General features: G+C 31.8%; 11 protein-coding genes and 1 long non-coding RNA gene across 12 annotated transcripts in view; 8 read left to right on the forward strand and 4 right to left on the reverse strand.

Annotated features, from left to right (window-relative positions):
• The window catches only part of LOC115707705 (uncharacterized), a 4,572-nt gene extending 3,589 nt beyond the window's left edge, over nt 1-983 (reverse strand). The window contains exon 1 of the long non-coding RNA XR_004009770.2: nt 307-983. This is a non-coding gene — a long non-coding RNA (uncharacterized LOC115707705). The remainder of the gene's footprint in view (nt 1-306) is intronic.
• A 6,025-nt stretch (nt 984-7,008) lies between these two features.
• Nucleotides 7,009-13,947, forward strand: LOC115707707 (leucine--tRNA ligase, chloroplastic/mitochondrial). Its single transcript, XM_030635737.2, has 20 exons — nt 7,009-7,524; nt 7,761-7,905; nt 8,007-8,063; nt 8,640-8,759; nt 8,848-8,952; nt 9,073-9,296; nt 9,413-9,479; nt 9,559-9,713; nt 9,912-10,176; nt 10,269-10,463; nt 10,657-10,736; nt 11,115-11,177; nt 11,289-11,370; nt 11,826-11,903; nt 11,973-12,074; nt 12,185-12,357; nt 12,462-12,639; nt 12,728-12,805; nt 13,007-13,138; nt 13,338-13,947. Exons 1-20 carry the CDS (start codon nt 7,151-7,153, stop codon nt 13,581-13,583), a joined length of 2,919 nt encoding a protein of 972 aa, XP_030491597.2. The 5' UTR covers nt 7,009-7,150; the 3' UTR covers nt 13,584-13,947.
• A 506-nt stretch (nt 13,948-14,453) lies between these two features.
• On the forward strand, nt 14,454-17,845 carry LOC115707709 (glycosyltransferase BC10). The gene is made up of 10 exons (XM_030635738.2): nt 14,454-15,044; nt 15,134-15,250; nt 15,452-15,552; nt 15,723-15,794; nt 15,947-16,028; nt 16,166-16,246; nt 16,405-16,446; nt 16,749-16,808; nt 16,972-17,118; nt 17,329-17,845. The coding sequence occupies exons 1-10, from the start codon at nt 14,757-14,759 to the stop codon at nt 17,506-17,508; spliced, it is 1,170 nt and encodes a 389-aa protein (XP_030491598.1). The 5' UTR covers nt 14,454-14,756; the 3' UTR covers nt 17,509-17,845.
• Nucleotides 17,789-24,424, reverse strand: LOC115707710 (peroxidase 29). Its single transcript, XM_030635739.2, has 3 exons — nt 24,105-24,424; nt 23,646-24,006; nt 17,789-18,363 (listed from the first exon to the last, which is right to left on the reverse strand). Exons 1-3 carry the CDS (start codon nt 24,309-24,311, stop codon nt 17,966-17,968), a joined length of 966 nt encoding a protein of 321 aa, XP_030491599.2. The 5' UTR covers nt 24,312-24,424; the 3' UTR covers nt 17,789-17,965.
• A 4,414-nt stretch (nt 24,425-28,838) lies between these two features.
• Nucleotides 28,839-31,343, forward strand: LOC115707711 (uncharacterized). The gene is made up of 7 exons (XM_061117003.1): nt 28,839-29,206; nt 29,308-29,374; nt 29,476-29,522; nt 29,893-29,980; nt 30,357-30,490; nt 30,591-30,689; nt 30,939-31,343. The coding sequence occupies exons 1-7, from the start codon at nt 28,982-28,984 to the stop codon at nt 31,014-31,016; spliced, it is 738 nt and encodes a 245-aa protein (XP_060972986.1). The 5' UTR covers nt 28,839-28,981; the 3' UTR covers nt 31,017-31,343.
• An 831-nt stretch (nt 31,344-32,174) lies between these two features.
• LOC115703594 (protein WHAT'S THIS FACTOR 1 homolog, chloroplastic) lies at nt 32,175-34,074 on the forward strand. Its single transcript, XM_030630826.2, has one exon. It carries the CDS (start codon nt 32,502-32,504, stop codon nt 33,861-33,863), a length of 1,362 nt encoding a protein of 453 aa, XP_030486686.2. The 5' UTR covers nt 32,175-32,501; the 3' UTR covers nt 33,864-34,074.
• Nucleotides 34,075-35,427: 1,353 nt separating this feature from the next.
• LOC115708133 (pentatricopeptide repeat-containing protein At4g04370) lies at nt 35,428-38,975 on the forward strand. The gene is made up of 2 exons (XM_030636331.2): nt 35,428-38,273; nt 38,354-38,975. The coding sequence occupies exon 1, from the start codon at nt 35,635-35,637 to the stop codon at nt 37,888-37,890; it is 2,256 nt and encodes a 751-aa protein (XP_030492191.2). The 5' UTR covers nt 35,428-35,634; the 3' UTR covers nt 37,891-38,273; nt 38,354-38,975.
• A 2-nt stretch (nt 38,976-38,977) lies between these two features.
• LOC115707540 (cytochrome b561 and DOMON domain-containing protein At4g17280-like) lies at nt 38,978-40,256 on the reverse strand. Its single transcript, XM_030635544.2, has 3 exons — nt 39,899-40,256; nt 39,552-39,812; nt 38,978-39,453 (listed from the first exon to the last, which is right to left on the reverse strand). The coding sequence occupies exons 1-3, from the start codon at nt 40,106-40,108 to the stop codon at nt 39,157-39,159; spliced, it is 768 nt and encodes a 255-aa protein (XP_030491404.2). The 5' UTR covers nt 40,109-40,256; the 3' UTR covers nt 38,978-39,156.
• Nucleotides 40,257-42,153: 1,897 nt separating this feature from the next.
• Nucleotides 42,154-42,818, forward strand: LOC115704616 (stigma-specific STIG1-like protein 1). Its single transcript, XM_030631817.2, has one exon. It carries the CDS (start codon nt 42,191-42,193, stop codon nt 42,665-42,667), a length of 477 nt encoding a protein of 158 aa, XP_030487677.2. The 5' UTR covers nt 42,154-42,190; the 3' UTR covers nt 42,668-42,818.
• A 9,019-nt stretch (nt 42,819-51,837) lies between these two features.
• On the forward strand, nt 51,838-52,455 carry LOC115707028 (stigma-specific STIG1-like protein 1). The gene has a single exon (XM_030634835.2). It carries the CDS (start codon nt 51,904-51,906, stop codon nt 52,354-52,356), a length of 453 nt encoding a protein of 150 aa, XP_030490695.2. The 5' UTR covers nt 51,838-51,903; the 3' UTR covers nt 52,357-52,455.
• Nucleotides 52,456-60,243: 7,788 nt separating this feature from the next.
• Nucleotides 60,244-62,331, forward strand: LOC115707027 (putative pectate lyase 2). Its single transcript, XM_030634834.2, has 3 exons — nt 60,244-61,185; nt 61,305-61,408; nt 61,548-62,331. Exons 1-3 carry the CDS (start codon nt 60,445-60,447, stop codon nt 61,906-61,908), a joined length of 1,206 nt encoding a protein of 401 aa, XP_030490694.1. The 5' UTR covers nt 60,244-60,444; the 3' UTR covers nt 61,909-62,331.
• A 40-nt stretch (nt 62,332-62,371) lies between these two features.
• Nucleotides 62,372-64,325, reverse strand: LOC115708178 (uncharacterized). Its single transcript, XM_030636385.2, has 3 exons — nt 63,271-64,325; nt 62,762-62,803; nt 62,372-62,674 (listed from the first exon to the last, which is right to left on the reverse strand). Exons 1-3 carry the CDS (start codon nt 64,136-64,138, stop codon nt 62,547-62,549), a joined length of 1,038 nt encoding a protein of 345 aa, XP_030492245.2. The 5' UTR covers nt 64,139-64,325; the 3' UTR covers nt 62,372-62,546.
• Between the last annotated feature and the right edge of the window lie 5,717 nt (nt 64,326-70,042).

A 70,042-nucleotide genomic window follows, 5' to 3' on the forward strand; every position in this document is an offset into this window, starting at 1 on the left:
TTTAAATTTTATGCTCAGCCCTATTTGTTCGTGTTAAAAATTAGTTTCTGATTATATTATAAAAAATTGAAAAAATTGAGCTCCTAATTTATTTTATATTTTGAAAACTCAAATTCTAAATTATCACTTAACAAAATATAATTTATAATTTTTGCAAAATAAAAAATCTAAAATAATATTTACCTAATTTTAATATATATTTTTTGTGTGGACAAATTATTATCATTAGTTATATTAGATAATAGACAACTAAATCTACTCATATTGTATAGATCTAATAATATCAATGGTAAACTAACAACATACCTCTTTGGCCTTGTAAAGTTTGCCTTCTCAAGCTCGTCATGGTTTGGAGATCATTTGAAAGAGGAAAGCATGAGGAGTATTATATCACATATTTCCACGTTGGTACTATAATTTTCACTTTTGTTTTCTACCACTAATATTAGGTGAAAAGGCTATAAGAAAAAATTTGGTGAGATCAACACAAAACTATAAGTTTATATATATATAAAAAAAAAAATCACCCAACTTTACTAAGATTTTTGTTGAACAATTTGAATATGGTTCAAACAATTTGATTCACACATGTGTGGATCAAAATTATTTTCAACAAATTTTTAAATTTTATTGTGACTAAAAATCTTAGAAAAATTTACTAAACTCTCACACAATTGAGAAGATTGACTCCTCATCCTCACTTGAAAAAAAAAATAAAGAAATCATATTAATCTTGCCTGAATTTCAAGTTCTTCAGATCCCACCAGAATTGGATTTGGAATGATGGATTCCCTACTTTGAAAAACGGGAGGCAGGCTTCTCTACTCTAGGGCATGAAAAGACAATTTATAGTGAAAGATGATCAACTCTAGGGTTTCTTTATACATTTGAAATGACCAAATTGCCTCACAACCTCACATGTTTATTGCCCAACGAAGGGTTAGAAACTGTCAAATCAAGTTTGTTAGGGAATAATCATGATTTAAAAAAATCAAGTAAATATCTTGCGAAGATTTAGTTACCCAAATCCAAAATATTCATTTTTACTTTCTATTATAAATTATAAAATATGAAAAGATTTAAACTTTTGAAATAATAAATAATAATTATATCTTTTTATAAAAAAATAAAATAAAATATCAATTTCATTAAAATAAACTACATTCTCATTATATAAAATTTTGTAATTCTACTAAAATAGAAAAACCTAAAGTGCTACAACTAGATTTTAAATTGAGAGTGTCTAACAAATAATGTGCTACTCATTTGTTCATAGTCTAATAAAATAAAAATGAACATAGAAGACGATAGTTCTGAACAATCAAGCCAAAAGACAGAAAACATTGAGTGATTAATTTGGATGTCTTGCAAAGAGACCATACTATCTCTTTTAATCTCGACCTGCTCCCAATGTATTTTTAATCCAACTTAGGGCATCCTTAATAGCTAATGCTTCAATTACTTCAGTAGCAAAATTAGCAAAATTACCACCATAGCAGTTAGCCCGTGCTTAATAAAACTACCAAAATGGTCACGAACAACAATGTCAAAATCATACTTTTTCTCTCCTTCAAAGAGTGTTGCATCCACGTTTATCTTGATTGTGTTTTCTTTCAATTTAGACCAAAACTCAGAAGCATTAGCCTAGTTACCGAGACACAAAGATGATGGAGAGATTTTATTTTGAGCTTTCTTCCATTGATTAAAAGCTACTTTAGTAGATGCAAGAACTTTTGTAACAGAATAATTAATTGTTTGCTTCCAAACGACATTGTTCCTCGCTTTCCACATTACCCAACAGGTCATGGCAATGTTACACACTAGATCAGCTGAAGCTGTTTTAAACAGAAGCTCCAACCAACTCTCAAAACCACCACCAGGATCGAAAACAAATGAAAATCTAAACTTACACCAACAAGAAAGGGCAAATGGACAAAAAATGAGAGCACGGCTAGTAGATTTAGATTGGAAATTGCACACTGGACAAATAGGAGAAATCTCCACATGCTTTGTGACAAGATGAAGGCAAGTAGGGAGACAATTGGTGACAGCTCTCCATAGAAAATTCTTGACCTTAGAGGAAATATTCAAATGCCAAAGATGAAGCCAGAAACATGAAGTACCTTTGTCCACCTAATTATCATTTTGATCTTAAAGAAGTTTATAGGTACTTTTAATTGAAAACTCACATTAATATTCTCCCAACCAATACCATGTATTAGGGGTGGGCATCATCCAATCCAATCCAATTGAACCGAACCGATCCAATCCAATTCAATCTAATCCAATTACTACAAGTAACTACATCAAAAAACCTCTATTCCTGACGACAAAAAGTTGAATATCCAATTACAATTAGATTGGATGCTAAAAGTTGGATTCTAATTAGATTGGATCGGTTATTGGATGTCAATTTCAAAATCTAATTAAAAATCGATCCAATCCAATTACATTTATATATATTAAAAAAATATTTATATGATAAAAAATATTGAAAAATATAATAAATATTTATTATATTTTTATTAATTTTTTTGTAGGTTGAATTTGTAACACTTAATTATTTAGTGTATTTTTATTTTTATGATGTTTTGTTCTATTTTATTACTTTGAAATGTTATTGTTTTAATTATTTAAAACTTTTAGCTACAATACACTGATAAGAATAGTATATTTATGAAGTATTAAACTTAAATAAAAAGTAATACTTAGTATAAATCTCATAATTGTTTAGTGTATTTATGAGATTGACACGTCGAATGTCAATCTCATAATAGAACTGAAACAAAAATCAATTTTGCTCAGGGATTTTCACTGTCATTCTTTTACCATGCTTCTATAAATCTGCTATTATATTTTAAAATATATTGAAGTCTAAAATCTGCCTTGAGAGTGCTCAACAAAGGAGAATGGGGTCTTTACTTGTTCCTACGGGTTCAAGAGTGGACTTAGAGCATTGGGTGAAACCAGCTATGGGAAAGATTAAGGTTAATGTCGATGGTGAAATCTTTGCAAGTGATGGTCGATTTGGAGCGGCAGGGGTGGCCCGGGATTCTCAGGGTCGATTCATTGAAGGCTTCACAGTTTTACGAGTGGGGTGTGTGGATTCGGCTATGGCTGAATTGGTAGGGGTTAAGGAGGCCTTGAGTTTGATAAAGAGGAAACATTGGGGACCGTTGAGATTGAAACCGATTCTTTGGTTGTTGTCCAGGCAGTCCAAAGCACGGTGGAGATACCTTCTCCTTTTGACCTTCAGGTGGCGGTTTGTCGTTCTCTTTTGGCCGATTTGCCGCTAGTCTCAATTAATTTTGTTAAACGTTCTGTAAACAAAGCTGCACATTGTCTTGCTCGTAGCTCTTGTTTGTATCCAGATCGTATTTTTAGTGAGGATGATGTTCCTCCTGATTTTCTTTCTATTGTAATGGTTGAATCTTCTTATTAATAAAGTTACCATTTTCTTTCAAAAAAAAAAAAAAAATCTGCCTTGAGAGTAAACGACCAACCAAACTCCATCGTGCATCAAACTCAAAAATATTTTCCTCCACATCATCAAGAGTCTCCTCCGATTCCTCTTCTTCCTCGAGGAAGATATTATACTATCTATTTTCGATATCCTTCATTGTACCATTATGTTAGAGAGTCTCACATTGCTAATGTGTGGAAAGATAATAGAATATATAAGAGTAATGGGCTACTCCTCCCATTGCCAATTGGTTTTGGGATGGAACCTCATTCACCTTATTCACAAATTCTAACACCACTCTCTCTCTTGTACGGTACTACATACTATGTTGCCGTAAGGATAGTTTCTCTTTCATCAGTAAGGATAGTGAAAATTGTGAACTTTAGAGCCTTCTCCCGAGGGTGCTGTCGGTCGGAATCATTATTAAACTTTTATTTCTTTCCATTACCCTGAATATTTCCGTTGCTCGACCTTTTACCATCGTGGTGGGGATTATTACCAGCTAGAGCTTTAGAATTTTGATTGTGTTGGACGATAGTATTGGCAGCAGTGGTTGAGCTTTGGTCAATGTTTTTCTAGATTGATAACATCCACTCGCAACACTGCTTTTTCAAGCTTTATAAAATTTATTTTTATTATTTTAAATTACTTTTAATTTTTTAATTAATGTTTATAATAATCAAAATAATTTAGACCAATCAAAATATAACACGTGTATAATTGTGTACACATAGACGACATTTTAACACTTAACTATGAAAACCTAACATAAGAGTAAAGGTCCTAACAAAAATAAAGTTAGAAGGATTCCGGCTAATTATGGGGTAAATGTAACAAAATATAGGAAAATTCTACAATGCACCCCCTTAAAATGGATATATTGGTGCACTCCTATCTGTTTTAGCATCTGAAATAATTTTTTAGTCAAATTTTTTCTCATGATCATATACGTTATAGTTATTTAAGACATCCTGCAAAATTTTAAGAAATTTGGAAAAGTTTAACATGCCGAAAATTATGTTCAAACAGTGTGTTGCACGCGTGACTATTTTATTTTATACGCGTGTAAAATAGACTGTTTGAACATTGTTTTCTATATTGTAAATTATTCCGAATTTTTCAAAATTTTGTAGGATATCTTAAATAGTTATAACGTACATAAATATGAAAAAAAATTAGACTAAAAAATTTTTCTGGATGCCGAAACAAGTTAAGAGTGCACCAGTACATCCCTTTTAAGGAGGTGCATTGTAGAATCACCCCAAAATATATACTTAATGTAATATCCCTTAAAATAATAATAAGATTTTTTATGGCGATTAAACCTTCAAATAATCGTTTACTTGTATTTAACTTTTTAAACTCAAATTTTAGTTGTAAAACCCTCAAAACTATTAAACTGTTAGCAAATTTAAGGTATCATTCGGTTACTTGACACCATGGACTGCTTATGTGTACACTATTGTATACGTGATGCATTTATTTTGGTACACCTAATATTATTATTTAAAAATTATTTTAGAAAATTAAATAAAATTAAAATATTTTAAAAAATAAAAAAATATTAATAATAATATCAGGTGCACGATCAATTACGCCCAAGGCCCCACCCAAGTCAAAAAACTCGTTAACAAAAAAGCTCTATATTTATTTTTCAAAAATACTATGTTGTATTTTAACTATTATTTTTTAAAAATATATCTATTTTCTAAAATAAATTAATTTTTTTAAGATACTACATTAATATTTTATTAAGATAAAAGGCTTACTTATGTTTTCAAAATACTATATTTTAAATTTTTACCGCTATATTTAAGAAACATAAAAAATTTTATATAAAAAAGACTTAATTAAATTTTGTGGCCCAAGCCCCCAATCACTTGATATATAAATGGAGGAAATTAGATTGTATACCCGCTTTACTTTATTTGTTTTAATTTTTACCTTCATTTTCACATTCTTTAAGATATAACTATTTTTATAGATGATGTCTCTAGGGGTGTTCGCGATACGGGTGGTGCAGTTTTTGACTATTTTTTCAAACCAACCCGCACATGCGATTTTTTCAATTTCCCAAACTGCATCCGCACCGCGAAACTAAAAAACCGCAAAAACTGCACCGCAAAAAATAGTGCGGTGCAGTGCGGTTTATGCAGTTTTTGTGATTTGGACTATCACTAAATAATTAAACTATTACAAATATAACAAAGCTTGAGCAACACTTGTCAAAAATACCATAAAGCTTGAAAATAAATATGAAAAAAAAGTTTCAAGTTTCAACAATACAATAATTAGTGGGCTTAGGTTGGGCCTTCACATATTGGACCTAAATAAATATAAAAACTTGTATTTTTATAATATATGGTGCGGTGCGGTTTGAACCGCATATTAACTATTAAAAACCGCAAACCGCACCGCGCGGTTTAGGAAAAATTCAAACTGCGACCGCACCGCAAATAATTTCAAACCGTATTTTTTGCAGTGTGGTACGGCGCGGGCGGTTTGAGTGGTTTGATAAACACCCCTAGATGTAAGGATGAGCAACAGTCAGTTTGGTCGGTTTTTTACACAAAAAAAATCCAAAATTCGGTTTTCAGTTTTCATGGTTATAATCCGAAAACTGACGGACTATTATACATATGTAAAAAAACCGACCGTTTTAACCCACTATTTGGTCAGTTTAAACCGACCAAACTGAACTTCATTTTTTTTTTTAAAAAAAAATAAGTTTTTAAATTTTTTTATAATTATTTGAAAACTAAAAAATTAGAGTATTGTACCAAATATCATATAATTTAAGAATAAAACTTTCTTACTTAAATAAATAATGTAAATAAATTTTTTAAAATTTGTTCAAATTATTTGTGCTACTAATATGGTAATGAGTTATATTAAAAAATTTGTATTATTTTATAAATATGTGTATATAATACGTAAATATATTAAATTATAATAATATAAAGTAATTAATAATTGAGACTTTAAATAAAAAAATATAAGTAAATCTAGTTTAATAAAATTGTATATTAAATATATACAAAAATAATATATATTATATATATAATGTATATGTTCGGTCGGTTTTCGGTTTAATCTGTCGGTTTGCTATTGACACTAAAACCGACCATGTTAAGGCGGTTTTAACCGAAGGCGATTTTTTCGATTTTCGGTTTTTCGGTATCGGTTTTTTTGGTGTTCGAACGGTCAGTGTACTTGGTTTGGTCGGTTTTTTGAATTTTTTACTTACTCCTACCTAAATGTCCCCATTAGACCCCTTAATTAATGACTTAAATAGAGAGTGAGAATATATTTAGCAACTTACTTATAAAAGTGAGTATATTTTAATAAAATATAATATGAGAATATTTTTTATTGATGGATAAAAAAAAAAAATATTTCTCAATTTATCCCACGTAAATGTTTTACATATACAATAGTATAAGCAATTTAAGTTAGCAGTTTGCTAATAATTCTGTAATTTAAAGAATTTTACTCCCAAAATTTAGATGATTTAAGTAAAAAAAAACTCTAATAATAAATAAGCCTTGAAACGACTAGATAACAAATTTAAGCGGCAAGAAGGGCGTTATCTCATCCGTTAGGCTTAGAAGCTCATCGTTGTTCGCCAATTCAACCACTCCCACTGCTCTCTCTTCCTTCCTTCTTCTTCGTCTTCGTTTTAATATTATGCACACACACACACCTCCCCATATACAATGGCTCCCACCACCTCTCATTCGTTTTGCTTCACCTCTTCTACCTCCAAAAATCTCCATATCCAGCTTTAGAACAAACTCTTTAGCTATTAGATTACGCAGTAAAAGCTTTAAGCTTAGAGTTAGCAAAGGCGTGATTAGTAGCTCAGTCTCGGAGCAGGAGCAGGAGCAGGACCAGAACCTGAAGCAGCAATTGAATTTGGGGATAAGGAGGGCCTACCCTTTTCATGAAATAGAGCCCAAGTGGCAGCGGTTTTGGGAGGACAATTCCACTTTTCAAATCCCAGATGAAGTTGATACGTCCAAGCCCAAATATTACGTTCTTGACATGTTCCCTTATCCCAGGTCTGTCCATTTCTCTCATCATGCTTATTTTCTTCGCAAGCGAGATAAATAAAGAAGAATTTTTTAAATGGTATGGAAGACACCAGTTATAAGAAACCAATGGATAAAAATGCACAAAGCTTGGGTTTTAAATTATGCTTATATAGTGAAGCACTTGGTAAATTGTGAATAGTGCATGGGGGTATATGGGCTATTCTTTGTGTGTTTTTGTTAATCATTTGGGTCAATGGTTGCAGTGGAGCTGGTTTACATGTTGGTCATCCACTAGGATACACTGCCACAGACATTCTTGCAAGATTCAAACGCATGCAGGGGTACAATGTGTTGCATCCTATGGGATGGGACGCTTTTGGGTTGCCTGCGGAGCAGTATGCGATTGAGGTTTATATTCTAGTCCCAAATCCAATGATATATGTTTTCCATGATTTTTAGTTATTGGAGTACATGTGCATTATCAGCTGGTTGCCATTTGTGTTTTGTAGACAGGAACTCACCCAAAGATCACAACCCAGAAGAACATTAATCGTTTCCGTACCCAGGTAATAGATACATAATATTTTACCAGGCCATCTTATGCTTCATGTTTTGAATCATTTTGTTGAATTCACTCCAGTTCTCATAATATTTAGTAGTCTTTGAAAACATTTGACTTTCAATGTTAAGTGATATTTCGTTTTAGTGGCTGAAAATCCCAGAAAATGATAATTGATTACAATTTTTTTTATCTCTTAACGTATGAGCTCAACAACATGGTTAAGTTTCCTAATAAGTTAACCAAAATAAGTTCCACCGACCAGTTAGATTCAAAATAAACTCTGTTGCTTTGTACGAGTATATGTATATTATAGTGTTGATTTACACAGGTTATGACTATCCTAATTTTATTGGAGCATCAAAATTGGCACCATTTGATACTGAAGTTTCTTCAAATTTAGCTTTTGTATTGATTGGATAGAAACTGAATGTATTTGAATTCAGCTCTTGGTAGGAGTGGTAAGCTAGGATGGACTTGTATCACTTTTATTATTTGAGCGATTGCAGTAGTCACTGAGAAAGATTTTATATTGCATGTTGATGTTAGTTCTGTTCTTCTTTATTTGACATTTTCTTTGTAGCTTAAATCATTAGGTTTCTCATATGACTGGAATCGTGAAATTTCTACAACTGAACCGGATTATTATAAATGGACCCAATGGATCTTTCTTCAGCTGTTAAAGAGAGGATTGGCATATCAGGTTTAAGTAATTTCTGGCCTGCAGATGCATCCAGCCACATGCCAATTTGTTATACACAAAAATAAATGTAGTCTACTTATGTTTTTAGGCTGAAGTGCCAGTGAATTGGTGCCCTGCTCTTGGCACTGTGTTAGCAAACGAGGAGGTGGTGGATGGTGTGAGTGAGCGTGGGGGTCATCCTGTTATAAGAAAGGTATATATCGTCTTCTGCATGCCATTTATATATGCAATCAAAGTCATAAGATTTCTATAGCTTAATTCCCAATTTCGGATGGTTTATAATTTTACAGTGTCATTGTTTATTACCAAGCAGCCAATGCGGCAATGGATGCTCAGGATAACTGAATATGCTGACCGTCTTCTTGAAGATTTAGATGACCTTGACTGGCCTGAAAGTGTAAAGGACATGCAGAGAAATTGGATAGGGAAGTCAGAAGGGGCTGAGATGGAATTTTCTGTTCTTGACAGTGATGGGCAGGAAAAAGACATAAAGATCAAAATCTACACTACAAGGCCTGACACAATATTTGGAGCAACGTAATGAATCACTCCCTTCCTACGCTGTCTAAATTGATAAACTTCATACTTGCACACACAATCTTTTGGAAGGCATGCCATGAACTAGAACTGCTCTAATTAGTTTTTGCTTGCAGCTACTTAGTCGTGGCACCAGAACATCCTTTGTTGCAATCATTTATGACAGCAGACCAGAGCAAAAATGTAGGTTCATGTATTTGCTTGACATTGAATTCTCAAGTATTTCTTTCTGTCAGTAACTAGAGGGCCTTGCTGTAAACAGGTCGAGGAGTACATAGATATTGCCTCAAGAAAGAGTGACCTTGAGAGAACTGAACTTCAGAAGGAAAAGACAGGGGTATTTAGTGGTTGCTATGCAAAAAATCCTGTCAATGGTGAAGCAATCCCCATATGGGTTGCCGATTATGTATTAGGAAGGTGTGCTCTTTACAAATATTTTACCTATTTACACAAAATATATGCTTCTTGTGTTGCAGCATTTACATATTTAAGCCATTTAGAATTGGCATTGCATGGTTGAGTTAGTTCATTTTGGTGCAATATCTTTCTTAATAAAAAATAGTTCTGAAATTACAAACATTTCGAAGACTTATCAAAGAGAATTTACTGATGCAGTTATGGAACGGGAGCAATTATGGCTGTACCTGCACATGACACTCGTGACTACGAGTTTGCTTCAAAATATGACATCCCCATTCGTTGGGTTGTGACACCAGATGATGAAAAAATTGGTGATTCTGGAAAAGCTTTTCCAGGTGAAGGGGTGGTTATAAATTCTATGAGTTCGAAATTTGGACTTGATATCAATGGGCTGTCCAGCAAAGAAGCTGCTTCCAAAGTAATTGAGTGGGCTGAGAAGAATGGAAAAGGAAAGAAACAGGTGGTTTGTTAATAAACAGAAGTTTATTTCATTGGTTGGCTCAACTCTGGCTCCAATAGATAATATATGGTTTATTTGCCTCAAATCTTTAGGTGAACTATAAGCTGAGGGATTGGCTCTTTGCTCGGCAACGCTATTGGGGAGAACCTATTCCTGTTATTTTCTTGGATATAAGTGGTGAAAGTGTTCCCCTTTCTGAAACTGAATTGCCCCTTATACTACCTGAGTTGGATGATTTTACTCCGACCGGAACAGGGGAACCTCCACTCTCAAAAGCAAAGTCTTGGGTATGCCTATTCCATATGCATTTCTTTTAGTTTCTGTTTGATGGCCTACTGAAGAAAGAGATTTGCATTGTATAACTTCATATGTTGTGATACATGCAAATTTTTTGAATTAGCTGCTCAATAACAAGACATTTTATTTTTTTCTGAGTGCCTTCAGAATTGAAATTCATAGACTTCTATCACTTATTTTCAGGTTAAAACCACAGATCCTTTATCTGGAAAACCTGCTCAACGAGAAACAAGTACAATGCCACAGTGGGCTGGTTCTTGCTGGTAGTGTTTCCTTTTCCAACTATTAGTAGCTAGCCCTTTCTTTTACTCAAATGTAACACATTAAGCCTCAATCTAAGTCTCTATGAAGGGTTCATTGCGTCTAATTGCTTCTTGAAGTTCATAAGCCGTCTTAGGCACCAATTAGATTGTCAAAATAGACTTTGTCTCTCTATATGACTACAACTAGCTTCAAGAATCTATACCTTTACTTGCATTTGTCATTTTGTCGAATTTCACTCCTTGTCCTGGAGATGACTATAATTGAAGGGGTGTTTCTTCAAAGAGTTAATCCTTTTTACTTACTCATGGATTGGTTGTGGCTTGAAATACTTGGAACTCGAGTAAGATATGAATTTGCTTTTTCATATTCATTTGTAGGTACTATTTGAGATTCATGGACCCAAGTAATTCAAAAGAATTGGTTGCGAAGTCAAAGGAAAAGTGAGTATTTATTTTTCTTCTTTTGACATAATAGTTCTTTAAAAGACATCAATTTATAGGATCTTTTTTTAAATTTTCCCTCTTCATTTTTAATCTTTTTTATTTTTGCAGGTACTGGGGTCCAGTTGATGTGTATGTTGGTGGTGCTGAACATGCTGTTCTCCATTTGCTTTATGCTAGATTTTGGCACAAGGTTCAGCTGCATTTTTCTTGTTCATGATCTGAGATACGAAGATTGCTTGGGTCTTATTATTTTCATTTGAAATTAAAAGAGAAACACTGCTGGCAGTAAAAAACATCGTTCATGTTGTCATCTCTCATTAGCTTCATTTTTGTTTAGGTCCTTCAGTAGAAACATCAGTGTGTATCTTGTTTTTTAAGCATATGGTCTCCAATACGAGCAAGGAATTTTACAGCACAGGGGTATGTGCATGGTCCTTATAAGATCCATGATAAGAGACCCTTGAAATTTCATTATTGACTTTATGAAGTCAAAATATGGCCTGAAATGCCAAAGAGTTGGAGGATTGTGATGATATAAATTATAATATAACCCTGAAAAAAAAGTGCTGTGGAACAAATTGATAATTCATTTTCTACTTTTAGGCAGGGTCATGTGTACATCTTAATTGAACTTCTGTGTCTCAGGTTCTCTATGATATTGGTGTTGTATCGACCAAGGAACCCTTCAAGTGTGTGATAAACCAGGGAATTATTCTTGGAGAAGTAAGTTTTAGTTGTTTCTGCTTATTGAGTAATACTTCATCATTGAGTCTCTAATCCTTCCAATTGCAGGTTCAATATATGGCTTGCAAGGATGCCAGTGGAAATATCATTTCTGCAGAGTCTGCTGAAACAGTTGGGGAATACAATCAAGAAAGAATCCCAGAGGAAAAAGTAATTTCTTGGATGACTCCAATAATTTCTTTCTAAAATATACATTTTAAAATTTTGAACTACTTTATTTTTATTTATTTTTCTAGAAATGATATTTTTGGGACTTGTAGGTCATGAAATCAGGAGATTCTTTTGTCATGAAAGACAATCCGAATATTCGTTTGATTGCACGCGCCCACAAAATGAGTAAAAGCAGGGGAAATGTTGTTAATCCTGATGACGTAGTTTCTGAGTATGGTGCAGATTCACTTCGTTTATATGAAATGTTCATGGGTCCACTTAGGTACAGAATATTCTTTGCTTTTGTGTTTGTGAAACAGTTTTTATCGGTCATTTAGTACAGCAAACAAATCTTGCTCTTTTCTTACGGTGCTTACATTTTACTAGAGACTCGAAAACATGGAATACTAGTGGCATTGAAGGTGTCCACCGATTTTTGGGAAGAACTTGGAGGTTGGTTGTTGGTTCACCTTTACCTGATGGTACCTTCCATGATGGAACTGTGGTGACTGATGAGGAACCCACATTGGAACAACTTCGCACCCTCCATAAATGCATTGTTAAGGTAATATGCTAGCTTATAAGAAAGCATGTCTGTATCCCAAATTAGTTTGTCTAACTTGTTTGACTGATGGGTTTTTCCTAATCATCAGGTGACAGAAGAAATTGAAGGAACTCGTTTCAATACTGGGATTTCAGCAATGATGGAGTTTCTTAATGCAGCATATAAGGTTCGTTGTACTCGTTTGAAGCATGCTATATGCTTGTTTCATTATAAGTATGGAGTAAATATTTTGTTTTTGGTGGTTTAAATTGTCTTAATGCCCGTTAACCCTTCTCTTACACATCTAGATCTAATTTTTCAATTTTATGTTCAGTAGGGTGCTTTTGCAATTTATTCATCTTATTGACTTTTACTTTTACATTTACAGTGGGATAAACATCCAAGAATTATTATTGAAGCATTTGTGTTGTTGCTTTCACCGTATGCGCCTCACATGGCTGAGGAGCTTTGGTTTCGCCTTGGTCATACAGAATCACTGGCGTATGAGCCTTTTCCTAAGGTTTGGACAAAGTCTTCTGCTTTTATTCATATGACAACTTGCTAGTTCCTATTATGTGCAGCAGATCATATGATTACTTGTAGTTGCCAGTTTGTCAATTTTAAAAGGTTGTTGTTGATGTTGTAAAGTAGGTAGACAAAGAATTACAGCTAGATAAATAGTCCTAGACATGAACCGTGTTTTTTTCCCCTTATTTCAGGCCGATTCTGCTTACTTGAAGGAATCCACCATCGTTCTGCCGGTTCAGATTAATGGCAAGACACGAGGTACCATCCAGGTTGAAGAAAAATGTTCAGAAGAAGATGCTTTCCAGTTGGCATCACAAGATGAAAAGCTATCCAAGTATTTGAATGGAAAATCAATCAAGAAGAGAATTTTTGTCCCTGGCAAGATCTTGAATCTTATCTTGGATCGCGAAAATGTGAAAGTTGGTGTCAGCCAATAGTTTCCAGGATCATATAGGTGTTTGTTCAAGACTAAGAGTAGCTGTCCTGTAGGTAAGGAACTGTAAATTGTTAGAGGTGACAAGGTCCATCCTAGATCTTAGTGTGCTGCTGCTCCAAATCCAATGAGGTAGGCAAGTGGAAGTGGTCCTATATTAAAAAGGGGCAATTTTAGGTTTCATTCAATGGGTTTAAAATGACATTGTGTCCCGAAAAGGTTGTAAGGATGCCAATTTTTCTGTGTTTGAAATGGGCAGGGTACCAATATTGCTTATTTGTTATTCTTTTCAAGATACACATACATATAATATATATACATACATAATATATAACAGGTCAATGAATTAGCTTTCAAAGCCTTTATGATTTAACGTGTACATTTAAAATCTTGAACTGTGCTGATTTATTAATACGCAATTTGCGGGGGTATTGTTTGGAGGGACTTTAGTAGGTGAAAAGTTTCATTTCATATACGAAATTTATGAGAGGTTGGCCATTTGGTATATGAATTTTTACATTTCATTTTTCACTTTATAGGAAATTCTTTAAGAGTTGGAAAGATCTTCGTTCATCCTGATTGAATTGATTTCATAACATTCTATGCTAAAGCTTTGTCTCACTATTTTTTCAAAGAGACATGTGTCTTAATAATAATGACAGCTACGAACCCAAATCAGAATGAAGGAGATTTCTTTTCTTGTAACCAAAATAATACGTTAAAGGAAAGTTTCACACTTGAATGGTCGGTGGTGGCGTTCATTAAACTCTTTACCGAAACACGTTGGACCAATGATAATAAGACCAAGAAAGAAGAATCCAATCCAGCGCCGTGCCCACGTGGCCGCTTTCTGAGTTTATACAAACGACACGTCGTTTTGCTTTGTTTTGAGTTTAATTAAAAGGCAAGTCTTTCAAATTTGAAGCACTGGCTGGCACAGGGAGAGGAAGAAAATAAAGAGCTTTCCCATTGCATTCCTTCCCTCTCTCCCTAGGCCTAGCCAACCTTCCCAACAGAACAATATCATATTTATTATTTATTTTATTATATTATAAATTTAAATAAAATACAATTACAAAAATACAAAGTATTTTTTTCAATGTACACATTCTTCTCCTCCGTGTTTTGGGTTTTTGTTTCAAAAATTGGATTTTAAATCGTATATTTTTCGAATCAAATGTTGGCAGGAAGAACGATGACCAAAAAAACCCCGCCATTGGCCACGCGCCACGTAATATGGCTAAGCTGGAAGCTTCTGATTTTCTTCTCCGTCGCGCTCTGCCTCTTGGCTCTCCTCCGACTCCATTCTCAACCTGACCCTTTCTCTTCTTCTCAAACTTCTATTACTCTTGCGAGATCTCGTATTTCTCGCGATAACGTCTTCTCCGGTCCCCCTAAAATCGCCTTCCTTTTCCTCGCGCGCCGTAATCTTCCGCTTGATTTTCTCTGGGGCAGTTTCTTTGAGGTGTTTCCTTCTTCTAACTGTTAACTTTTGCTCTCTTTCTCCAGAAAGTAATCTAAATAATCTATTGTTTGTTTGCTTTGTTCTTTCAGAATGCTGATACGGCTAACTTTTCAATTTATATTCATTCGGCTCCGGGATATGTGTTTGATGAGTCAACGACGAAGTCGCCTTTTTTTCTCGGTCGACAATTGCAGAATAGTATTCAGGTGACTTTTTTGCATTCGCTTCTGTTTGGTTTCTGAGAAAACGAAAGAAAACTATATTAGCTTCTCTCTCTTAACTTGTACTGTATTTAGAAGTTTGTAGAGATCGATCATCAATGATCAATACAAGAATGCCTTAGTTATGAAGCTATTTCTGAATTTTGGGTTTAATATATATATATATATATATATATGTATATATAGGTAGGTTGGGGAGAGTCGAGTATGATCCAAGCAGAAAGATTGCTATTTGCAGAAGCTCTTGAAGATCCGGCAAATCAGAGATTCGTTCTTCTATCTGACAGGTTTGTTCCAATTCAAAATACCTGCATGCATGTGACTAACATTATTTAAATTATTATATTCAATTTCAATGAATTATTAACTTCTTTTAATTGATTTTTTTTTTTGTTTTTGTTAATGACAGTATTGAATGTGATTATCTTTAAGGTTGTTTTTTCTTGTATGTTTGCAGCTGTGTTCCTCTGTACAACTTTAGCTATGTATACAATTATTTGATGACTTCTCCTAGGAGTTTCGTGGACAGGTAAGTGGGTCTGTCTTTGATTCTTGATGTACTAACTACTGTTTCTCTTTAGGATGATTGAATAGCTTGAAATATTGTCACTTTTCAATTTATTTTAGCATTTCTTTTTGGAATAAATTGCTAGCTATTTATGCACTTTTTTATTATTGTAGCTTTCTTGATACTAAAGAGGGCCGATATAATCCGAAGATGTCACCAAAAATACCAATGAAAAAATGGCGAAAAGGATCACAGGTGATCAATCCGTTTATACAGCTCATTTTTCTTTTTAAAAAATTATCTTAGTTTCTGGATTCATTTTCGAGGTTTTTCTTTTCACTGGTGAGTAGCTTTGGGCTCCACTCTTATTGGATTTCTGTGGATAATTTCAGTGGATCACCGTGATAAGAAGACATGCAGAAGTCATTATAGATGATGAAGTTATTTTTCGAGTCTTTCAAAAATATTGTAAGGTATGATTGGGGAATTTTTTGTTTTGAGTTTTAGATAATAGCTGACATTCAGGTTACATTTACTTAGTTTATTTTATTTGTATTCATACTCATTCAATCCTGCTGTTTGTCCAAAACGAAGACAAAAATATAACTAAAAAAGTGCTTTCACTTTGCAGCGACGCCCACCTCTAGATACCAGAAAGGGAAAGTTGAATCTTGTAAGTGCTAGTTTCACCTGATTGAAGTATAGAAATTAAGAACTTAGCTTTCCAAATACTTACTTCACTCATGTATACCTTATGTAGTACTAGTTGGTTGATCTTTTAAAGTAAGTTAACAGTATTGTTATTGTAATAATTTTAAATTTTTATATAATTGCAATCTATCTGACACCCATATATTTGTTCTGAAAATCTCTTGCTTGATTTCTATATGTGAAGAGGATTGTTTATTTTGAGTCGATGGGTATTTTCATCGAGGAGTGATTGTTGCTGAACTTTTTGCTTTATTATGAATGCAGAAACTTCAGAAGCAGCACAACTGTATTCCAGATGAACATTATGTGCCAACATTGCTTGCAGTAAGTCATTTGTTCACATTTTCGTGTATTTGGTGTATCAAACTATCTTATTACGCTGAAACATAGTCGTGTTTTATTAGGGTTGAGTGGTTTGTCTATATCCATATCTTGCAGTAGTTGAGGAGTTTATTTATATTGTTTCTGTTCTGTAATTTTTTGTTAGATGAGTCAGCTTGAAGATGAACTTGAACGAAGAACATTGACATATACTGTTTGGAATCAATCTGCAAATAAAATGGAGAATAAAGATTGGCATCCTGTTACCTTTAATTATGCAAATGCTAGCCCTAAAAAGATCAAAGAAATAAAGGTAGTTTATTGTTGCCTTTGTATTTCTACATGGTTGAACTATTTGCAATGGTTCCATAATGAAATTTCCTTTCCACCTTAAAATGTTTATTTGCTGCGTAAAGAACCCTCTTTTTATTTCAGTACTCTTCTATAGAAAATTATCATTTCTCTGTTCTTCTATTGCTGTTCTTGTTTCTTATTTGACCAAATGATCTGACTAACCCTGCAGAAGGTCAACCATATATACTATGAGACTGAGTTCAGAACAGAATGGTGCCGTTCAAATTTTACACCCGTTCCTTGTTTTCTATTCGCAAGGAAATTTTCCCAGGGTGCTGCTATGCGCCTTTTGAGCGACAGAGTGGTTGGTCACTATGATGTGTCTGCATTGGTAGAGCCACCTCCATAGTTATTTGATCATATCTTTACTGTCAACTAACATAGTTGAAATCATAACCTTAGGTACTAAAGAAAATCATCTAGAGACTATATCAGATCTTGAAACAAAAGCTAGCGCCACTGCGTGTCTAGTCGACATCTAATGTTTACATCCAGATGAAATGAAATATTGGAAGATGGGAGGAAGACATGGTAGGTAGTGGAGTAGCATAGTTTAGATCTTGTGAAATAGGTTTTTTTTTGAGCAATGAAAAATAGGTTTTGATTCTCCATAATGTTACACATTATTATTATTACAATTATACATTTTATACATAAATGAAAGAGTACAAAAGAATTTAGCTCCACTCTCCTACTTTTAACCATATCTTTATCATGGACCATAGCTTACCTTTTCAAGGCTGGAAGATATTTTCCATTATTCACACTTTAGAATGATGTATATGTAATAATATTTTCTCAGTTTCTTAGTTTCTACGATAGCATTGCCTCCTCACTTCACCTTCCTTAGCAGTAAGAACTTTTGTAGAAGAAAGCTTCACGAAGGCAGAACTGAAAACTTTGAAGAAGTAGTCTTGATCAGTAGCGAACCTTGTAACAATGGGGTTGGTCAAGGGATCTCTTGCAATGGTGGAGTCGATGCCAAACAAGGCCTTACCCATTAAGAGATCTTTAAAGTATTGGTTATCGAATGCAATTGGGGTGGAATCAATGGACACAAAAGTGAGATTTGTTAGAGGAACTCTTGTTGGGCATTTCCATTTTAGGTGTGCTTCAAACCCCAAATTCATTTGATCTTCGGGATTGCCATCATATAATCTACTTGCGATGTTTAAGCAATGCCCCACGCCAAGTGTATGTGCACCTGTAAGACAATAATTTATCAATAAATTTACACACAAATGAGAGTGATTATCTTAATTTTTTTGTCAGATAAATTATTTTAAATTTCTAAATACCAAATGTGATTGATTTTTTTTTTATCCAACAGAAAAAAAGAAAAACTTCATTCTAATCTTCATAGGTAAATTATTTAATTTATATTGTTTTTGAGTCTCTCCACCTTTAGTTATTTATTTTTGTTTTAATTTCCTCAATCTATCATGGTAGAAAAACATAAATATGTATAGATGCCTGTCAGATGTGTCTAACTCTAATTGGAACATTTGTTAGTTGGATAGATTAGTTACTAATTGTTATTAGGACAACTAGCTTATCTGTCCGTTAGTTAGGCTTGCATAGTTATTTGTAATCATTGGCTTTATGTTCTATAAATAGAGACCAACTCATTAGAATGAATTTAGCCTTGTAAATACAGATTTACTTTAATAAAAGTAGCAAGGACTCATACATTCAAATTAACTTTTGTCCAAGTGTTATTGATTGTAATTAAGGTGTTGGTGCTTTAGGAGTATGTGGTGACTAGATAACTTGAACTGATCTAACAACTGGTATCAGAGCTCGGGAGTTCTAAGAATGTTCTTGGATTGAAAAATCAAGAACCAAGTGAACAGACCAAAGAGGATGGGAAGTTCGAAATTTGATTTTGAAAAGTTTACAGGAAAGAATGCTTTTGGTTTGTGGAGAGTGAAGATGATCATTGTTGGTACAACAAGGAAGACAAGCTGCACTTTTGGAAGAGAATAACTTGTTAGAGGGATTCACAGGAAAATAGAAGTCTCAGATGCTTGATAAGGCTCATAGTGCCATCATTTTGAGTCTTGGAGACAAAGTACGCAGAGAGGTCTCGAAGGAACAATCTGTTAAAATTGGAGAGCTTGTACATGACCATGTCTTTGGCTAATTAACTCTTCTTCAAACAGAAGTTGTACTCTTTCAAGATGTCCCCAAGGAAAAGTAATGAAGATTATTTAGGTGATTTCAATTAGGGGTGTTCACAAAGTATCCGATCCAATCCAATCCGCACGATCCAATCCAATCCAATCCGCAAAATGCGGATATCCGCACTTGTGCGGATTGGATTGGATTGAAAAATCTAAAATCCGCACTTGTGCAGATTGGATGTTGTTTGACCTCAAAAAGTAACCAATCCAATCCGCACTAAATTATATATATATATATTTTTTAAAAAATATAATATATAATATATATTAATTAAAAAAAAAACAAATTTTTAATTTATTAATTTTTTTTTAGTAATATATTGAGTTGGTGTATTTTATTTATTTTGTAATAAAAAATACAAAAACAAATAATTCTTATTCACATAGACACATACACATAAAGTTTAAACATATATATACTAGCTTATTTATTTTAGTAATAGATACATATATATTTTAGTGTAAATCTAAAGATAAGTATATATATAATGATATATATGTATATTGGTTTAATTTGTATATAAATATAGCTGGAAATAGATTATTATTGGAGATTAAGAAACAATAGTTTTTTTTTTTTAATTTTTTTTCTATGAAATATTAAATAATTTATTATGAAAAAAATAACCGATCCAAAATAACCGATCCAATCCGCACTATTGCGGATTGGATTGGATTGGATTTAAACTCTTATGCGGATCGGATTGGATCCAAAATATGAAATCCGCACTTAGTGCGGATTGGATGTTGTTTGACCAAAAAAGTGCAGATTGGATCGGATGAACACCCCTAATTTCAATAAGATAATTCTTGATCTTGATAATATAGAGATCAAGATCGAGGATGACGATCAAGCAATCATAATCTTGAATTCACTTCCGAGTGAAAGGTATGAGCATTTTGTGGATATAATGATGTATGAGAGAGATTCTCTTACATTAGAAGAAGTACAAAATGCGTTAATGTCCAAAGAGATGAAGAGAAAATTTGAGCTTAAGGAAGTAAACTCAGGTGAAGGATTGCTGATTTGAGAAAAACATTCCAAAAAAGATCATAAGAAACATCAGAATAAAAAAAGGAAAGGCTCCTAGTTCTAAACCCACGAGAAGATGTTTCCTTTGTAATTCACCATCACATCTCAAGAGAGACTATCCAATCTTCAAGAGTTACATAAAGAAGAAGGATGGAAATGCTTATAGTTTCTAATGATGATGGTAATGACACTGCAAATGTGCTAGTGGTCTCAAAAGAAAGCACCAAAACAAATTGGGTAATCGACTTAGGGTATTCATTCCATATATGGCCTGATAGATCTCAATTTAAATTTTATTGAGAATTGGAGGATGGTATTGTTAAGCTGAGAGATAAAAAATCATGCCCACATTGCTAGATGGTACATTAGAACTAAAAGGTGTTGAGATTATAGAACTCAAACATGCCATACACGTTCTTGAAATCAAAAGAAATTTGATTGAAGTAGCCATGCTAGACCAAGATGGGTGTGTTGTCAAAGTTGAGAAGGGAATCATGAAGATTGTCAAGGACTCTAGTCTCTAGGGTACTGACGAGAGGTGTAAAAGAAAATGGCCTTTACCTATTGCATGGCCACACATCTAAGAAATCAGAAGTAAATGTTGTGATTAAAAGTTCTAAGAATCCCACAATGGTCTAACACAGAAGGTTAGGCCATACCAACAATGGATGAATGCAAGTGCTAAAAAATAAATGGGTCTTTGGAAAGGATTAAATTCAAGAGATCGAATTCTGTGAGCAGTGTGTACTAGGGAAGTCTACTAGAGAAAAGTTTGGTAAGGGACTACATGTGTCAAAAAGGATTCTTTACTACATTCACTCAGATTTGTGGGGACCTTCCAAAATAAAATCTAAAGGTGGTTCAAGGTATCTTCTATCATTTATTGATGATTATACCAAACATGTATGAGTTTACATTTTGAAAAATAAGAATCACTCATTTAGACAATTTATAGAATGGAAAACTCTAATTGAGAATCAAAATGGTAAAAGGATAAGAAAATTCTAAACTGTCAATGGACTAGAGTTTTGTGTTGGAATATTTGATTAATATTGCAAGAAAGTAGGTATTGATAGACACCTCACAGTGCTAAGAACACCTCAACAGAATAGTTTTGCTGAAAGAATGAACAAGACCAATTATGGAGAGGGTGAGATGTGTGCTGATATACTCATGTTTGCCCAAGAATTTTTGGGCAGAAGCAGTCACCACAGACTGTTATTTAATTAATAGATGCCCTTCCTCAACTATAGGAAAAACTTCTAAGTATGATCATGTAAGGATATTTGCTTGTGTAGCCTTTGTCCACATTAAGCAAGACAAGCTTGAACAAAGAGCCAGAAAGTGTATCTTCCTTGGCCATCCAAAATGAGTAAAAGGTTACAAACTTTGGAACATTGAGCCTGAAAACCATCAAAAATCTTTGTAAGTAGAGATGTTGTGTTTGAATAAGACAAAGTGTACAAGGATACACTTAAAACACGATGTTTAGAAGATCATATCAGACCTGATAAGAGTATATAGTTTGAGGTGGAGGTGGAGAATGACAGGGATGAAACTCAATATAAACAAACTGAACTAAAGGAGGAAGACTTGGTGGATAAAGAAGAAAGCGACGAGAATGCTCTTTGAGAATCTAATGATGATGACACTGAGGACTATCAGTTGGTGAGAGATAGAAAGAGAAGAGTAGTTAAGGCTCTTCCTAGATATGGCTATGCTGACATAGTCCACTATGCTCTACATGTTGCTAAAATGATTGGAGAAGAACCAAGGACATTTCAGGAAACAATGTGATCAGCTGATAGACCAAAGTGGTCAAAAGCCATGGGAAATGAAATTTACTCCTTGAAGAAAAATAAAACCTGGGTTATGATACCTAGAATTGTTGGGAAGAAGATTGTAGGATGTAAGTGGGTTTATAGATACAAAGAAGGTATGCAAAGGGTTGAAGGGGCCAGATTCAAGGCCAGGTTAGTAGCTATACTTAGAGGGAAGTGATAGACTACAATGAGATTTTCTCACTTGTAGTTAAGCAAACTTCATTCAGAATGTTGTTGTGTCTAGTTGCAACAGAAGATTTTGAGCTATAGCAACTTGATGTGAAGACAACCGTCCTACATGGGGATTTAGAAGGCTCTACCAACTACCAAGTTCAAACACTGTTTTAACCTACTTTTTATATCAAAAAACTAGTCCGAAGACACATCAGCAATCAAGGTGGAGAAATTGTTAAATCTAGGTGCCTATCACATGTGTCTAGCTCTAGTTAGAACATTAGTTAGTTGGACAGGTTAGTGAGCTGTTATTAGGACAGTTTGCTTAACTGTTTGTTATGTTAGTTAGGTTTGCATAGTCATTTGTAATCATTGGCTCTATGCTCTATAAATAGAGACCAACTCATTAAAATGAATTTAGCCTTTTAAATATAGAGTCACTTTAATAATAAAAAAATAAAAGAGCAAAGACTCATACATTTAGATTAACCTTTGTCCAAGTGTTCTTGATTGTACGTAATTAAGGTGTTGATGCTTTAAGAGTGTGTGGTGACTAGAATGACTTGAACTGATCCAACATGTATATTTTGGATCAAGATGATCCAAGATAATACATACTTTAGCAAAAAAATTAGTCATACCTCGAGTGAAAAATAAAATAAACGAATAGGAGATAGAATGAGAAACAAAATCGAAGAAAGAATGAAATAAAAATGTGAAAAGAGAAAATGAAGTAAAACTTGGAAAAGAAAGAGAGAATAATGTAAAAAGTTATAATCTAAAGGGGAGAAATGTAAATTTTGCGTGGTAAAAAATAAAGACATAAACTTCTGTACTTAAAGTAATATATAGTATTTATCAACCTTTTTTCTTTGATTATTTCTTTAAATTCCTACGTATTGAATTGGGTTTGAACACACATCATAATAACCATTAATTTTATCAACTATTTAGTGGTAGAATCGTTGAATAGAACTAAGGCTCAAAGCCACAAATATATTTGTATGTGTATAGAACTTTTAGATATGAAAAAGAAAGCAATTCATTTTCAATAAATCTCATGTCGTCCTTCCTATTACAGTAGCTTTCCCCACTGGTCCACTAAATTAATTTGCTTATTTATTTTATGCACATGTTTCTGAGATCACTATATAAAACAAGACTTTAGTCTTTTGACACCTAGTAGCCCTAGTAGTAGGGGCTTAAAACAATCAATAAATCATAGATCAGTAGTAAGTAAAGCTAGTCAGTAATAAGTCATTTTTTATTTTACCTAACATGGAAACAGATTCCTCAATGGTCATTCCATGGGAAGTGAAAATGTGAAGTAATTTGTTGAGAGATATTCCTGGTCCTGGAATATTGGCATCAGCCTGTTGTGAACTACTACACATTACTGAGTCTTTTCTACCAAGAGGGATTCTAATTTCAGGTCCTCCTGTAAAAAATACAGACTCTTTAGCAGCCATAGCTATTATATCTGCACAAGATACTTGACCAGGACACTTGTTCTCCAATACAGTCTTGATATGGTTTATCATATCCAACTTTCTAACACCAAAATTTCTAGAAGATTCCATTTCAGAATTACAACTCAAGTCATGGGATTGCAACAGAATAGAGGCATCACATCCCTATAAAACAAAATTAACATTACTCAAAATGAAGTATTCAAGTATGAGATGGTTACTCATATACAAACAAAAAGATCAAAAACATAAATAGTATTTACCTGAACTTGGCAGTCATGGAAAAGGAGTCTTAGAAATGCTGCTGGGGAGCTAATATCAGACAAGAAAATCTTTAACATCTCTGTTCTCACTGTGCTTTCTACAAATGGACAGGAAAACTTATAGTAATCATAAGCAAGTTGAGCTTCATGTGTTCTAATGAAAATTCCCATAATTGTCACTACTAATAGCACAAATGAAGTTCCCATTCTCTCTCACTCTCATATTTTTCAAAGGGGACACAGTGTGTATATATAATATATATGGTGCATTAAATTTGACAGAGTCGTAGAGGATTTACTTACGTTATTTTATTTTCCATTTTTGCTTTTTTTTTTTGTTACATTTTTAAAGGAAATTATCTTATATATATATTTTTTTAATTTATAGTTTGAGTTACTCCGTTAGTTTCTGTGTGGATTGTTATATAAATTTTGATTGCGAATATAAAATAAACTGTTTTGAAGTTAAGTTTTCGTTTTATGCCATTAGTGGAAATATCTAGTAAAAAGGAGTATTGCAGTTTTCTTTTTTTCGAAAGGAATATTGCAGTTAAAGTACTCAATTAAAAGGATATATTGTAGCAAAAATAGTTAGAAGTAGGTTTGATCTAACGTATAGGAAGAGTTTGTGAAACATAAGACAGCACCAAATTATACCAAAATATGGACGAAATCTACTTATCACTAAAAAAAACTAATTTAAAGTATTTAATTGCTGCAAATATAATAACGTAAATAATTTTTTTAGATAATAACTTACATATTTTTGTGGTAAACATTCCTTGCTTGATTTTTTGAGTTAGTTGATAAGAGGTATATTAAAACACAATTACAAATTTTACTCAGAAATTCGACATTTAAAGATGCTATTATTATTAATCATAATAAGGCCATATATTATTGATAGATAAGTCAAAGTACAAATGCTAATAACGAAAGAAGATAGGTACAACAATACCTAATAATGAAAGCAAAAAGTGTCAAAACTTTATAGACTTGATATTGTTATAAATTCTCAAATTAGTCTATTATTCCAAACCACAAATATGGAGATAGAACATTCACACACAGTACTCCAGATCTTCTTTCTTCTCCATGCATCGTTTTACAATTGTTAAAGAGTCTCACATTGATAATTTATTAAAACTAAATATCATAGATACGATATTTGAGCTAATATTCTCATTTTCAATTAATTTTTAGATGAAACCTCATGTATACTTTACTATACAATCATAAATTTTAACATAAGATCAGAGTCAAATTAAATTTTAAATTCGATCCAAATTCAAAAATTAATTCAAAAGTCGAAAGAGTCACTTGTGATTCAGAGACAGTGAATCAAAAAAAGTTGATCGCTTTTAATAGAGTCGTAAAAAGTTGGTGAGCGAAAAACAATACCACCATCAATATACGTCTCATATTGATAATGTGTAGAAACTAAATACCATATATTTGTTTTGAGACGACGGAACCCAAACACCATACCATACAATCCTAATTTCTAACATGAATTATCAGCATCAAACTACAGCAGCAATCAGTTTACACAGGGGCGGAGGCACTTTAAAAGGTGAGATGGCCCTGGCCCCCCCTGAAATTTTGAAGATAATGAAATTTATAGTATATATGTATAGTTAGTTTTTAGTTAACTATTATAAACATATATATATATTTGGATATATAATAAAATGAGATTACATATACACACACACGTATATTTAGCAACTTAATTACTACCTTTATGATGAAAATATATTTATGGAAATATAGTTAAGATAAATACTAGTGTTTCTTTATTTAAATATAATTACAAAATAAATTTTTCATTTTTTTATAATTATGGACATTGTACATATTTAAAACTACTCGTAAATTTTTTAAAAAATCTTAAATATTCTACAATACTAAAAATAAAGTTTAAACAACTCATGATTACCACGCATATAAGAAAAAAAATATGAGTACAACAAAATATTTTAATCTTCTTTTATCTAAATTTATTTTCATGATTACGTAGGTTGTATTTATCTAGAATCATCTATAAATTCTTACAACAATATTTGAATTGTTTACAGTGCTAAAAATAAGGTTAAAAAAATTTGTTGCACACATGATTATTTTTTTTAATTTGTTTGGTAAGTAATTGTTTGAATTTTATTTTTCGGCACTATAAATTATTCAGAATTTTCTAAAAAATTACAAGTAGTACGAGAAAACTACAAAATATGCGATCATGAAAAAAAATAGACTAAAAAACTTTCTTAAATGTCAAAACGAATTTTTTAGCTAGGGGGTGCACTATAAATTTTTTCAAATAAAAATTAATAGTTGGCCCTCCTAGTAATTAGGTCCTGGCTCCGCCCCTGAGTTTACATATAGTTGGATTATTGGTAATCAACCCCAGTAAGCTTCCTGTAATTGATGAGGTTAACCCAAGTTAGATTTTCCAAACAGAATAATCTTATTATTAAGTGTTGTTATATGTGGATTCATTTAATATTGTATTGCATTATTACATGACATGTATCATTATATATCATCAAAGAAAATTTAGAGTAGTCTACACTTACTTCTTGGCCCCCACAATAAATGCTAAGGTGGCTATATAATAATGAGCTGGTTTAGCTGTACGTCTGGCTGGAGTGGAGGTATAGTCTATTTTGATCACAAAACCATCACATGCTAAGCATGTTAACGTAATTTCAACTTCAACACACGAGAGTTTGGGTGAGTTTTCACAAGAAAAAATCAACTGTGTAATTCTAATAATAAAAAGATTAATAGATTAATAAAGAGTACCTAATCTCATAAAAAATCAATTATTATACATGACTATAGCTCAAATGGGATCATTAAATTGTTTATCAAATTCCACGTGACACTTTTTATACAATATGTGAGACACATAACTGCTTCGCCCTTTAAAAAATGAAAAATGCTAAAAGGCATCAGTGGTGCCAAGTACCTTCATACGTGTTAATATCGCTATGGGTCTAATTAAGTATCAGGTTCCATATAGTTTAATATAATAGCTTTTAGGGAGTATCGCTAGCCAATCGCAAGACGACACGTCTTAAGGGTGCTAGGCACCACTGGTGCCCAATAACAATACTCTTAAAAAATATATATAATTAATTGCTTTTGTGTATTGTAATTACTTCTGTCTCAATCTTTTTATTGTACTTTGTTTTCTCCATGAACCCGCTTAGCATTGGATCAATATGTGGCATAGCTCAAAACTTAAAATAAACCTATTGGTATCTGATAGCTTGCAAAGCATGTAAGTTTGAGTTCAACACGACAACCCCAGCCAATTAATTAAGCTAATAATGGCTTATTCTACTGTCCCAAAAGAATTTGGATATATGAAATAGGAATATATAAAAAGTTTTTCCTAGGCAATAATCACTTTTTAAGCTGGTAAAAAATAATACTATTACTTGCAATTTTACAATGTGAAACACAACAAGCTCACTATATTCTAAAATCCAAAGGCAAAACTTCTTAAACCATTCTCAAATATAAAAACAATTATCAACTTCGTTAAAAAAGAAAGTAAACATTATTACTTACCACATTGTCTTTACCTTCTTGTTATCCATTCCACACTCTCCACCATTAAACTAGATCACCCCAAAATCAATTTCATATATATGGATCCATATATATGTATATGATATCTTGTAAAATTAAGTCAAAAAATGCAAATAATTTTTCTTATTCAGACTCATTATTTTATTATATTATTTTTCCATTTATATTATTATATATATTTTAAAAATAAAGTAGTAGAACTAGGAAAGGAACACAGAGTTACCTTATCTTTTCCCCTAATGAATGTATAGGATTAAACAGGCAAAAAACAAAGGCAAGACAGGAAAGATAGTTAGTTACCATTGAGGAGAGGGATAAGTACAGACCCCCATTTAATAGGTTAGTTCATTCAATCCCACCTAATAATTTTTAACAAAAAACAACAAAATTTATCTTTTAGTCAACAATAAATTTTTTATTTTTTATTTTCAGAAAAGAATTCAAGAAAATGACTTTCTTTCCTTCAAATAAATAAAAAAAATATTTGTAGGGACTTATAAATAAATACATAAATAAAGTGAGTAATTTGTAACTTATATTAGCCTAGTGTTTCACATTTTTCCTTACAAAGAGTGTGAAGGTCTCGATTTCGAATCCTTCTTCTTTTAATGAAAGAAAATATTACATTTATCCAAATCATAATTAACCCCATAGAATTTTGATAATTGCTACTTTAGTATGGTTAAATCTATCCAAAATTAAAAATAATAAGAAAAAAATTGTTCAAAAAAATTAAAAAAAATCTTAATACTATTTTGAACCCTATATCTTGTAAAAGTTATCAATTTAACTATCTTGTTTTGTTAAATGAAAAAATAGATTCTAAACTGATTTTTTGTCAAAATAAAACTTATTAATAATTCGATATAAAAATGTTATGACAAAACTAGTTATATTTTCTTTATATATGTTCGTATTAGAATTGTCTTAAAGATGATTATATTAAAAAATAAAATTGTTGAAAATTGAACTTATGATCCTAATTTTACCATTTTAGAAAATATAAGATCTATTTTATTATTTAACAAAACAAAATGTCCAATTGTTAACTTTTGCAAAACATAGAATATAAAATGGTATTTACTAAAAAAAAATAATCTAAAAATACGCTTAAAACGCACCGTATTACTTGATGCTCGGCAAACCACTTGACACTTGTCACTCTCATATATCGTAATCAGAACCAAAACGCACCGTATTAGATTCCCATTACCAAACCGAACAATTTGGAGGCAGAGAAGAGAGAGAAGGAAGAAAGAAAGAGGGGTACAGAGTCAGAAATGGCCACTTCCGCATCCGTGGATGCCGTCGCAGCTGCAAATCTTCGTTCTGTGCTGCAACGCGTCCAGCAGGCCGCAGAACGGTCCGGCCGAGGGCCCCAATCGATCCGTGTCGTGGCCGTGAGCAAGACCAAGCCCGTCTCTCTCCTCCGTCAGGTTTACGACACTGGTCACCGTTGCTTTGGCGAGAATTACGTCCAAGAAATTGTCGAAAAAGCTCCTCAGGTTTAAATTTTTTAACAGGAAAATAAGTTTGAATTGGCATCTTAGAGATACACATATGAATTATACATGTACATAAGTTAATTTGTTTGGATAAATTGCAGCTTCCGGACGATATTGAATGGCACTTTATTGGAAATTTGCAGAGCAATAAAGTCAAATTGCTTCTAAGTAAGAATTGCTTCTAAGTAAGAAGAATTAGCAAAAATACTTCATCATTGACGAAAGAAGAATGTTAAATACTAATCTTTAGTTAATCTAATTTTATGCAGATGGTGTGCCAAACCTTGCAATGGTGGAGAGTGTGGATGACGAAAAGGTAAGGACTTTGTAATAAGTGTCAATGGTTTTCGGGCAAAGGTTTCTATGTAATTTTAATTTATGAAGAAGTATGTATGTTTTGATAAATGTTTTTACTAAGAATTGCTGGGATAGTTTTCTTGATTGCCTTTGGAAAATAATATGGTTTTGTTGTGTTTCACATTTTAAAATTGTGAATAATTATTTTATGTTGAATGCAACATTTTAGAACAAGCCTCTGTTTAGTTCAGTACTTGCGTAATTCATGTAAATGTGAGATCATTTTATGTATCTTCAAATGGCATCCAGCTAGTATGGCATGCTTAGCTGAGCACGTTTGACTTTAATGCTTTATGGGATTTACTTGTTGCACTCAATATGTAATGCAGATTGCTAATCAACTTGATCGTTTTGTTGCAAGTCTTGGGAGAAAACCTTTGAAGGTTTTGGTCCAAGTTAATACCAGCGGAGAAGTGTGTGAGTTCACTTGATCAATGTATTTTGCAATTTAGTTGTGAAACTTGTAATTATTTCTGGAGTTTTGGATGTATTTCTTACCATGGAGGATAAAATGACTAGTAACAAAGAACTTTCATGTTTGGCTATGCTTCTCTGTAAATCTGTTTGTAATGAGTTGGTGTAGTTTTTTATGTCATTTACTTTGTTTTCTCCATGACCCCATTTAACGTTGAGTTATATTATGGCATAGCTCCAAAAATTAAACCAATTGAGGATTTAGTCACTATCCTAGATATGATTAAAAATGTACCCGAAGAGCTGTAGATTTATTGTCCATTCGAAGCGATCTTCTCTTAGTTTAAAATGAAGTCTGACTTCTGCTAAATAACTGCAGCAAAATCTGGTGTAGAGCCCTCTGGATGTGTGGAGCTTGCAAAGCATGTAAGTTTGAGATGTCCAAATCTTGAGTTTTCTGGCTTAATGACCATTGGTATGCTGGACTACACATCAACCCCAGAAAATTTCAAGGTACTGTCCACACAAATGACTTGCAATTTCTTAACTTTACTCCCTTAATTTTCAGTTGTGATTCTTGAACTTTGTTAACTCGAAGTGTTTCTTGTGTCAGGCATTAGCAAACTGCAGAACTGAGGTTTGTAAAGCTCTCGGAATAACTGAAGAGCAATGTGAACTATCAATGGGCATGTCTGGTGACTTTGAGTTAGCTGTAAGGATTTAATCATCGATGCCTATATCATTTGGATATTCTCAGTCAACAGTTTATGTTTTTCCAACTTATTTTCTAGGCCTTGCTTTGAGAAGGTCCCCACCATTTCATTTTCATTCACATTCATAAACTGAAATAAAATGAAAATGTCATTACAATAGAAGATTAAGAATTAGTTATCCGCTACTAATCAATGCAAGTTCTGTGTATAATTGCTTCAACTAATTGAAAAATTGAATGTTTTTGCAGATTGAAATGGGAAGCACTAATGTGAGAATCGGATCTACAATATTTGGAGCAAGGGAATATCCTAAGAAACAATCCTAGTTACTGTTCTATGAACTCGTAGTTTCATGATAATTTATGTTTTTGATAGAACTCTCAAATGGAGAGTTGATGGTTTGAGTTGTATTGTATGTGACCTGAATGGCTTAACTGAATTGATTAGATCAACTTGAATCATCACTATAAGCGTGGGTCAATATCTTGCTTACTTTTTCAAAAAAGAAAAAAAAAATAGTTATAACATATAATTATTCTTCTTATGTGTAAGTGTGTGTTAATGTTAATGTAATTTTTATTATTAATATCCTTGTATACTCATGTTATCTTATCAATTTCACATATATTAATAAGTTTAATTCAAGAAACAAAGTTTTAGAGTTGATTGGATTTTCTTATTTCACTCTATTTTGTTTTGGTGTGCGTTTATTTAAATTTGTTTGGTCATCTCCTTTCAATAATTAAAAAAAAATGGAAAATTCTACAATGCACTCTCTTAAAATGGATATATTAATGCACCCTTATCTGTTTTAGCATCCGAAATAATTTTTCAATTAAATTTTTTCTCATGGTCATGTAGGTTATAGTTATTTAAGACATCCTGCAAAATTTTTAGAAATTTAGAAAAGTTTAACACGCCGAAAATTATGTTCAAATAGTATGTTGCACGCGTGACTATTTTATTTTATACCCGTGTGAAATAGATGGTTTGACCATTATTTTCTATATTGTAAATTATTCTGAATTTTTCAAATTTTGTATGATATCTTAAATAGCTATAAAATTAGACTAAAAAATTTTTCTGGATGCCGAAACGAGTTAAGGGTGCATCAGTACATCCCTTTTAAGGGGGTTCATTATAGAATCACCAAAAAAAGAAATTACGTAGATAAAAAATTATAAAAATATGCCTAAATTTTTTTAGGTTTTAAATATCTTTATTTATAGAAATATTTTTTCAGTAAAAATAAAAAATTAATTTTTTTAGTTATTTTATAATTTATTTATAATTATTGTAAAGTAGATTTTTTATTATTTTCTTCTTTTTTTTCTTAAGTAAACTATATTTTTAAAATTTTACACATGTTTTTGTAAACAAGAATATGAAACCGTAAAATTGTAAATAATACATAAAAAAAATTAATTTTAAAAATTCTCCAAAATTATATATAGACTAGTAAATAAATAATCTAAAATTATAAGTAAGGAAATTAGTTTTGTCATAATTTCAAAGCAGTCTACTATATATAGGTGACTGAAATAGAGAGAGACTAGAAACGAAGGGAGAAGATTGGAGGCATTTGAGCGGGAAGGCAAAGAGAGTGAAGCGGTGGCTATGCCGGCGGAGGGAAGAAAACGACAGCCAAAAACCGCACAAGTAACTGGCCATGGAAACTGAAAGTGGAGGGAGGAAGAAGGTGTGATGTCTAGAACCACAATATGTTACGATATACATGTAATACTTCAGTTTGGCATTTTCACAAACACTTGGTAGACATTGGATTCAAAAACTAGTTCAGAACGAAAAGCATGAAACTTTACAGCCTTTCTGTTGATGGGTTTTCCCAAATGTCTTTGGTAAGAAGAACTTGGCTCGTAGAATCTTTGTTTGGAAACCAGAGCAGATTCATGACCACTAGTAAACGGGTCCAAGATCGAAGCAAGACCAAGAGAGTTCATGATCTTGAAATAGTGACAGAGAAGTGGAAGATAGCTTTTAAAGCTCTGTTATTAATGGAGGTTCTCAAGCAAGAGCCTGAAATGGTAATCCCTGTAAGGTCTCTGCAACAGTACAGGAGGCAGATTAATCTTCCAAAGCCTCATAAGGTTTCTGATTTTATTCGAAAATCGCCTAAACTTTTCGAGCTTTACAAGGACAGAAAAGGGGTTTTGTGGTGTGGGATGACGAAAAGAGCTGAGGATTTGGTTGAGGAGGAGGAGAGATTGATCGAGGAGCATGAAGATAAGGCTGCTGAGCATGTCACTCGATTGCTAATGATGTCAATCAATAAACGCCTTGCATTGGATAAGATTTCCCATTTCAGGAGAGATTTTGGCTTGCCTATCGATTTTCGAACCAATTGGGTTCACAAGTATCCTCAGAATTTCAAGCTTGTTAAAGATGGTGAAGGTGCTCAGTTTCTGGAGCTTGTTGATTGGAATCCTGCTTGGGCAATAACAGAGCTGGAGAAGAAGGTAATGGGGATTACTGATCCCAGTGATCACACCCCGGGAATGCTTTCTCTCCCTTTTCCTTTGAAGTTTCCACCTGACTATAAGAAAGTTTATAGATATGGAGGAAAGATAGCACATTTTCAGAAGAGGTCTTACTTGTCTCCTTATGCTGATGCAAGAGGACTTGAGGCCGGTTCACCTGAGTTCGACAAGAGGGCCATTGCGGTTATGCACGAGCTGCTTAGCTTCACCATTGAGAAGAGACTGGTTACTACTGATCATCTTACACATTTTCGAAGAGAGTTTGTTATGCCTCAGAAGCTTATGAGACTTCTTTTAAAGCACTTTGGAATTTTCTATGTTTCAGAGAGAGGAAAGAGGTTTAGTGTGTTCTTGACTGAGGCTTATGAAGGTACAGAGTTGAAGGAGAAATGTCCTTTGGTTCTGTGGAAGGAGAAAGTACAGAGCTTTACTGGTTACAGAGGGAAAAGGAAGAACTTCGAATGTTTTGATGATGAATCAGACATGGAAGAAGAAGAAGAAGAAGAAGATAATGGCTCGGTTCGGAGCAATTCTGAAAATGAGAGCAGTTGTTTGGAAGTTGAGGAAGAAGAATGTGGTAGTGATTTAGAGGAGAGTTTAGTAGCTGATAATGCTGAAAACGAAATGGAGATTGAAGAGGTTTGCAATGCGTACAAGGACAAGGAGTATATATGAAAGTCTTTACTTTATTATAATACAGTTGATTTTGTTTTTTTTTTGTTCTGCCAGTGTTCTAGAAATTTAATGCAATAATATACATTACTTTTCCCAGAACAATGTAACTAGACAGAACAAAAGATATAATAAGGGAATTATGACTTTAAACTAATTTCCTCAGTCACCTATGTTTAATATAATTCTTATACATATATAGTTATAACTTAAATCTAATTTGGTAACTAATAATTTTCAATTATTTATTTATTAGTTATATATAACTTTTGTTAGAAAGGATGTGTCAAAAAAAATTGTTTGAAAGGAGAATATGTTAGAAATTTATTGGGGGTCATAACTATACATATGTGTTGGGTCATAAAAAAAAAATAAGTTAAATTTATATAGTCTATTTTAGAATAAAGTTTATGACTTAAGGGTATTATTATTATTATTTTAATATGTGGATACTTTAAGGGTAATTTTTAGTTTAATGAGGGGCCAAATAGAAATAGTCAATAAATATTATTAACTGTTTGCAGTATCTTATTTTTTATTTTCTTGAAACCCCATCATCAAGAGACAAAGGTTACAGAAAAAAAGTTCACTGCAAAATTAGAAAATCATATCTTTTTTTGTTCTTCAAGCGATTCAATGAACTTTGATACGCTTCCGCAAATTTGTAATTCTATTGTTTAATTATATTGAATTAATTAAGACTAAATTTGTGTTCTTAACAGAATATTCTTTCAAGAGGAAATAATACATAATAAAATTTAAATAAATTGTAATCTTTATTTTAGTTTTAAATTAAAATTTGTATGTTATAAAAAGATAAAATAAATTGAAATTAGCTAGTTCTTTCTCCTTTTATTCTATCCATGTTTCTTGCCTTTCATTCTTTCCTTAGGGACTATTTTTTAAAAAAGAAATAGAAATTACTGCATTATAATTATGTGGTCATTATATAAATAATAAGCAGACCGAAAGTATTATGGGGATGAATTATATGCTCTCGTACAAAAATAATAACCATTGTATTTCAACAACAATTATTTTTTGGTGTTCAATTCTACATTATAATAGAAAGATTAGTTGTTGTTATAGTATTTTAAACTTCATCTTATACCTTTTAAGAAAAAACATTTTTTTTGTGCATTGGCAGTTGAATTTGATAACCAATTACTTAATGGGTATAGTATATATATGTGAATTGTAATTTATATATGTATTTATTTATAAAACTTATTAATAATTCAATATAAAAATGTTATGACAAATTAGTTACATTTTTTTGTATCTGTTCGTATTAATAATTGTCTTAAAGATGATTATATTAAAAAATAAAATTGTTGAAAATTGAACTTATGATCCTAATTTTACCATTTTAAAAAATATAAGATCTATTTTATTATTTAACAAAACAAAATGTCCAATTGTTAATTTTTGCAAAACATAGAATATAAAATAGTATTTACTCAAAAAAAAAAAAAAAATCTAAAAATACGCTTAAAACGCACCGTATTACTTGATGCTTGGCAAACCACTTGACACTTGTCACTCTCATATATTGTAATCAGAACGAAAACGCACCGTATTAGATTCCCATTACCAAACCGAACAATTTGGAGGCAGAGAAGAGAGAGAAGGAAGAAAGAAAGAGGGGTACAGAGTCAGAAATGGCCACTTCCGCATCCATGAATTGTATATACTATATATATGTGAATTGTAATTTATATATGTATTTATTTATTTATTATGATTCTCGTTTTCTAAGCCGGCGAGTTTAGTTATGAACAAGCTAAATGTGTCAATCTTCAATGGCGCCCTGAACCTGAAACCTCCATCATCAGTAACAGTGCCTCATCAACATGCAAAAGCCACCAACACCATACATTTCAATGCTATCATCAACCGCCTTGCATCCCAAGGATCTCATCATCATGTTCTTTTAACGTTCTCATCTATGCTTCAAAATAACACCCCTCCAGACACTCACACATTCCCTAGTTTGCTTAAAGCTTGTACGTATCTGGACTTGTTTCCTCTTGGTCTTTCGTTTCATCAATCTGTTGTTGTTAATGGGTTTTCGTCAGATTCTTACATTGCATCCTCTTTGATTAACTTTTATGCTAAGTTTGGTTACGTACGCCATGCTCGCAAAGTGTTTGACAATATGTCTGAGAGGAATGTTGTTCCTTGGACTTCTATCATTGGATGTTATTCACATGCAAGTGACTTTGATCAAGCGTTATTCTTGTTCAATGAAATGCGGAGGCAACAAATTAAGCCCAATCCTGTTACATTGCTAAGCTTGCTCCCTATAGCTTCGGAGCTTAACCACGTGAAGTGTTTTCATGGTTGTTCAATTTCATATGGTTTTGAATGTGATGTTACTTTGATGAATTCCATATTAAGTGTTTACGGTAAATGTGGAGGCATTGAAGAAGGTAGGAAAATGTTTGAGCTTAATATGACCCGAAGAGACATAGTTTCATGGAATTCTTTGTTGTCGAGCTATTCCCAGAATGGGAATGTCAGAGAAGTATTTCACCTTTTGTATAAAATGAGAGTCGAAGGTATAGAGCCCGATAAGCAGACATTTGGTCCTGTAGTTTCTGCAGCGGCGACAGAGGGTAATCTTAGATTGGGAAAATTGGTTCATGGGAAAATTTTAAGAAATGGATTTGAATCAGGTAGCCATGTTGAAACGTTACTTGTAGTTATGTACATGAAGTGCAGTAGTATTGATACTGCATTTCAGATATTTAAGCGGATACAAAATAAGGATGTGGTTTTATGGACGGCAATGATCTCAGGACTTGTACAGAATGATTGTGTCGATAGGGCATTAACTGTTTTCTCGCAGATGTTAAAATCAAGAATAGAGCCATCTACTGCTACCGTGGCTAGCGCTGTTGCAGCTTGTGCAAAATTGGGTTGTCTTCATATGGGAACATCAATTCATTGCTATGTGTTAAGGCAAGGAATAACTCTAGATATCCCTGCCCAGAATTCTCTTGTAACCATGTATGCGAAGTGTGGGCGTCTGCAACTAAGTCGTGTAGTTTTCGAAAGGATGAGCAAAAGAGATTTGGTATCTTGGAATGCAATAGTTGCTGGATATGCTCAAAATGGTCATTTATGTGAGGGTCTGTTTCTCTTCTCTGAGATGAGAAAAACACTTCAAAAACCAGATTCATTAACAGTTGTCTCTCTCCTCCAAGCTTGTGCGTCGATTGGGGCACTCCATCAGGGGAAGTGGATCCACAATTTTGTTATCAGAAGCTGTATTAGACCGTGTATACTGGTAGACACAGCTCTGGTTGATATGTATTCAAAGTGTGGTGACTTGAAGAATGCTAAAAAGTGTTTCAATGAAATGTCAGAACAGGATTTGGTCTCATGGGGCACAATTATATCCGGATATGGCTTCCATGGAAAAGGGAAGACTGCTTTGAAGATGTATTCAGAATTTTTGCACACTGGGATTCAACCGAATAATGTGATTTTTCTGTCAGTTCTCTCAGCTTGCAGTCATAATGGGCTTGTTGACCAAGGTTTGAGCATATTCCAGTCCATGACTGAAGAATTTGGTATTGCACCAAATCTTGAACACCGTGCTTGCATTGTTGATCTTCTCAGTCGAGCTGGAAGAGTAGAGGAGGCATATAAATTCTACAAGCAAGAGTTTGCAGAACCTTGTATAGATGTTTTAGGCATACTCCTCGATGCTTGTCGGAACAAGGGTAATGTAGAACTTGGTGAAATTATTGCAAGACATCTTCTCATGTTGAAACCTATGGATTCTGGTAACTATGTGCAATTAGCACACAGCTTTGCATCAATGAACAGATGGGAAGGTGTTGGTGAGACATGGGCCCAAATGAGATCTCTTGGTTTGAAAAAACTGCCTGGTTGGAGCTTTATTGAGTTACATGGGACTATAGAGACATTTTACACTAGTCACAATTCACATCCTCGACTTGAAGATATTGTATTGACTTTGAAAGCATTAAAGATGGAAATGAGAAAACTAGGACATTAACCAGCCAAAAAGGAGTGTTTGGAAAGTATGTTTCTATAGACTGTAGTTCACAAGCCATGGAAGATAAATTCCAGTTTATCTTCCTCTCGCAGCCGGTTGTCCTAGTTGTTGCTTTTAGCTCATATATCAACAAACTGCAGCAGGGTTACATATGTCTCAAGGCAAATATATCAGAGATTTGCTAATCAAAGCTCAGATGCAGTGCCAAACCTGCCTCAACTCCCATGACAAGTGGTTTAAAACTATTTGCTTACAATGGAAATCCTGTTGACAATCCACAAATGTACAGATCAATAGCAAGAGCCCTTCAATATCTCACAATTACAAGGCCTTATGGCAAACCCCTTGACTACACAGTGGAATGCTGTCAAAAGAAGCTTAAGGTATCTAAGTGGGACTGTTTCTTATGGCATTTTATTCAAACCTATTGCAAACATAGAAGTTACTGCAATTTGTGATGCAGGTTGGGCGAGTGATCTTGATGACAGATGTTCCACTTTAGGCTATTCCATATTTTTTGGTTCAAATTTAATTGCTTGGCAATGCAAAAACCCGATCAAGTACTGAAGCTCAGTATCGCAGCGTAGCTCAAGCTGTTTCTGAAATCACATGGCTTCATTCTTTGTTTTCAGAACTTTATGTTCGATTGACAAGACCTCCAATTATTTGGTGTGACAATCTTAGTACTCTCTTGTTAACTCCTAATCCCATACTACATGCTTGAACTAAACATATCGACTTGGATTTATATTTTGTTCGTGAAAAGATCTCACAACAGCTGGTTTGTGTTAGTCATGTACCTGCTGCTGACCAAGTTGCTGATGGTCTAACTAAGGCCATTTCTAGCTCTCTGTTTTGATATGTTTAGACACAAACTTGGTATTGGTGAGTGTACTAATTCCAAATTTGAGGAGAACTGTAAAAGAAGTTCGTTATGTTAGCTGTAGGGGTTAGTTATTATAGTTTGTTATTCTCTTGTACAACTGTACTCTTTCGGTTACAGCCTTACTAGCTTAAGGTTTGTGTATATAAGCTTGTAATGCCCTTTCTATGATAATAAGACTATTCTTTTCAGTCTTCTCTTTCGAACTCTTTCTCTCTGGTTCATCAATGGTGCGACACATAATTTTTAACGAGAATAAAAGTATTCAGAATAATTTAAGTTATTGATCGTTGGTGCTTGTGGTAATTAAAGTATTCCAAATAAAGAGAGAAAAAAAAGTTGTAAAAATTGAATATAGAAAGAAAAGATAAAAATTAAAAAGATCATGCAGAAGTATACATTTCGCTATTCAATTCGACAGCCTGTTGAATAATTTTAGATTTAACCCATCTGTAAATTTCTAGTGACACAGCAGTAAGAACCAAAATGACTAGAATTCCTACACAACTCCATTTCCATTTGGTAGGTTGATTTTGATTAAGGATGATCCCTTCAAATATATCTGCTATTATTAGGACTATTATCACATAACCCATAAGCCGATGATAAATCCCCCAGCTTTTCCAGCCACAATGATCATACTCCTCTTCCTTTTTCGGCTGCCAAAAAATGGCAACCATCTGATGAAATTAATCAAATAAATCATATTATAAAAAGAAAAATATTTCTCAGTAGAAAATTTAGTCAATAAAATGATTAATTAGTACATGCATTTTACCTGTATAGTTGTGAGTGTAAAAATAATGATACCAAGAATTTGATGTGATCTAAGCTCATGAGAATGTTGCTTGGAAGTATGGTCTATAAGTATTCCAATAAGCCATCCCAATGTCCCCAAAACATATCCAATGCTTTGACACATTATGTGATATGAATACCATTCATTCAAGTGAATGGGAAATTTACTAAAATACCTTGCTATTATTACCCCAACAGGCAGTAGAATTCCCCATCCTATGATTATTAGGATCCCATAAGCCTGTTTTTTATTTTTTTAGATGTGTATAAGGTTAAAAATTCTCTCGAACTAATATAGTAATGTATAAAAATTTCAATTGATCTTACGTTTCTTAAATGAGGATGATGCTTGGCTTGACCTCTCCATGATCTGAGATTCGTTGTCACTTCTGTATCTTCATTTCTTTGATGATCATTAGAATAAGCAAATAATTTTGTATCCATAATGATATTTATGGAGTTTGTAGCATTGATACGATGTAGGTGGATTATTAACCAAATGAAAATTATGAGGCAATGTTTAAAACATGTTGTCATGTCCTCTGTAATAATCTTCTTTGTGGAGAAAAGTAAGAAATAATAAAAAAATAAATAAAAGTAATATGAAGCTCATCAAGAGCTTAAGTTTGAAGATAATTAAATCTCAATTGTGAGAAAGAATTTATATATATCATGAAAGGAAATTAAAGAGAGAATAATAAATATGATTATTGGTGTTATGATGATGGCTTTGGAAATGTTTTAAGTACTATAATGCAGTTGAGAATATGTGCTTTCCTTAGTAGATTGGAGAATCCTTTATGTCTTGTTTTAAGAGATGTTGAATCATTAGATTTGATTCCCATCTTTTCTTTTTCTTATTTTTCACATTTTTATTGCATGCACATCTTTCTTTTTTCTTTGTTTCAAACTATTCTGAATGAACCCATATGAGAGTGAATACTATATTAATTTAAGGTCATGGGATAAAGGAATCTAAGACAGAGACCCTCAAAAGGAATGATTAGAAATGAGAAGTGAAAAGGTCCTCACCCTAGCTAGCCTAATTGATCACTTGAGAAAGTTACTAGCGGTTAGACTCTGTTTTTGTTATAAGGGCAATAAGGTTCAGTAAACAGAGCATTAATATCTTAATTTATATTCATTAGCACCACACTAATTTCAATATCTCAATTTATATCTAACTAATATGTAAAATTATATAGTTTTTATTTTACTCCAATCCTCACAAACTTCTATTGTTTAATTTTAATACTTTTCACAATATGTCCACTTTTGAGAATAGGATTTAAATTGAATGTAAGAAATGGCCTAGAACTTACAAAATCTATTTTTATTCTAACTTAATAGAAACTAAAACTTCCATACAAAAAAATATTTATCTGTATAAATTAAAACTTTGACATATTTTTTCTTTTTAAAGAAGAACTTTGACATGTTTGATTTTACCAACATGAAGTTGAAAAAATATATACATATAAGTTAATGAAATATTTTTCTTGAGAGAGAATTTTAAGGAAGTAAGTTTTTTTTTCCTATTACATAAATCCAGTTTCAAAATTTAGTCCTTAAATATACATTTGATAATTAATTCATTTTTTTTTTTGTTGTAAGGATAATTAGGACTTGTAGTTGAAGTTCTATAATAAATAACAGCAATTAAGTCTAGTTTATCCATAACAAATTAGAATTTGAGAGAAAAAAAAATTGGCTACTGACTCAGAGACTTGATTGATAATTATTTTAAATTTTTCAGAAAATTGACTAAACTGCAAAATACTCCAAATGTGTTTATGTTAACCCATATTATGTATAATGTTAACTAATACAAAAGTGAATCACATATATGCAAAACACATATTTGACTAATCGTATAAAAAAGAAATAAACTTAATTGATAACATAATAAGTACTGACTACTGAATCATTAACTATAACTTACAAAAACATAAATATTTTGGTACTAAAGTTCACTTACTAATATAATAATAATAAGAAAAGTCCTCTTACTAGGCCGTTAAGTTATAAAAATATTAAAATAGAGAAGTTTTTATATTTATATAAATTGTTTTAGTACCACGAGTGATATAAAATAAATAAATTGCACATGTATTAACATATCATATATCAGTGATACTGATCATGCACAAGATACACAACTATATTATACTATATAATATAAAGTATTTATAATTTCATTGCAAATGGAAGCTAGCAGATATTAGAGATCACATTTTCGGTACAAACACAATAATGCATTATTATTTTTTTTTGTTGCTAATAACGTCTTTTGTACCCTTATATATATTTTGAGGCTATAAACCTAATACAGACCCAAAAGTGGAGAGTATAGTACTTTTCTTTCTATACAAGCAAACGATCTCTTCTAAATAGTTATTAAGTAATATCTAAGCAGTCTTTATGAATTTAGACCACACACACACACAGAAGAAATTACCTTTATACTCTTGCACATTCATTTCCCCAATTGTCAACTCTCTCCCTTCTGTCACAAATTTTTTTCCCTATAAAATTAACACATATCTCTAAAAGTACAATATAAACACTACTCTCATCCCTTTTAATATTTCTCTCTACACAATATTATTTTTATCAAATATGAAGCTTGTAGTGCTAGTATTTCTTTTCTTGACAATACTAGTACTACTAGCTAATAATGTTGGAGCAATAAATGATGATGATGATGATAATGATCGAATCGTCATAAGCTCATCATCATCATACGACACAGAAAATCAAGATCATGATGATCGTGACTATGAATTCGAGAAAACTAGTCACGATTGGGTACGAGGTGGGCGAGTTTTGGCGACACAGAAGATGACATGTGACAAGTTTCCTAGAGTTTGTCGTTTGAAGAGCAGTAGTGGGCCAGATTGTTGTAAGAAGAATTGTGTGAATGTGAAGAGTGATAAGTTGAATTGTGGTATGTGTGGGTACAAATGCAAGTATACTGAGATTTGTTGCAAAGGGAGTTGTGCTAACATCAACTTTGACAAAAGGCATTGTGGTGCTTGCAAGAACAAGTGCAAGAAGGGTCAGTATTGTGTTTATGGGATGTGTGATTATGCATAATTAATTGAAAATATCGGTATACATATAGTACTAATAATTAATTAACAGTTAATTAATGTACTATTTATATTTGTATGATTTATTGATGATTGCCTTTTCAATTAGGCACTTGATCAACAACATTTGTTGATTGTTTCTTATCATGTATTATATCCCTGCAATAAAGAACAAAAATAATACTAATAATACGTAATCGTTTTTGCTATTATATCCTCAAGTGTTGGCGACTCATACGCACATATCACCAAATAAGTTAACAAAAAAATTGTTAGAAAAAACAAGTTACAAAGTTCATCATAACAAAATTTATCATATACTACTCCATAACTAAAGAGTGTGCTTTATATATATTTTTTTCTTAATTTGTATATAAATTCAAATCCAATCGTTTAGCCAAAAAAAAAATTTGTTTTTTTAAATAATAAGAATCATTGTATTGCTTTAAAATCCCAATTACATCAATTACAATTTCCATATACCCATGTACCCCTGAATTTTATATATCATCGATCCTTGTATAGTACTATAATATGATCAAACTATTATCTATCTACATTTTTTGTCCTTGGAAAAACATGGAGAATTCGAAATTTAATTTCACTTTGAATATTTTGTACAATACGATTAATGTGCCAAACATTGTGAGACCCAAAGACACCATTCTTTAGTAACCAAATGTTGTAAACTGTAGGAATTTTAAGATAGAATTTTACTATCTTGCCCCCTACACCAACAAACAAACGAATCAAATACCAAGGTCAATTTCGACCTTTAACTGTTCACTTTGACTTTTCAAAGTTAACCCAAAACGACCCCGTTTTGTCTTTGAACAAAACCTAGGAATGGATCGAGAACCTTCTCATTTCCTCCCTTTCTCTCTGAAATGCTAGAAACCCTAGCAGAGAGTTTCTCAAAGAGAAACTCGAATCCAAACCCTAGAAACCCAGAAATCCCAAACACAAAACCCAGCAGAAAGATCAGATCTACAATGATCTGATCTTTATACTCATACACACACAAAAACAGAAAGATCTAAGTTTAGAAAACACCAGTTTTTCCCGAAGTTCACCAATAAAATTGGCTACGTCTCCGTTTGAGCTGCTCCTCAAATATGAGAGCTCGATTCCACTATATCAAGTCGATCTGAAGTACAATCATGAAGATTCCAAGTCACAGGTAAATTTTGACTGGTAATCTTAATTTAATACGAGTGTTTATGTGTTTATTTTGTGTTTAATCCCTCTCTCTCTCTAGATCTAACCCCTCTGTTGTTTTCTTTGCATGTACGAGCTTCGATTTCTGGTTCTTCAAGCTTCAAAGTTCTGGATCTTGAAGAACACCCTCAACCAACATAATCTGGTTGATTTGCTTTGAGGTATATTTATAGATCTAGGGTTTGTCTTTTAATTTCAGCATGTGTTTAATTCTGTTAGTTACTGATATTAGTTAGGTATGGATTTTCCTAATCCATTCTAACTAATTTCAGTTAGGGAATTAGAGGCCGAAGGCCAACTTAGGGATTTCCTTTTCTGTCCTTTTGTATCTGGTTGTATCTGGTCTTAATATCAGTGTAAGTGGAGGATTATTTTTAACAATTTCCACCTAATCCTTCACTGAGCTGATATTATAGTGGTCGAGTCAATTTAGAGGGTCATAGCTCTGTGATCCAAAGGATCACCTTATCCCTGATCCAACCCTATTAAGTTTAAACAATGTTTAAACTTAGATAGGGTGATCACTTTAGTCCCCATGTCTGCAGGGTTCTCTTCTGTAGGCACCTTGTCAATGTTTATGTGTCCCTGTGTCACTTTATCTCTGATGAAGTGATACTTTATTTCTATGTGCTTGGTTCTGTCATGGAACATAGGGTTTCTGCATAGGTGTACACAACTCTGGCTATCAGAGTAAATTACTGGTTTTGTGTCTAGTAATCTTAGCTCTTCTAGGACTCCTTTAACCCATATGCTTTCTTTAATGGCCTCTGTAGTTGCAATGTACTCTGATTCAGTTGTGGATAATGCCACAACAGGTTGTAATTGGACTTTCCAACTTACACAATTTCCCCCTAGTAGTAGTATATAGGCTGATGTAGATTTCCTACTGTCTCTATCTCCGGCATAGTACGCATCCCGAAGCATTCTATTGCTTTGTGCTTCCTTGTTGCTTTACGTACTTGAGTCCCGATTTAGTTGTCCCGATTAGGTACCTTAGTAACCATTTCATAGCAAGCCGATTATTATTAACACCGGGATTTGTCATGAATCTGCTAAGTACACTAATAGCATAAGCAAGATCAGGTCTAGTGCTTACCATTAGGTACATAACAGATCCAATAGCATTAGCATAAGGAATTTTACTCATTTCCTCCTTCTCAGCTTTGCTCTCAGGGCATTGCTTCTTAGATAGTGTGAACTGTGTAGTTATAGGTTGGCTAGCAATTTTAGATCCCTTCATTGAGAATTTCTCAATAATCTTGTGTATGTAGTCTTCCTGATTTAGAATAAGTGTCCCTTCTGCTCTGTTTCTCTTAATAGAGATTCCCAAAATCTTAGTAGCTTCCCCTAGGTCTTTCATTTCAAACTCAGTCTTGAGAAGGCCCTTCATTGTGTTTACTCTTGCCCTTTCTTTACTGATTATAAGCATATCATCTACATACAGAAGTAGATATATGACTTTATTAATATCAGTACCTTTGTAGTACAAACAGTGATCATAGTAACTCTGAAAACCCCAGTTTTAGCATAAATCCATCAAACCTTTTATTCCATTGCCTAGGAGACTGTTTTAACCCATACAGTGACTTAACTAGCTTGCATACATAGTTTTCCTTCCCTTTTTCAATATATCCTTTAGGTTGTCTCATGTAGATCTCTTCTTCTAGTTCACCATGTAGGAAAGCAGTAGTAACATCCATTTGGTCAATTTCTAGGTTGAATTGAGTAGCTAGACTTAGCATTATCCTTATAGTCTTGTATTTTGCAACTGGTGCAAATACTTCATTAAAATCTATACCCTCTTTCTGTGTAAATCCTTTGGCCACTAACCTGGCCTTGTATCTTATAGGTTCATCCTTAGTTCTGCCTTCTTTCTCCTTAAATAGCCATTTACAGTCCACTATGCTCTTATCTTTAGGTTTAGGCACTACAATCCAGGTTCTGTTCTTCTTAAGAGATTCCATCTCTTCATCCATTGCACCTTTCCATTTCCTGGAATTTGGTCCTTTAATGGCCTCTTCATATGATTGAGGTTCATTATTGGCCATTTCCAATTCACTCATAAAGGCATATGCAATGTCTTCATCCCAAATATTAAAACTGTACTTAGGATTATGTCTTGGTACCATACCTTTGTCACGACTAGTTGATAATCCCCCAAGTCTTCTTGAGTGCCTTCATCAACAATGTCAGTGTTGTCTTCATCAGGTTCCACCTGAACCTGGTTCCCAGGTTCCACCTGAACCTGATCTCCCTGGTTCTGTTCAGGTGTGTTCACTGTTTGTTCCACCTGAATAGATCCAGTTTCTTCATTTGCAGTGTTACCTGCATTTTCAGTGTCTTTTGTACCTGCACTAGGGTTAGAAGAAATAGGCAAACATGGAAATATATCTTCTTTAAATATTACATCCCTGCTATTAATAGTTTTAAACCCTTTTTGTTCCCAAACCCAAAGTCTATATCCCTTAACTCCTTCTGGATATCCCAGAAAAACACATTTCATAGCCCTAGGTTCTAATTTCCCAACACTTTGGTGTGCATATGCTGCACAACCAAACACTCTGAGATTAGATAAGTTAGGAGGTTTACCAGACCATTTTTCCTCAGGAGTTTTGAATCCATTTGCACTGGATGGACTCCTGTTAATTAAGTACACAGCTGTTAAAGCTGCTTCTCCCCAGAAACCTTGTGATAGTCCAGATTGCAACAGTAAGCATCTCACTTTGTTGAGAATGGTTCTGTTCATTCTCTCTGCAACTCCATTCTGTTGGGGTGTTATTCTAACTGTCCTGTGTCTCTGTATGCCATGTTCTTTACGGATAATTGTTAAATTCATCATTACAAAATTCTAATCCATTGTCAGTCCTTAGAGTTTTTAATTTTTCATTTGTTAAATTTTCCACAAGTGTTTTCCACTGTGTAAACTTAGAAAAAGCCTCATTTTTATGTTTTAACAGAAAAATCCAAACTTTCCTTGAAAAATCATCAACAATAGATAAAAAATATACACAGCCACCATGAGTACTTGTTTTCTCTGGTCCCCACAGATCAGAGTGAACATACTCTAGTATTTTCTTAGTGTTGTGTGTGCCAGTGGAAAATTTCAGTCTATGATGTTTTCCAAGTACACAACACTCACAAAAATCAAGTTTGCATACCTTGTCATTACCTAGTAAGTTCTGTTCACTCATTAGTTGCAGTCCTTTCTCACTTATGTGTCCTAGCCTCTTGTGCCATAGCATTGCATTTGAGTTGTCAGTGTTGCTGTGAGCAGTGTAATTGCAAGGTACAACTGGTTGTCCTTTTAAGTAGTATAAGCCTCCATCTTTGTGTCCTTTCATGATAGTTAGGGCTCCTTTGCTTATTTTCATTTGTCCAGATTCAATCTTGCTAACTATGCCTTGGTCATCTAGAACACTTAGTGAAATTAGATTCCTAGCTAGGTTAGGAACATATCTAATTTCACTTAGAGTTCTGACCATTCCATCATGCATTTTAAAGCTTATAGATCCACAGCCTTGTATATCACAGGTACGGTTATTTCCAAGTATAACTCGCCTCCATTTGTTTTCTGAAATCAAACATAAAAGCTTTATTATTAGTCATGTGGAAAGTGCAACCAGAGTCAAGGATCCATTCATCTTTGATGGATGGTCCAACTTGGTACACTTCACCACTTTCATATCCAGTAGTAATATTAGCATCATGCATATCAGATTTAGGTTTAGAGTTTGAGTATTTAGAGTCTCCCTGTCCATGTGGTTTTTGTTTGTTATTTCTTTTCAAGAAATAACAGTCTCTTTTGAAATGCCCAGGTTTACCACAGTTGTAACAGCCATTAGTTTCATCAGAGTTTCTAGGGTTAGAACTTGATCTGCCTCTTTGAAAACCTCCCTGTTTGTTTGAACCTCTGCCTTGACTTCTACCTCTGTTATTCCAAGGTTTTCTTGGACCTGGTCTGCCCCTACTCAGGTTGACTTCACCATTAGAATGTCCACCTTTCTCTGTCCTCATTTCTAAGTCTTTAGATTTGAGTGCAGAGATCACCTCTTCTAGGGTTATAGATGTCCTTCCATACTTAATAGCAGTCTTGACTTCTCTGTAGGATTCAGGTAATGAATTTAGAATAATAATGGCCTGGTTTTCATCACTTAGTGCCTCATTTTCCCCAGAATTTGCAAGTTCAATATGCATCCTTAAGAATTCATCCAAATTTTGATCAAGAGATTTGGATGAACTCATTTTAAACCCAAAAATCCTTTCCTTCAAGAAAATCTTGTTGGTTAGGGATTTCTGTTGAAACTGTTCTTCCAATTTCTTCCAAATCTGGGCAGGAGTTTCTTCCTTGTCAATTAGTCTGATAATGGCATCTGATAAGTTAAATATCATGATACCAGTAGCAGTTTCCAAGTATTCTTCTTGTTGAATCTTGGTAGTCCCTTCTGGCCATTCTATAGGGTCATTAAGTACTCTCAATAATTTCTGTTGAGCCAATAGTGACTTAATCTTTCTCCTCCAAATCCTATAATCACCAGAACCATCAAATTTGTCAATGTCAACCTTTAAATTGCTCATAATTAATGAAGTTAAGTAAAATCAATTAAAATAGATAATAATAGGCAATTCAGTTATAATGGTTATTAGAAAATGTCCCAGAAATCCTTTGTTAAAGATTTCAGATTGGTTTTGTTGAGTTCTTGAATTTCTTGTTTGTGTTTCTTGATTTCTTGCTTGAGTTCTTCTCCTTCTTGATATGTTTGAATGTTGATCTTTACAGCTTCAACCAAGCTCTGATACCATTGTAGGAATTTTAAGATAGAATTTTACTATCTTGCCCCCTACACCAACAAACAAACGAATCAAATACCAAGGTCAATTTCGACCTTTAACTGTTCACTTTGACTTTTCAAAGTTAACCCAAAACGACCCCGTTTTGTCTTTGAACAAAACCTAGGAATGGATCGAGAACCTTCTCATTTCCTCCCTTTCTCTCTGAAATGCTAGAAACCCTAGCAGAGAGTTTCTCAAAGAGAAACTCGAATCCAAACCCTAGAAACCCAGAAATCCCAAACACAAAACCCAGCAGAAAGATCAGATCTACAATGATCTGATCTTTATACTCATACACACACAAAAACAGAAAGATCTAAGTTTAGAAAACACCAGTTTTTCCCGAAGTTCACCAATAAAATTGGCTACGTCTCCGTTTGAGCTGCTCCTCAAATATGAGAGCTCGATTCCACTATATCAAGTCGATCTGAAGTACAATCATGAAGATTCCAAGTCACAGGTAAATTTTGACTGGTAATCTTAATTTAATACGAGTGTTTATGTGTTTATTTTGTGTTTAATCCCTCTCTCTCTCTAGATCTAACCCCTCTGTTGTTTTCTTTGCATGTACGAGCTTCGATTTCTGGTTCTTCAAGCTTCAAAGTTCTGGATCTTGAAGAACACCCTCAACCAACATAATCTGGTTGATTTGCTTTGAGGTATATTTATAGATCTAGGGTTTGTCTTTTAATTTCAGCATGTGTTTAATTCTGTTAGTTACTGATATTAGTTAGGTATGGATTTTCCTAATCCATTCTAACTAATTTCAGTTAGGGAATTAGAGGCCGAAGGCCAACTTAGGGATTTCCTTTTCTGTCCTTTTGTATCTGGTTGTATCTGGTCTTAATATCAGTGTAAGTGGAGGATTATTTTTAACATAAACCAGTGGTTGATTTGTTTTGCTTTATCAATCCAGAGCAAATTATCTTCCCACATTCACTGTCTGAGACCTCTATCCCAGCCAAGTTTTCAGTCTTTCCAGTCTCGTCGCACCACAAAATAAACATGTGCGATCAATATTAATATCATATTTAATAATGTGAGTTTTGGTGCGGAACTTAACTTTCATTGATAACCAAAAAAATGATTCAAAGTTTGGGAATGTAAAACAGAGCAAGAAAAGAAGAAGAAAAAGAGAAAGAGAGGGAAATGAAGAAGATGAGAATAATGACTGCTCAACTCTCAACTATTGAAGCAGTCTTTCTATTTATAGAGATCACCGTACAATTAAGGACTCGTGAGTGAGCTAACAAACTCAACTAACTGAACAGAAAATACAAAACAGAAATAACTAACATAACGAACTGAAAACTAAGTGATCATTTTCATCATCAATACAATCATCTTCTACTTGACCCGGATCCGGACCCGATCCTTTAGTCATGCACTCCTTTCCAAGAAATGCTCTATAAATGGTTTCTACTTTCCTCAATATATAATTGCTTTGGCAAAACCATGATCTGAGCCCAATAAAAATAAATTGAGATCAAAACTGAATTATTAAATGTGACTCTTCTCATATTGTCATGTGGTAATTTTATTTTTATTACATTTTTAATTTTCATATAATAAAAATGATATTATATAGTAAAAAAATCTTAATTTGTAAATATCATTGGAATCAAATTAATTATATTTTAATAATTGAGAGATTATTATAACTCAATAGAAGTATTGTTACAAAAGATTCAAACACCAAAAAATAAAAAATAATATTTCTGATTAATTATGACATTGTTTGTAAAATATTAATTTATGTAATTAAAACTTGTTTAATACATTGATTTTACTCTTTAATAAAATTGTTAGTTACTGCACCTTTGAACTCGCGAGCATGTAATAATTAACTCGCTAGTATATATATATATGAACACATTAATTCTAATTGAATCCAAAAATATTTTTTTAACTTTTCATGCATATGTAGATCGCTTCTTATAACATAATTTTTTTTTTCTATTTCTTGACATAGATATAAAGGTAATTCTTTTGTTTATGTATTATATTAAAAGGAATTCAAGCTTAATTGGAATATTATTAGAGAACTTAAAAATTGTATAAGTAATATCCAATTAAACTCCAAATTGGAATTAAATTTTTGTTATGACAAATAGGAATTTATTCTTCAGTAGACGAATTTATTTTACTGAAATATATAGATTATATAATGATACATAGTATCATATATATGTATAATGCAATAAAAGTCAAATACGGAGTACACAAGAGTATGAAGTGCTTCTGTAACTGATTTAAATATCCAAATTCAGTATGTCAAATAAAAAGGGTCAATAATTTAGAATAAACAGGACATCTCTCTTCCCAATCGATCGTTGGTTTTCTTAAACTCGTAATCATGCAAGTTGCAAAGTCAATTAATATAGATATATACATATATGTATACATGTCTTCCTATTTTCTCTCCAACATACATAAATCTTACCAAACTTATCTAATCTTTACCTAAAAAAGAAATGTAGGTATAATGTACATTTGAGCGAGGGTTAATATATTTTTCTCCTTAATTATATGTGGATTAATTATAATAATCATGCATGTTATACATATAGTTCACTAGAGGTACACATACTGCTATACATATATATATTATATATACATTGGATATAATATGGATCCAACCGTAATAATGTGTATATGTAATGATTAAGTCATTTCGTCTCCACTCCTTAATACTACGTACGTACAATATCATATGCCCATGAAATCACACATACATATATTTAATTTTTTTCCACGCCTTAAATTAAATATGACACCTTTATTAATTACTTTTATTATAAGAGAAATATACACTTAATCTGTGTATATGTTAATTAAACTAAGCAAAAAAAAAAAAAAAAGACTGTGGGGTATAATGAGCCTAACCTGCCTACTTATATTTTATTAGTTATTTACGTAGCTACGTATGTAATCTATCATAACATGTGCTGTAATGAAAAATTTCAGTCATTGTAATTTAGCCTAATTTGGAGTACTACAATATTTCTACGCACACCTAACTTCATTTTTTAGGGTAGTCCATTGAATTAGACCAATCCACTAATAATTCAAGCTATATTTCTCTCTGATCGATATCTCCCTCTATTCTATATATACTTGCTACCATAACTTCTTCTCCATATCCAAAATCATCATTCTCAGTTTCACCAAATATATTAGTTCAAAACCAACATGAAAACCCTAATAAGGATCATATTTCTTGTACTAGCCATAATGCTTATGGCTTTAACCATAATTACAAATGCTGATCTCATAGCAACAGTACCAAACCAGCCAACTACAAGTACTGAGGCCGAAAGCGAGAAAGCGGCGTCGTCTAACTCTCTTCTGAGAGGGACAAAGAGTCGTTTTCTTGCTTCTCGGCGGCCACTGACATGCGATAAGAATCCGAAGGTGTGCTACGCTAAAGGCAGCGCGGGCTCGGATTGCTGCAAGAAGAAATGCGTTGACTTGTCATCTGACAGAGTCAACTGCGGGCGGTGTGGGAAGAAATGTAAGTTCTCGGAGTTATGCTGCAAAGGGAGGTGTGTGAATCCGAGGTCGGACAAGAGAAACTGTGGGAGTTGTAATAACAGGTGCAACAAAGGGAGTTCCTGCGTTTATGGAATGTGCAGCTATGCTTAATTAGCTAGGCAAATAACAAATAATAATTATAATTACTATATATACTAATTAATTATATATTTTGTCATGAAAAAGTTGCATTAATATTATTGTAGTGTGATTGTAACGCCCCCGCTTCAAGCCTCCATTGGGTCCTTACACCCACGGAATGAATGGCTCTTATACACGAGTACGTCACTCTGGCTGGTTCATGGACTGATGACTGACCCTACAGACCAACACGAGTGTTTCCAGCATGCTTTGTCCTCACTCGCACGCTTCCTGGGAAAACTTCCCAGGAGGTCACCCATCCTAAAATTACTCCCAAGTCAAGCTCGCTTAACTGTGGAGTTCTTTCGTGATGGGCTACCGAAAAACAAGATGCACCTTGTTGATATAGGTAGTACCAATCAATCCATTTAAGCTCTATTCAACTGTGTAGTCCCATACCTACACAGTCTTAGAATCATCCCACTTGACCTTTCCCAGGCGGTGTGAGATTGTACAGCTTACCCGGTATTTCCCCTTACGGATCACGGGACTACTGACTGTCACAGTGATTATATAATAAAGGCGAGCACTGTCATATGTTAAAAATTATAGCATTTGACGACTATATATGTATAGCTCACCCATGTCTATTGTTTGGTTAAATTTTTAATTTATTGTTGTATTAATTCTTTGTTATGGTTTGTGTAATGTGAATTATACGATATTAATTATATATGTTGAGTTCTTCTTTCTTTCAATATATGTATAATGTTGATAGTTGATCTATTATAAATAAATTTAATATAATATGTATACGCCTATATACTTACGTATATATGGTTTTGATCATGTAGTGTATAGCACGTGCTTTGTTAATTTCTTAATTATGTAGAAATGATCATGTAGTGTATAGTGTATAAAAAATAAATATATATAAGAGCATACAAATTAATACAATTTTGTGCTCATAATAATTAAACACATGCATATATACATGACATATTAATAATTAATTAAATACTATAAGACAGCTAACAATTTAGACCAAATTAAATAATATTAAAAAAGTGTTGGAAATTAAACCAAAAGTATATGATATGTTGTGTGTGGAGGTATAAATATCTTCGATTTTGTCACTGATTTCAGGCTAAGGAAAGTGCGCATGAATCTCCGACCACATGTATATATATAATATAAATTTATTGAAATTTATTATAAATACAGCCAAAGTAGTTTTCCCTAATGAAATTAGTAAGGTAATATTTTAACCAAAAATACAATTTAATTATGTCTTCGATGCATACATGCATTTTAATAAAAACAATAATAATCAAGTCTATAATTTTATATGAATAAAATTTTGATGGATATTTTGTGCATATGTTATACACTAAATCCTTTTAGGCGCGCTATGTATCTCCAATGAATAGTTATACACTAAAAAAATGAATAAGTGTTATATTAATTGATCCAAATTCCACAATAATGCTCCAATAAGGGGTGAGAAATGCTAAAACTGGTATCTAGCATCTTATTATTATGTATCAATAATATTATTATTGATTTAATTAAGTATCGGATCTTATATAGTTTAATATAATAACTTTTAAAGAGTATTGCTAGTCAGTTGCAAAATAACATGTCTAGAGATGCTAGACACTACTGACACTGATGCCCTATAATAATGCTCCAGTAAGGGTAAAATGAGCATCTTTTTTAGTAAAAAAAGTAAAAAAGTCAATAAAAATATTAAAGTTTTATTAGAAGTAAATAAAAACCTTATTAAATATATAAATAAAATATAAAAACTAATTAATTAGATTAATAAGTAGCAAAAAGTAAATAAAAAAATAATATTTATTATAGTGTAAAATTTGATTTTATTTATACTAAATTTGACACAACTTTTAGCATATGTTAAATTTGAACCACTTTATATACTACGATTAAAGTTCACATTTATAAAAATAGGTTAAAATATACATGTAAAATAGGTATGAATGATGTGTCCTGGAATAATTGGTGGGAACAGGGAGGGCACACCAATTTGGGGACAACACATTTTTTTTTCCGTTTAGCCAATAGTGCTTGGTTGAAGTGGACAAAAGATCAAAACCCGATTCTTCAAATTTTGATTTACAAAGCAACTTTCAATTTTTATAATAAATTTTAGACCCATTTTGCACTACAAAAAAGTACTTTTAGTGACAATCTTTTAGTTAGAACATAATTTTTTTGTGACTTTTAGTCCCAACATAGTATTTAAATATAAAGTTGTCGTTAATATATTTTTAGTCACAACATGTACATTATGACTTAAAATACATTTAGTAACAACAAATTGTAATTTTTGTAACTAACTTCTTTTCCCCTAATTAAAAAGAGTTTGCCATTCCGGAGCAAGTTCCATATGCGCTCTTTGATATTTGATATGGTTGAATAAAACTTTTTTGTCACAATTAGATGGATACTTATAAAAATAAAAGCCCAAGTTATAAATTTATTGTAAGTAATCTCAATCTACATTAATTCATGTAGCTAGGTATAGCTTATTTTTTATTTTTTTTATTACATTTTACAAGTATAGATTTTTTGCAAAAGAAAAAATATACGTGTATAATATTATTTTCTTATATATTAAGTGTATATGAAAAAAAATGTTATATAAGAAAAAATTTATACACTTATATAATTATATTTCTAACATATATTGATATATTTTGATATTAAATTTTACATATCTTTTTTTCTTTTTGAAAGCTGAATTTTACATATTTTTATGATATGAGAACCCACAAATTAATTATAGGGTGTTGTTGTATATAAGCACGCGTACCAAATAAAAATGCTTATGCTCTCAAAATATTTTTATTAATGGAGAATCATCATGATGTCCTATATATTACAAATATATGTAAAATTAGGTGCATGATCATAATTAAGGAAATTTAAAGTTTGTAAAAGAGTTGGGGAGGGGACAAAGAAATAGAGACGTGGCAGTTATATATATGTGATACGACATGGTTTTTTCTACGAATTTTATTTTTATTTTTCATTAATATATATTTAGTATAGCCAAATAATTAATTCATTATGCTAGCTCTTGAGTCATGAGTATCCAATAACCGGCAAACAACTTAGTATAGTTCTTATTATATAACTGTTCATTGGATCGGTTAGGAATTAATCTATATATAATTGTTGTTAATATATTATATAGTATATATTATAAGTACTCGCTCGTAATACAAATGTCCATTTATTATACATCTCAAATTAAAGAAATATTTTGTCAATATGTAATAATACCAATGTTATTAATAAAATGTTTAGATTAAGTGTGACTAGATAAGACTCATCACAGAAAAAAAAAAGATTAAACAAATGCTCTTTTATTGAATATGCACTCCCAATCAAATAGTATTCCGTATGTAACTAAAAGATATTGTAATATTCTCTCCCTATATTTTTTTTTTTTTTTGACAAAGTGATTAGAATCACTCATGAATTTACGACGCAGACGTCCGCCACCGGCGCTGGAACCTCCTCGAACTAGGATAGCTCATCGTCTAACCGTAGAGCATGCTTTGCTAAACCATGGGCCGCTAAATATCCAAAGCGATCCACATAGGACAAAACTGCCCCCGGAAATTTAGACAATAAAGCTATAACATCTTCAAACACCGCTCCTAGCTCATTGAAATACACCTGAAAAAAGCACAAAACCAGAATAAAACTTTTATTAGAAAATTATCAAATTGACCAAAATTTATCAAACAACAAGAACTAAGCAACCAGAACCCCACTAAAAATTATTAGAACTAGCCAAAGGGATTACCCTTTGGCTAGTAGCAACTGAATTATAGCACTCTACTTCATAACCTTCTTAAAGTCACCATCCTTTACTAAGATCATATCATCTAAAATAAATTTTAGTATGTAATTTAGTAAAAAACAATGAACCTAAATCCTACTATATATATAATGAAACTATAATTTGATCCATTTCTATTTATATCAATTATAGAAGTTGACTGCCATATTTGAAAAAGATCTTCCAAAAACAACCTTGGAAAATCTAAGCTTTTTGATTGACATTTCCAACAAGATAAAACTATTATTTGACTCTATTGGAATTAACTACTTTTTAAATAAATTATAATATACTACTAGTAGTATTAAGATAGATAGATGTCAATGAAAAAATAATGTATATCTAATACTTTCCTAATATTACATATAGCTATTTTTTATTATTATCTTTCAATACAATAAAATAAAACTCAAACTTATTAAGCTTAATTGTCCATTTATTTCAGCATCTTATAGGATAAAACAAAATTTTCCAATTCATTATTAATGTCCCCTCTCTCTTATTGATGACGAAATCCCCACATTTATAATTTATACAATAAAATTATATTATTTTATATATCTATTTATGGTAAAAATCATATTTATAGACAATATAAACAAATTAAAATTAACTAATATAATCACAAATCAATTCAGCTTAATTATTCTTATTTATTATCTATAAAGATGGGTTGGAATACCACAATCATAACCAATACTAAACCTTCTAATTATTTTAGCCATTCGATTTACTAGAAATTATTTATATTCGGATCAATCTGAACAACAAAAAATAATAAAATCAATACTCATTAACCTTTACTATCCATTTATTTTAATATCTTCCTAATAATAGAATAAAATCAAAAATATCCCCAATTCACTTTTAATGTCTCCACCTCCCATTGATTATAAAATCTCCACATTTATAATTTTTACACCAAAAAAATTATGTTATATATAATGAACCTTATATTTATTGTCAATATAAATTTCCATAAAATGAACTAATTAATATTCACAATCCAATTTGAGTATTATGACTTAATATTTTCTTATTTAAATTTTAACATATTTTAAAATTCATGAAATACTGCTGTTTTAACCAAATTACCCTAAATAATTAGGGGCCAGCCATATAATAGGCGCAAAAGCCTTGAAAGGCACCAAAACCATTATCAATGGCGCAACTCAACTATCAAACTGGCACTGAATTAAGTAATAATAATCTGCTAAATATAAATTTATAAACTGTCAATAGGGTAGAAATACAATAGTTTAAATCAAGGAAAATAAATTAAAAGAAAAAAATATTTATTTAATTATTTAAAATATATTAAAATAAAAAAATTCCTAAAGATATTAAAATAAAATAAATACTACAAATTAAGAATAATAATAAAATTTATTAAAATAAAATATTAAAGAAAGAAATTTAGAAATTTCTGATTCAATAAATGAAAAGAAGCAAACTTTACTGCTAAATATATAAAAGGAAAAAATCAAGAAAAGATACTATTAATAACAAAAGTCAAAATTATATAAATATAGTAATAAATGTAATAACTATATATGAAAATAATAAATGTAATAAATATAATATATAAATTACCATAAAAAGTAATAAAGCTTAAACCAAAACAACCCAAATCATGTCTCTGGTTATTCCGCCACCACCATCGTCATCGGAAAATGAAACTCTTTTAACTTTTTTCCGGTAACGACTTTGCAAAACATCATCTGTTCCTAGAAATTCAGTCACAGAGAATTAGAAACTAATAATAATTTAAATATAAGAAAAAGAAAACTCCCTTTGAAGATTAACAGAGAGACAACGGTGGAATGAGCGTCTTGACTGCCGAAGAAATATAGAAACAAATTTTGATTCGAAAATGAAAACTTATGAACTATTAGAGACTTATGAAATATAGAAACAAATGTAATAATTATATATATATATTATGTGTATAAAAATAGTCCAAAGGCTATCAAAGTTCACACGGACTGGGAGCCGAAAGAATAATAATAATGAAAAGAAATACCCCGATCAAGGTTTGAGAGTAATTCGTAAACAGTATATTCAGATCAGGCACCGGAAACACATGAAGTCTGAAGCCTTACATGGACTAGAATAAGTTAATATATATACAAAGGCATGAGACACGAAATATAAACATAAATGTAAGAGAAATCATATATAAGCTTTACCTCTCTATCTCTATGGCCGCTGGTCATCTTATCTCCATCAATCTTACCTCTTCCAGAAACATTTCTCTTTGAATGGAGGAAAGAGATGGAATGAGAAGATTAAAATCATGATGATTTAATTGTTACCTTGATAGGAAGAAGTTTTGAGAAGAGCCTCTCTTAACTTTCTGTCAATGATATTGCATCGAAAAGGAGAACAAATTGTTCCACGTTCTTTGGCATGGTCCCCGACTTTACACTACAATTTGAAATCTCTCCCTATATTAAATATATATATTATAATGAGTAGTCTATATCCTCACCATATATAGACTCTATCCAAAGCACAATGAATATGATTATAAAATTAGTGTTTTATATGCTAAGTCAAATTAAATTCCCTTTTAAATAAGAGAGTAGTGTTAAGACGAATCAAGATCACCTGTCCAAATATTATATCCCATATTATGTCTAACCAATATAATAATGACACATTATTTAATTTATTTTTGTAAAGTTTATACTCTAAAACTAACGGAGCAAGTCTGTTAGCTACAAAAAATGGTAGAACTAATCTTTTTAATTAAGGAAATTATAATCATAATATAATTAAAATAACTAAAAAAATAATAATGATTTGTATTTTTTTTATCTAAATGATAAGGACATAATATTAATAGGAATCATTGAAAAAAAAAAAAGAACAACCCTTTAATTTTTCTTGTAAAAAGAAAAAAATGATTGTATTATTAAAGATAAATCAAAATTATTATAATTGGTGTGAAGAAAAAAAATACAAATGATCAGTTGTGCACAAATATCAAAATAATAAAAATAATAAATACTTAAATATTTTGCCATATTATTATTATTATGAATCTATTACATAAAATAAAAATAATAATCATTTGTAAATATTTGATATAGTACTTTTTAATTTTCACTATTGTTTAGAATAATCTTCAACGATAATTTAGTGGCCATGAATGTACTTAAAAAAAATCATATATTCTTGTTATAAAATAAGGATATAATCAATTATATAAGATAAGTAATGTAATATGTAGAAGTGTTTTGTAAAAATAAATTTTATGAAATTTTTTATTAGTAAAATAAATTTACAAAAAAAATTATTAGTAAAATAATCTTGTAAGGTAGCGGAAACGACCATAAATTATATTGTGCAACCATATATGATTACTATAGTCACGAAACGGCTATAAATTTACACTGGGCGACTATTATAGTCGGATAGAGTAAATGAAATAAGGTTATTTTGTAAATTTTAATATTCACATTATTATATTTACAAATTTTACTATTATATATAGATACCCGCTGCAAAGTTCAACCATGCTTCTTTGACTATTTTGATCTCCATGTATATTTTGAATCTATACAATTAGATGTTAATATAAAAAATTAAAAAAAAATTATGTAGCAATTATATTGTTAATATTTAATTTTAAAAGAAAATAATAATAAAAAAAGAAATTATGAAAACAGCAAAAAAAAAAAAAACTATTAAAAATGAAAACTTGTAGTTAATAGAATTGCTCCGTTAGTTTTAGTGAGTTAACTTTACAAAAATAAATTAAATGATGTGTTATCATTATATTGGTTAGACATAATATGGGATACAATATTTGGACAGGGAATCTTGATTCGTGTTAAGACTTCTTCAATTTCCTAACAAACATTCTTCTCTAATGATAACCGGCATGCATGTCTCATTATATTATTATATAAGCCTAAAGCTCAATTATATTATAATACTAGCTATGTATTGTTTGTTTGTTTATATATTTATACCACTAATTTCATTCATACTACTTAAAATTGGAGGCCTTACATAAGTAATTGGAATGTCAACTAGCCAGCAATTCGTGCAGTCACGTTTTGTGGAGCCCCAAAAATCTCACCAAAACACATAATATTATATAAAATTCATCGAACAATCACATTAATCGTGTTCCCCACTTTGTATAATTGTTGATCACCTATATATAATTTACAAAATTATCTAAACATCAAATTAAATCTTTCCTGATAATTGTACGTCCATCCTTAATACACATGAACATTATGGCTAATATTTCTCTATCATCTATTCTAATCCTAATTTCATTCATTATTCTATCTCACATTGCATTATCAATTCAAGCCAATGACTACTACAACACCCCAAAACCCATTTCAAACAAAGTCCCCAAAATTAGTACTAAAATCCCCTTGAACTTAATCGACTCATGCTGGCGCGCCAAGTCGAATTGGGCTACTAACCGCCGAGCCTTGGCGGATTGCGCCGTTGGCTTTGGCCGAAACGCCATAGGAGGAAAATACGGGAAAACATACACAGTCACAAGCTCATCCGACGATTCCACAAATCCGAAACCTGGAACACTTCGTTATGGGGTGATTCAAGAGGAACCGCTGTGGATAGTTTTTGCTAAGGACATGGTTATCAAGCTAAAGAGTGAGCTGATTATGAATAATTATAAGACCATAGATGGGAGAGGAGCTAAGGTGGAGATAGCGTACGGACCATGCATTACGATACAAGGAGTTAGCCATGTTATTATTCATGGGATTAGTATCCATGACTGTAAGGCTGGGACATATGGCCTTGTTAGGAGCACTCCCACCCACGTTGGGTACCGTCTAGGAGCCGATGGAGACGCCATTAGTGTGTTTCAAGCTAAGGATATTTGGATTGACCATTGCTTTTTCTCACGTAGTAGTGATGGCCTCATTGATGTCATCTACGGTTCAAATGCTATCACTATCTCCAACAACTACTTTACTCAGCATGATAAAGTGAATTTTCTAACTATATATTTTATAAGAGTTACAAAAATAATATAATGTTACTTAATTAATAATTTGCTTTGGATCTTACATTTAACTAATTAAGTTTTGACCATTATTGACAACAGGTGATGCTGCTTGGACATAATGACGCATTCACAGCGGATAAAGCCATGAAAGTCACAATTGTTTTCAACCATTTTGGGCCTGGACTTATCGAAAGAATGCCAAGGTATATATACATAATATTACTCCATATTAAATTGTACCAAGACCTAATAAGGATGCTATGCAGTATGAGTAGAGTCTCCTCTAACATTTCTCAATTAATTATTATATATACATGATTTAACTAACTTCATATTATGTAGGGTGAGATTTGGTTATGCACACGTGGCGAACAATAGATACGATCAATGGAAAATGTACGCAATTGGTGGTAGTGCTAATCCCACCATCTTCAGCGAAGGAAATTACTATGTGGCTTCTACTACAAACCCTTACTCCCATCAGGTCACAAAGAGAGAGCCCCAAAGTGGTTGGAAAAATTGGAAATGGAGGTCCTCAAAGGATGTGTTCAAGAATGGTGCTTATTTTGTCCAATCAGGTTGGGGAAGCTGTAATCCTTATTACACTCCAACTCAGTCATTTAAAGTTGCTCAAGGGGCCATGGTCCCTGTTTTGACTGCCTATGCTGGTCCTCTGCGTTGTGTTGTTGGTAAACCATGCTAATATTTTAATTTCAATATATATATACACACAAGTTGGCTATATATATATGTCAATTTACTATATAGTCAGTAATTAATGGATATATAGTAAATATATATGCCACAATATATGTATTTATAATTTTGAAGCATATTTATATATATATATGTAATGTATTTAGCTGTAACTATAAACCATGCATGAATTGGTAAGTGGAGAGGATTTTGTAGTTCATGTATAAATCATGGAAAACATGAGTTTGGAATGAACTTTTTCCCTACTAATTATCGAAACCCTGAAAAAATGTGTATATAGTCTTAACAAAATTAAGACTGCAATACTGGAATATAACTTTTGATTTTCTATTAATAGTGATTCTCTTTTTCTCTTTTCTTGTCGGATAATTTGGTTGTCTTAATGATGTTATTAGTATTTTTATTATTATTATTTTATTTTGGAATTTAATAAAAAGTAGCCGACCAAATAAAAGTAAGAACATCGTTAAACGAAGGCAAAATCAAATCCATCAAGATTTGGAGTACTATTACAGGTTGATGAATTAAAAAAACAAAAATTAATTAATTAATAAAAAAATATTAATTAATCAAACCGTGTAAGAACAAGTGTATTAATTGTTGAGTACTGATGATGTTTACTCTTTAGAAAAGCCTGTTGTCATTGGATTGTACCCCACATGTGACTGGCGCTTTTGCTCTCACTTTCTTCAAATACCAAACACCAGCTCCAATTCCTAACACTCCAGCCACTGATGCTGCACTTGCTGTCCCTGCCCATCCAATAATTATAATATCTTAAATAATTACACTATTACTAAACTTAATCCAAACTTCATATATAATTAATTAACTTATACCTGCAATGACTCCTACTTTTCTATGCTGCGTAAGGCTGTGATCTGCAACAATATCAATGGTACCAAAATCATTATTATTATCAAATGGGTAAATACCCTTTTGGACCTTCTGTTTTACAAAAGTTACCAATTGGACCCTGTGTTTTGTTAAATGACAAAATAGACCCTGTATTTTCTAAAATAGTACAAATAGGACCCTAAATTAATTTTTTGTCAAAATAAAGTTTAATTATAATCTGATCTAAAAGTGCTATGACAAAACTGTTTACATTTTTGTATCTGTTCGTATTAAGCATTGTCTTCAACTTGGTTGTATTAAAAAAAAAAATTGTCAAAAATTAAGCTCAGGGTCCTATTTTTACTATTTTAGAAAATACAGGGTCCATTTTGTCATTTAACAAAACAGAGGATCCAAGCTGTAACTTTTGCAAAACACATGGTCCAAAATGGTATTTACCCTTATCAAATTTAGAGTGAAATATAAAAATTAATTAATAATTATTACTTACCGTTGCAATAAGTGGTAACATTTGCTTTTTCACAAAGGCACAAGAAATCCTGTGAATGAATATCAAATCCACAAGTTCCACCTCCTTTATTCATATCTTGGCAACGAAGACAATTAGTAGTGACTGGAGTTTCAAAATCAACCCTAACCCCATATTCAGGGACCTGATCATAAGGCTGAGTTTCACCAGTGTTCCTCCAATACACGCTCGTATAACTCGTACAATACCTCAACATCAACCTCAACGATTCCGTCGCTTTAGGATAGTAAGAACAACAAGAAGCAAAATCGTCATCACTGCTACCACCTCTGAACAGCACCGTCGATCCACAATCCGGCATGTGACGGCAGAGGTAGGCTGAGCTGTCGCACGAGGAGTCGCACCGTTCCGGATTGCGCTCGCAGAAAACGGGCTTGGGTTCGATGATGACGTGGCTTTCGCTACAGTTAAAGAAGAGGTACTCGTTTAGAGAGGAGAGTGATAAGTGGGTACTCGTGTCGAGGCTAAAGGGTCTTGTTGGACGGAATTTGTTACCGTCTTGGCAGTTCCACATGAATGGGTCGGTGAGTAGAATGTGGGGATCGGACCCGTAGCTTATGGTTCGAACCGGGTACCGACCCGATGGAGTTCGGAGCTCCAGATTTCCTGATTGGGAACAGACCAAGAGGTGTCGGTAGTAAGGGCTGCCGCAACCGTCGTCTATTCCGAATGGGTAGCTTATTGGGACTTTGCCGCATGAGGTTCTGCATACGCTTGCTTCAGCTGGTCTGATGCTATAAACAATGATTGTTATTAAGAGGAGACTAATCATAGAACGTGGTGAGGATGATATTCCGATTTGGGAGAGAGAGATTGATGTTGATGACATTTTCAGATGGTGCTATTTTGATTATTGAAAGAAAATATTAAGAGATATGGGAATGGAAGTGGTTTGATGAGTAAAGTAGAGGAGAGAGAATCTCTTGGGCTTCACTTTAATAATCTTTGACGAGGCGCCTTTATCTTTTGTTTTTCCCTTTATGTTTGTTGGTGCTTATAGAAGAAGGTCTACTACAAGTAAAAGCTTTCTCAAAGAGGTGATGATTATAAATGATTATAACGTTATAACATGTAAACATCTCCACCCATATGATAGTTGCACGTTAATTTATTAATTTTGTTGGTCGTAGCTACAAAAAGAAATAGAAACCAACAATTTATTTTTTTAATAATAATTTGCAATCTAATCTAGAATTAGAATTAGAATTACGAACTAAATAATCAGCGGTTTAATTCTCAGATTGTTTGACAAAAAAAATTAAAATAAAATCAGATGAAAAAAAATTACAACATCACAATTAATCTTAAGAACAATTATATTTTATTTCATCCACTGCTCAGAAAATGCAATAGTAGAAACTGTTGCAACAAGTTTTGTGTAAGATGCGCAACTGTACTACTAGCAACCACTTCAGTCGCAAAAATTTGTTATTTCTAACTACTAACATTGATTTAATGGAGAGTCATTGAAGAACAAAGAAAAACCAACAACGAAATAAAACCATGTCACATAGACAAGACTAAAACACTCAAAATCATGTCACACAGATAAGACTAAAATACTCAAAATCACGTCATAGAGACAAGGCTAAAATACTCAAAAGCATATCACAGAGACAAAACTAATTGTAGTAGCAAAAACACATCACTGATCAAGCCGCACTTAAGCCTAGGGAAGACCAGCGGGCCTAGCCGGAGAATAAAGGCAACATTCGATAGCTATAGATTTAGGAACGAGAAACTTTAATTTTTTTTTCTTTTAGCTAGAATAGATACCAACAAGTTTATTTTCGTTGCTAACTGTTTTTTTTAGGAAAACTTACAAAAATACTGTAAAATGGGAGAATTTACAAAAATACTATGATACAAGTTTTTACATTTTTACTGTACCGACTTTACAAAAATACTGTGTTTTAGTAAAATAAAAAAAATAACTAATAAACAATCCTAGATCACTTAACAAACAACAAAAATATAACTACAAATCAACGGAAAAATAATAAAATATTGACCTAATTGCAATAAGCAGAATAATATCAACTCCTCAGTATATTTTTGTAATAAGATTTTTTTTTATTTAGTTTTGACGACATGATTTATCTTTTTGTACTATTATATTATTTTTTTCATGAAATTTGTTGTTACTATTTTATTCTTTCAACTTTTTTTATTCTCTTTTCTTTTTTGAGTTAGTGATAGTTAAAAAATAATTATAAACGAAAAATAACATGAAAATAATAAAATAAATGTACACATATATAATAAAAATATTATTTAGAATAAAGTAAAGATATACACGATAAAAAATACACATAAACTAAACAACAACTGTATAAAAAATACAGAAAAAATAACTATATAAAAATATACCCTTATTATATATATATATCTATTCTATATAAAGTGTGCCTATATAACATAATTTTTGGTTTATGAGAAATTCATGGGTCACTTTTTATTTATATTAAAAATAAAATAGCTTATTATTAAAAATAAATGGTTTATGAGAAATTCATGGGTCACTTTTTATTTATATACAATAAAATAAAAATAAAATAAATCTCATTAAATCCAAAAAAAAAAAATAAGGTTCTAGATTTTCTTTAATTACCGTATTTCTAACCCTATTTGATTATTTATGCCTCTATTTTATTAAAGTTAAGATTATAAGATTAATTCAAATAGGGTTCATATATTGAATTATTTTTAATTAATGGGATTAATCAATATATGAACAATAATTTGAATTAATCTTATAATCTTAACATTTTAATTCAATTAATAATTATTTGTCACGTAATTATTAAGTCTTTTCCTTTTGTTGATGATGCTAATTTATTCATATTTTGATTTCTACAATTTTTGTGTTCAGACTATTAAGGTAGTGTTCTACTAGGGGATCTAACGAGTTTCGCCCCTTTGCTAATGGCCTCTAAGAGTTCAAATTCCAGTATTGTATAAATCTTCAATTTGTTCTATTTCTTATATTAACTAAAATTTTGCTACTTTTTTTTTTTTAATTTACAACTTTATTGTTTATATCTTATTAGGGACATTCATGGAAATTTGGGTTTCTTTAAAATATACAATTAATGAGCATTACTTTTTGATCATAATGTGTTTTTTATGGCTGAAAACCTCAATAATCTCTATCATTTGATATCAAATAAAATAAAATTATCATGATGTATACATTATGGTTATTTAATGAGTAATTAGTGTGTTGAAATTGTCAAGCTGATATTTAGAACTGTTTATAATTAAATTGTTTCTTTGTCATTATTTATATGTTTATAGGTTTATCTATTTTCTCTTAGATCAATCATGCTCATATAGCAAAAAAATCATACTCATATATAGACATGTTATTTTCATTTTGTAATTTAGATCTTCTTAGTCATTATTTAGTTCACTTAAACCTTTTCCGATTATGGTAACTGAAGTTTTGTTTCTTTTAGGTACTCTATTACAAAGATCTGTATTACATGTATTATTTATTTTTGACTATGAGGAGGTGGATTTCTTTATTGAGAAACATATAGCGTGAAAAATTATTGTTCAAATATTAAATAATTATTTTTTATTAATGGGATTCATATATATAACTGTGTATATTGAATTCTTTATTCAAATAATTATTTTTAATTTTTACGTGATTATTTATTGTTCATATATCTAGAACCCTATTTGATTAAAGTTAAGATTATAAGATTAATTAATTTGTGATTTCTTCCTATACACATAATAATAATCTCACCTAAAACTAATAATATTTTTTCTTTAATTTTTAATTGTATCACTTTCAAATAACATAGAAAAAAACTAGCATAAAATTTAGTATATGTGCCTCTCGCACGTAGTTTTTTGCTAGTTTATACAGATACAAAGATAAAAAATTAGTTTGAGAAAACAAATAAGAGAGAGAGAGAGAGAGAGAGAGAGAGAGAGAGAGAGAGAGAGAGAGAGAGAGAGAGAGAGAGAGAGAGAGAGGAGAGAAATAAAAAAAATGAGCAACTAACTTAAAAAATAAAAAATAAAACAATACTAAAGGTGACTAAAAAAGTATAAAGAAGAGAAAAATAAAGTTTTTTTGAAACTTTAATAAATAAAAAACAGCAAAAAAATTATTAGGTAGGCAATTTAAGTTAGTATTTGGTATAATTTTTTTTATTAATTTTATTTGGGGTAAGTTGAAAAATACCACTTTTATTAATCAATTAATCAAATTTACCACTAATTTTATATTTAATTGAAACATACATCTTTTTATATGTATTGTACCCAAAATACCTTGACATAAAAGAGTCACATTGAGAGTATCTTGAAGTGACAGGGGTAAAATTGGTACAATGTTTAAAAAAGTATAAAGTGTAATTTCCCTATTCATTCTATTTTAGTGTTGTGCGCAAGCCCATGGTGCAGTTCGGCCCATATTCAATAAGAATGTAGCTAACCCTATTTGTGGGTCGGGCCAATGGGCCTTTGGCGTCTGACAAATGGGCTTTTAGGGCCTTTTCCATCCATTCTCAACGTAACTAAATGAATGGACGTGAAGAAGCAGTAAGCCTGCCCGAGAAAACAAAATAGAAATTGAGAAAAAGATAAAAGAATATTATTCTAAATAATTTTAAAGAAGTAAACAGGAAATAAAATTAAAATAATGGGTAAATAATATTTTGAATCATGTGTTGGTAAAAGTTATTAATCCGAAATTTAGATTTTTTATTTTGTTAATTAACAAATTAGATTTGGTATTTTTAAAAATAGTACAAAATAATACTATAAGCTCAATTTTTCGTCAATTATATCTTTAACCTAACAAACCTGAAGTAAGTTTCTAGCACGAACATGTGCAAAGGTATTATTTTTACCATTTAAAAAAAATATAAAATTTAAATTATTATTTAAAAATATAAAAAAAATTAAACCAATAAATTTTAAGTCTAAATAATATTGGGTGATTCTATAATGCACCCCTTAAAAGAGATGTATTGATGCACTCTTAACTTGTTTCGGTATTTAGAAGAATTTTTTAATCTAATATTTTTTTTCATATTCATGTACGTTATAGCTATTTAAAATATCTTACAAAATTTAAAAAAATTCGGAATAATTTACAATATAGAAAACAATGTTCAAACAGTCTATTTTACACGCGTATAAAATAAAATAGTCACGCGTGCAACACACTGTTTGAACATAGTTTTCGGCGTGTTAAATTTTTCCAAATTTCTTAAAATTTTGTAGGATGTCTTAAATAACTATAACGTATATGACCATGAGAAAAAATTTGATTAAAAAATTATTTCGGATGCTAAAACAGATAGGGGTGCATCAATATATCTATTTTAAGGGGGTGCATTGTAGAATTTTCCAATAATATTTACTCTTAAAATAATATTAAATTTAACCTTTTAAAAATAATAATTACCCCTACCTCTCTTGTTGCCACCTTTAATTTGACATTGGTATCCACGAGAAGTTATATTAATGTGGAAAGTTTATCATTGAAGAATCAAATTTGTTTCAACAAAAACTTGAACATCTCTAAAAATAAATAAAAATCTCATTCTACACTACAGCCACGAGAGTGGGAATTCTCTTATTTTCACGAGGAGATAAATGGTGTTGTTCAATAGTTAATTAAATTGATAATTTACACAAGTACTTGTGCCACTGCCACTGCCCATTGGTTTCTCCAACACAAGGGATGACCCTCTTATGTGATTTCTATTTTTAATTTTAGCATAATTTATAATTATATATTTTCTTTGGATCAAAATAGAAATAAATTAAGTTCCATGTAAAGGAGAACAAAAATGATAATTTAAGTTTGAATTCCCATTCTGAATATTAGAAAAAAAAAAAAAAAAGTTGTAGGACTGAATATTGGCACTTCCTAAAACACTTTCTACCGAAAATATGTCCTAAAATAATATTGCGTGAGATATTTTTGTTAGAATGTGAGAATAAAATGAATGATGAGAGAAGTAGTTCATTCATTTTATATATCACAATTTATTTCTATATATTAGCAATGAGATTAACTTTTAATAATTTCAAATAAAATATATTTATTTAATATAATATTTAGTATAAATTATTAGAATTGTTACACAATATATTTTGCACCTAATTAATTGATGAAAAAAATCCAGTAAAATGGTACAAGTTGGAGATGTGATCTAAAGGAGACTAATAGTAGTGGGGACAATTTGGAAAATAGTGAACATTAAGTGGACGATATGTGCAAAGGAGGTAGCTGCCTTAAAGTTACCTTTGAATTACTTAAGTCTACAATGATGCTCTTACTCCCTACTTTGAAAACTATTCTGACCTATTATATATCTAATTATTCTCTTCATCAACGTCAATAATGAAAGAAACCAAAAACTTTTATTATTCATGCAAATTGCAAACTTATATATTAAGATCAGCTCAACTCAAGTAGGAGTGCATATGGACGCAAACTCATCATAATTAAAAAGCTTTGAAAAATATTGGAAAATGCTTTTCTTTCTTCTAGAGAGATTTTGATTATTCAAGTCTGATTTTGATCATTTGCATAAACAAGTAAATTAATTAAATTAAGTCTTGGTCTCTTCCTACGTCTTGGTCGATGGTCCAACACATTTCGCATAGCTTATTATTTGATGATTCACATATTATTAATTTCAACCTTATCCCTATACGTTTGATTAATTAGTAGATTAGAAAGTTAAACAAAGCGATG

Source organism: Cannabis sativa, chromosome 1 (assembly GCF_029168945.1).
Source record: "Cannabis sativa cultivar Pink pepper isolate KNU-18-1 chromosome 1, ASM2916894v1, whole genome shotgun sequence".
Lineage (NCBI taxonomy): Eukaryota > Viridiplantae > Streptophyta > Magnoliopsida > Rosales > Cannabaceae > Cannabis > Cannabis sativa.

Excerpts from the sequence above, each read along its gene's own strand:
- LOC115707709 (XM_030635738.2), top strand. The coding sequence starts at position 14,757 with ATGTTGGCAGGAAGAACGATGACCAAAAAAACCCCGCCATTGGCCACG. Across the intron at positions 15,251-15,451 it reads AATTGCAGAATAGTATTCAG|GTAGGTTGGGGAGAGTCGAG; the intron begins GTGACTTTTTTG and ends ATGTATATATAG. Across the intron at positions 15,795-15,946 it reads CCTAGGAGTTTCGTGGACAG|CTTTCTTGATACTAAAGAGG; the intron begins GTAAGTGGGTCT and ends TTATTATTGTAG.
- LOC115707027 (XM_030634834.2), top strand. The coding sequence starts at position 60,445 with ATGAACATTATGGCTAATATTTCTCTATCATCTATTCTAATCCTAATT. Across the intron at positions 61,186-61,304 it reads ACTTTACTCAGCATGATAAA|GTGATGCTGCTTGGACATAA; the intron begins GTGAATTTTCTA and ends TATTGACAACAG. Across the intron at positions 61,409-61,547 it reads CTTATCGAAAGAATGCCAAG|GGTGAGATTTGGTTATGCAC; the intron begins GTATATATACAT and ends CATATTATGTAG.
- LOC115703594 (XM_030630826.2), top strand. The coding sequence starts at position 32,502 with ATGAAACTTTACAGCCTTTCTGTTGATGGGTTTTCCCAAATGTCTTTG.
- LOC115708178 (XM_030636385.2), bottom strand. The coding sequence starts at position 64,138 with ATGTCATCAACATCAATCTCTCTCTCCCAAATCGGAATATCATCCTCA. Across the intron at positions 62,804-63,270 it reads TGTTACCACTTATTGCAACG|ATCACAGCCTTACGCAGCAT; the intron begins GTAAGTAATAAT and ends ATATTGTTGCAG. Across the intron at positions 62,675-62,761 it reads AAAAGTAGGAGTCATTGCAG|GGACAGCAAGTGCAGCATCA; the intron begins GTATAAGTTAAT and ends TTGGATGGGCAG.
- LOC115707540 (XM_030635544.2), bottom strand. The coding sequence starts at position 40,108 with ATGACAACATGTTTTAAACATTGCCTCATAATTTTCATTTGGTTAATA. Across the intron at positions 39,813-39,898 it reads ATCATCCTCATTTAAGAAAC|GCTTATGGGATCCTAATAAT; the intron begins GTAAGATCAATT and ends AATAAAAAACAG. Across the intron at positions 39,454-39,551 it reads TTACACTCACAACTATACAG|ATGGTTGCCATTTTTTGGCA; the intron begins GTAAAATGCATG and ends TAATTTCATCAG.
- LOC115708133 (XM_030636331.2), top strand. The coding sequence starts at position 35,635 with ATGAACAAGCTAAATGTGTCAATCTTCAATGGCGCCCTGAACCTGAAA.
- LOC115707707 (XM_030635737.2), top strand. The coding sequence starts at position 7,151 with ATGCACACACACACACCTCCCCATATACAATGGCTCCCACCACCTCTC. Across the intron at positions 8,760-8,847 it reads AGAGAGGATTGGCATATCAG|GCTGAAGTGCCAGTGAATTG; the intron begins GTTTAAGTAATT and ends TTATGTTTTTAG. Across the intron at positions 13,139-13,337 it reads CGTATGAGCCTTTTCCTAAG|GCCGATTCTGCTTACTTGAA; the intron begins GTTTGGACAAAG and ends CCCTTATTTCAG.
- LOC115707710 (XM_030635739.2), bottom strand. The coding sequence starts at position 24,311 with ATGGGAACTTCATTTGTGCTATTAGTAGTGACAATTATGGGAATTTTC. Across the intron at positions 24,007-24,104 it reads TCCATGACTGCCAAGTTCAG|GGATGTGATGCCTCTATTCT; the intron begins GTAAATACTATT and ends TTTGTTTTATAG. Across the intron at positions 18,364-23,645 it reads GGAATCTGTTTCCATGTTAG|GTGCACATACACTTGGCGTG; the intron begins GTAAAATAAAAA and ends ATTGTCTTACAG.
- LOC115704616 (XM_030631817.2), top strand. The coding sequence starts at position 42,191 with ATGAAGCTTGTAGTGCTAGTATTTCTTTTCTTGACAATACTAGTACTA.
- LOC115707711 (XM_061117003.1), top strand. The coding sequence starts at position 28,982 with ATGGCCACTTCCGCATCCGTGGATGCCGTCGCAGCTGCAAATCTTCGT. Across the intron at positions 29,981-30,356 it reads TAATACCAGCGGAGAAGTGT|CAAAATCTGGTGTAGAGCCC; the intron begins GTGAGTTCACTT and ends AAATAACTGCAG. Across the intron at positions 30,491-30,590 it reads CAACCCCAGAAAATTTCAAG|GCATTAGCAAACTGCAGAAC; the intron begins GTACTGTCCACA and ends TTCTTGTGTCAG.
- LOC115707028 (XM_030634835.2), top strand. The coding sequence starts at position 51,904 with ATGAAAACCCTAATAAGGATCATATTTCTTGTACTAGCCATAATGCTT.